We start from the raw sequence: 71,824 nt of genomic DNA, 5'->3' as shown, positions 1-71,824 counted from the left end.
GTTATGCCACTGAACTTCCAAGTATGGATCAATCAAACATAAAGAAAGCAAACAGACCCAGTATGTATAGATTAAGTCACATTGTCACAAACATCATGTGCAAGCCCAGATATTCAAGAAAATCCAAATATACATACATCTGAACTTCACTATGAAACAGGACAGTTAACCTTCTTTTGCTGAGAAATTTTACAGTACGTGATAACTCTCATGGCTTCCTAAAGCAATCAAGCCTCAACTTTCCAAGCAACTTGTTTAATGTACTCTGATGCTTGTTTCGGTCTTTCTTCTTATTTTTCTCAAGATTATCCTGCATATTTTACTTAAATTCATCAATTACCCTCATAAGGACAGATATTTCCAGACCAATTGAAGAAACATCAATGTGAATATTTTTTTCCTTTAATATTGAGCAGCATGATAGATAAAACTCATCCTCAAACTTCACATCCAGATTTCTTTCTCACTTGCATTTTGCTACTACATAGATATTTCGGTGAAGACAGAAAAATGCAGAGAAGTATACAGAACCTCTAAACTTCATCATCATTCATTTCATTCGAAATCATCCCCACCCATATTTAACTTCGGCACTGTATTTTTTTAAGTCAGCAGTAGGAACAACATTTTACATCCTTTATTTGAGAAGGTTTACTCGAATGTAGTATTGCCCCAGTACTAATAAGTCAAGAAAATAGACTTAAGAGAGCACAGACAAGGACTTCCAATACTTTTTACTCAAGAAAGAGATAGAAATAAGTCAGATACCTAGCCAGTGCACTAAGCTGAAAGTCTGTTAGAGGTTGTTATTTGATAGTTGTTTGGGTGGTTTTGGCTGAGTTCCAAGGTTGTAAATGTATAAAGAGGAATAAGAGTACCATTTCATTTAGGAAGATTTAGAAAAATTCAAGTCTTCCACTGCATGAGGGCGTATACATACACCCACGTCAAGAATTGAGGAATAAGCAAGTCTTTTTGTGTTATTCCTTTCCAGGTTCTCATTCTAGATAGAAAAAAAGAATACCTATTCGACCACATACATGTTCTAAACACAATATTTTTTTAATAGACATCCTAAATCTCTCATATGCTGCAACAAGATGATAGACCTCCTCTCACATATGTCTACACTCGTAGGACCAAGAAAGCTAATGACAGGTCAGCTGTCGAGAGTAGTACAGCAGGGAATTAGTTATGTGAGTTGTGTTAGAGTGTGGCTGCTGGTTTAGGGGTTATGATACACCACTAAGGGATTGGAATAAATATAGAGAGAGGGTGTCATTTTGGGGTGGAGAAATTGAGTGGGTTGTAACCCAAGTGGAAGAGAATCAGACTCTCGAGTTCCTGAGTATATCAATACAGACTTATTTTTTTCTCTTCCCTTCCATGTCCTTGCTGTTCTAACCATTTTGTAAGAAAATTCCTATCACAAGAATAAATAAACAGTAATTTCAAAAGAAGGCTTTCACTACCCACTAGTTAAGTATTATGTAGGACACTATGGGGATCGAAGAGTTTTACTTATGTGCCTATAAACTATGAAGAGTTTTACTTATGTAGGACACTTGGTGTTTTACGGGCATGACCTTGACTGGATCCTGAGAAGGAGAATTATGAAGATTTCATAAGATAATAATAAAAAGGTGTAGATTTATCAAATGAGCCTATAAACTATTAGGCCATCAAGAAAACAAAATTAAAACACACAAGTAGGTGACACAAAATTATAGATAGATGCAATTAGAAGGGGATAGAGAACATGGATTGAGCTCATTTTGAGTAGTGCCACTATGATGCAGAATTTGTAAACACTAAACAGAGAATGTTATAAACAATGAAACTGGTGACAATTTCAAGTATTAAAATCAGTTAAATTAATTATTTTCAGAAAGCACTAAATTGTGATACCATTCTTAAAATTTCATGAATTCAAAAACTTTATGTACTGCAAATACATGAATAAAAAGAAGAGAAAAACAATATGCTCATTTTCCTTCTAAGAAGCAATCTGAACAAAAGCAAGACTTTAATGAAATAAATGTTAAAGAGGCAAAGGATTTCTCACCGAGAAATCAATGTCATCAAATCCCGTTCCTCCTTTTTCTGTCAACATTCACAACAGAAAAATTATCAATAGTATCACAAGACCTCGAAAAAAAATGACTAGTAGAAAGATCCACTCAGCACAATCCATGGTACCTACCATTCTCATCATCCTCATCAACCCACTTATCCCAGTCTACTCTAAGGAACACAGGAGGCTTTCCTTCTTGTTTGAGCAGTCTGTCCCACCACTTCTTTTCAGCTTTCTTTATAACATATACAATGCTTCTTGCACCAACGTTATATTTGCTCTCCTGCATGAATTCATCCTCATAAATTCAACGACACCAAAATCTGTCACAATCTCAATGATGATTGACAACTTATACCTCAACATTGATCATATCAAAGAGTTCAATATCAACTTCATACGGTACTGAGTCCTTAGTAGCAGAAAAGATGAATCTTCCATCTGGTTCAAGCTTGAGTTTTACATCCTTTGCATCAAGTAAATCAACTGTGATGAAGATGTTGTCAGATCTTTGGGCCCATTTTACAATTGGGTGTCGACTGCAACAAGTAAAAAAAAAAATAAGTTTTCTCTAAACCTCAGGTTGCAATTTAGATTCATCATGTGACAATGTGGTACATTTACCACCAAAGATTCTTGCATCATCAAAATTTATTGAGAAGCTAATGTGAATTGCTAATGACTATACTAAAAAGTACTTGACAATCAAAAGTCCAGAGGAAAAATACGAATATTAAAGAAGATAATATCTAATAAAGAATTTCTTAAGCCCTCAACATACTCCCTTCAATAGAAGGGAAAAAAAAAGCTATAGACAACTAGATAAAGAACCCAAGAACCTGTAAATCAATCCCAGGACCCACAAGATCATTAATTTAACAGAAACTTGCATGAATTATGATTGTAACGTAGAAATATATTAAAATAAATATAATTTACAACACTTGTGATGAATTTGTAGGGTACTTTAGGTTGTCATACTTTATGTAGATATCATCCAAACTAAAACAAATATCTTCTCCAGACTATACAAGGATATGAGATGGACAATTTCAGATTGAAAAAAAAAACATAAAGAATTGATAAAATAAAAACAAATGTTCGTGCCAATAAATAAATTGATGGTGACATAATTTAGTTTTGAACCATAATGCTTGTGTAGTTGACAGTTCCTGGAAATCCCTTAACACAGCAGATAAATATTGCTCTGATTAATGCTCTAAAAAAACCCAAATACTATATTTCCCTAAAAACCTATTAGTCTCTCATTGTTAATTTATTCAAAACAAGAACAGTTAAGAGTAAACTAACACAATCATACGGATCCAAAAACTAGATGTGTTACTAATAAGAGAACAAGTGAGTCTTCAAAGACATTACTATTCGACCAAATATGGAGGAACATCTCCATATATGTACAAAATCCCAAAACTTAAGAGATCATTTTAATGGAACGTTCCAAAAAAAGGTGGGAAATTTTTTAATATTTACATATCTTTCACGAGAAAATGCTTAAACCAATTTAATGCAAGCACATTTCTCTGATATAAAATAACAGCAAGGAGCAGAGCCTCACTGGGTTAGTAAAAGTCAACAAAACAAAGCTCATATCATTCCCATGTCTTTGGATTATGTGATGTGTCTAAACTATTGGGTTAGATTTAATCAAAAAAAAAAACTTGTAAAAAACATGAACAAGTTAAATGATCACCTGGGTTTACCTCATTTTGTATGAGTAATATATTCAGAGTTGTGAAAATGGAGGCAGGTGCAGACGATGATGAACTAGAAAGAAGAAGCTTGGCGTAGCAGTAAGGTTGGAGGAGAGGAGTCGTTGATCCTTATATATGCGCTGACATTATTCATCAGAGTATGAAGGAGGTCGAAAGTTCTAGAGAGGACTGGTCGATCCATTAGAAACAACGGTCGGTATTTTTTTCTACACGTTTATTTAGCACTGTGGTCTTGTTATAATTTACTACTTTAAATTTATAATTGTTTCGAGTAATTGTGTCTCTTTCATAATACAAATTAGAAAGGGAAAAAACCTATTTTTTTGTGTGTGTATTATCTTATTTAAATGAAAATTCTGAATTATCCAATTCTCAAATGGATCCTCTCAATTTATTGGGAATGTTACATAAAATCTAATTTTGACTGTTGTCACAAGTTTTGCAAAAGATTTTTTTTAGTATTAATCCTCACATTCTAAAATGAATATTTACGTTAGTTCTTATTATCATGTTAAAAAGATTTTCATTGTTGCAATGCTAATATTGATTGCTTGCAATATACTTGTTGCAATGATTCTAAGAGCAACTTCAACGTTGACTACACATTAGTTGTTTAATATGTTTAAATTTTTCCAAAATATAATTTTTTATTTTTTCTCTCATTCACATCACTTTTGATAATTTTTTCCATAAAAATACTTCAATGATAAGGCACCCAAAAAGTTGTAAGCTATGGTCTCATAAATTATTATTTAATATATTATTTTGTAATTATAAATATTGTCAGACTAAATTTTTTAAATCCATATATTAATATAAATAAATATTACATGAAATTTAAACTAGACGAAATTTAAAAAAGCTTATAAGATGACATAATCATAATTAATCAGTCTAACATAATTAAAAAATACTAATTAAAATGATTTCCAAATTTTGACCATATGTGCTCTACCAAGTCCGCCTGAAGATTGCGATGAATGTTTTTATCACGAATTTCAGCATTTCTTTGAAGCATTGTCGGGAAGTCAGAAATTGGTCTATGCAATACTTCAACTATTAGGGTGTCAGCGGGGTCGTCATCATAATTAAAATCAAACAAACTCTCATATGCATCTCTTTCATCATCGACAATAATGTTGTGCAATATGATGCATGCATACATAATATCTTTGAGAACATCTATTTGCCAAAAACGTGTTGGTCCTCGTACAATAGCAAAATGAGATTGAAGTACTCTGAATGCTCGCTCAACATCTTTGCGTATCGCTTCTTAGCATCAAGCAAATAATTTTCTTTTCTCTCCTTAAGGCAGTGGGATAGTTTTAACAAATGTACCCCACTCTGGATAGATACCATTTGCTAAATAGTACCCCTTGTTGTATTGTGTGCCATTTATCGTAATCTCAACTCTCGGAGCTTGCCCTTGTAAGATATCAGTGAATAATGGGGATTGATTTAACACGTTGAGATCATTATTGGATCCTAGAACACCAAAAAATGCATGCCATATCCAAAGATCTTGTGACGCAACTACTTCAAGCATGATTGTTGGTCTACCGTGATCACCTCGTGTGGATTGGCCTTTCCGTGCAACTGGGAAATTTTTCCATTCCCAATGCATACAATCAATGCTTCCCAACATGCCTGGAAAACCACGCACCTCCTCCATTTGAAGTAAGCAACGAATGTCCCCAGCATTGGGTCGTCTTAACTATTCGGTCCTAAGAATATCACACTCCCCGAACGAAATTGACTAGACATTCAATAGTGGTGGTTTCACCAATTCGAGCATACTCATCAACATAATCGGCAGGCGCTCCCTATGCCAACATTCGCATAGCAGCGGTGCACTTCTGTAATGGTGAAAGCCCCCTTCTACCGACTACATCAAACCTAATATGGAAATACTCCGAATGATTTTCTAGAGCTTGCACTATGCGTAGTGTTATCCCAAAAATTTGAAAATGATGATGTGGCAATAGAAATGACAGGTGGCATGGAATAGTTGGGTGATCTGGCTTAGCAGCAGCCCAGTACATCAGTGAAGAGTTTTGACTGCTTCATGACCAAGCCAAGTGCACCCGAGGAGAGTACTTGGGCTAGGGTGTGCCTGGTCGGAATTTGGTCTGAGGAGTAGTCCAATGGCATGGTCGGACTTTGGTCCGAGGAGCAGTCCAAGGCGTGGTCGGACTTTGGTCCGAGGAGCAGTCCAAGGCATGGTCGGACTTTGGTCCGAGGAGAACCCAAGGGCATGGTCGGACTTTGGTCTGAGGAGAGCCCAAGGTGTGGTCGGACCTTGGTCCGAGGAGAGCCCAAGGTGTGGTCGGACTTTGGTACGAGGAGGAGCCCAAGGTGTGGTCGGGCTTTGGTCCGAGGAGAGCCCGAGGTGTGGTCGGACCTTGGTCCAAGGAGTGCCCAAGGTGTGGTCGTACTTTGATCCGAGGAGAAGCCCAAGGATGTGGTCGGACCTTGGTCCGAGGAGCAGACCAAGGAGTGTGGTCGAATCTTGGTCCGAGGAGCAGTCCAAGGATTGTGGTCGGATTTTGGTCCGAGGAGTAGTCTAAGGGCGTGGTCGGATGCATGTCCGAGGAGAGACGAAGGATTGGTCCTTATGCATATGTCCAGTAAGTGCACGGTTGTCCAAGTAAAGAAATGGCATGCATATGTCCGACCAGCACTTGTATGTATCCAACATGCATGTGTTCGACCAGAGGACGATATTCATCAACCAAATAGACCAGACTGCGTCAAATTCCCAGAAACGGCTTCAGCAAGAATCGGTATGGGCATACACGGGAATCTCTCATTCTTCGCTCAAATTGAGGATTCTATTGTATTTTGAATATTTCTTGTAATTTAAATATAATACGAATGATAAAATATCCCGATCCTAAGGGGATATTAGTTTCTAATCCCCAGCCTATAAATAGAGGGTTGATGGGATCAGAAAAGGACTTTTGGCAATTTGAATTTTTGGTCTGAGTTTTCTAGAGAGAGAAAGTGTGTTTTCTTGAGAGAGAACTCTTTTGTATTATGGGAATTTACACTGAAGAAACTCAGTTGACACTAGTTCATCTGATCTTGAGTGTAGATAAAATAATCAAATCTCTAAGTGGATTAGGTTATTACCAACTGATTGGGGCTGAACCACTATAAAAATTGCGTGTGTTCTTTATTTTCTTTATAAAATTGTCTGTGTCGTTTGAATTCTCTTGAAGGTTTGTCGTTGTTGACGTTCTTACATCGTTGGCTAAAAACGCAGTCAACATTTTGGTGCTTTCGTTGAGAGCCTGAAGAGAAGAACAGACGGTCCCTGAAGCAATATGGCACCTAAGAACACCAATGCAGCCTCCAAGAAGACGAGCTCCTTTAAAGAGCATGCTAGATCAGAGGGTCCTAGCGTTCAAGATCGTGAAACTGAGCCCAGAGTCGTGCTCGAGGACGTAGCGCCAGAAGTTGAAGAGCTCCAGGAAGCCATGAGCGCCTTCCAGGAGGAGATGGCTCAGTTCAACGCCAGGTAGGAGGCGTTCGCTGAGGAAATGGCTAGGCAAAATGCCGCATTAGAGCAGCAGAAATGGGAGATGGACGCTAGGAGTGAGGAGATCCGTCGACAGCAGGAGGAGGCCGACAGGCGACATCGCGAAGCTGCACTCGCTCTGGAGGCAGCTACGCAGCTGACCCGAGCCAATGCCCAGGTTGCACCTGGGGTGGCAGCCACCACAGAGGCAAGGACCACAGAAGCTAGTTGTAAGAAAACTGATAGACCAGGCAGGGGTGGTAGTAACCCACCTGGTCATGAGGAGGACGGAGTCCGATCGCGCACTGCCTCAACTAAAAGGGGGAACTCCAAAACCCCCTCAAGAAGCCACCGATCAGAGACTTCCAGATCAGGGAATCACAAGTCAGGCAGCAAGAAAACACCTCCTGAGCAGGAGCACAATAAAGCTCCTCGTGGCAATGAGACTTCCCACTTCAAAGATGAGCATAGGCGTGATGAAGCTGACAGTCATCACACTAACCATTCTAAGGAGAAGAATAATAATAACCATCGAGGAGGGGAGGATTGACCAGCTCAGACAGGAAGGCCACCAAGACATCCCAACCAGCGCAGTGGCAAGGAGCACGTTCGACCCAGCAAACCATCCGAGAAGACTCGGAGTACAGTGTTCGATCGGTTGGGAAAGCACACTGCTCAGAAGGACCTGAGGGACGTCATTGATGATAGAAGGAGGACCGTCCCAGTCGAAGGGCAAGAGCCAATCCGTCCTACCAGTCGAATAGAAATACTCAATGATGGTTTGCCGGATAGGAACACCTGACCAGGCGGTCCCGAAAGTGAGTCCCCAGCGGTGGCCCCAGGCATCCAAGCCCAGCTTGATGCTTTAACAGCAGCAATTCAGAGTTTGTCAAAACAACCTGCTGCGATTGATCCGGTAAACCACAGAAGTGGCAGCCCTTTTTGTGCTCGAATTAGAGCAGCTCAACCACCAGCGAAATACAAATCACCGGTACTGCCAGTTTATACAGAAAAGGCAGACCCGGTAAGACACGTTGGAAAGTTTGAAGATCAAATGAAGCTGCTCGAGGTGAGTGACGACTATCGCTTCAGTGTCTTCCCCACCACATTGTCAGACACTGCCCAGGAGTGGTACTAGAAATTTAAACCAGATTCCATCACTTCTTGGGAAAGTTTTAGGAAGGAGTTTTGCAGGCAGTTTAGTACTGCTCAAACCCCTCCTATTTATGCCAATCACTTGGTGGATATTAGATAGGGAAAAGATGAGTCTCTCAAGAACTACATTCAAAGGTTCATGAGAGAAGCTAACCGAGCTACTGCGGTTAGAGATGAGGGGAAGATGGTGGCGATCTCTTCCGGCATTATCTATCGAAGTCCTTTGTGGGACAGCATCCATCGTCATCTAATTTCAACATTACAACAATTTTTAGATCGGGCAGATAAGTATATGAAGTTGGATGATGCAATTGAGAAGGGAGAAAATGGATTGAACAATCCAAGCGGGTCGAATGATCCCCCCAAGAATGGTGGGAATGATCAAAGTGGTGGTAAGAAACGTGGGAATAACGGGTCTGACCTCCACAATGAGAAGAAGGCTAAGTCGGGACCAAACGACAAGCCAACTAAGTATGAACCTCGATTCACCAACTACACCACCCTTTCGGCAAGTCAAGCAGAGATCTACTTGGCCAGTCATCAAGAGGTCCCTTACCAGAAACCCCCACCAATCAAGAAGGAGATGAGTAAAAGAGATATGAACAAGTTCTGTCGCTTCCATGGAGACTATGGTCACGACACGAATGAGTGCAATCATCTCAAAGATGAGATAGAGTTTCTCTTCCGGTCGGGGAAGCTATAAAAGTATCGAGCAGAGAAGACCCAAGGAGAGGGGAGCAACAACAATCCTGGGTTCAAGCGGCAACGATCCCCACCTTTGCAACCTGAACCTGTGGACTTCACACTAAATACTATATGTGGAGGACCACATCTTGCTGGAGATAGCAACAAGGCGAGGGAGAGGTATGCTCGCACCCTTCGTCATGAGTTAGGTGCGGCATCCACCTCCGAAGTTATGACAGTGGAGGAGCGACCACCGAAGAACCCAAGATATGAAAGTGAGTCCCTCACTTTCACTGAAGAAGATGCTCGACACGTGAGGTATCCTCACAATGACCCTCTTGTTGTGACAGTCCAAATCGCTAATATGAAAGTGAACATTATTTATAAGTCATCCTTCGAGAAAATGAAGTTGTCTATCAATGACTTGAAGCCGTGCTCCCAAGTCATTTATGGGTTTACTGGAGAAGGATTGTCACCAGTTGGGACAATCAAGTTGCCAGTCACGACGGGGGAAGCTCCCAAGCATGAAACCGTAATGACCGAGTTCTTGATTGTTGACTGCCCGTCCGCCTACAATGTGGTTATTGGTCGACCACTGCTCACAAACTTACATACGGTAGTTTCAATCTGGCACCTTTCCATGAAGTTCCCGACCAGTGCCGGCATAGGCTGTGTCCAAGGAGACCAGAGGGAGGCTAAGGAGTGCTATAATGCCTCGGTAGCTAAGGCAAAGAAGGGGGCCAAGGAGAATAACATGATTGTATGTGTTGAGAGAGAGGAGGTGGACGAGATGGATGTCAACCAGAGTCTTGCAGTTTTAATCGATGAAGAGACGTTAGAAGAGTTTGGCCAAGAAAGCACTCTTGGTTTAAAAGAGCATAAGGCCCCATTCGGTGATGAAGTCACCAAATAGGGCGTTGCCCAAAGCGAGGGAAGGGACTTTGATCCTCGCTTTGGGGATTATGAGAGTGATGCGGGACCGTCCGAGGAGTTAGAGGAGGTCCTTATAGATGAGAATGACCTGACGAGAGGGGTCAAAATTGGAAAAAAGTTGAAAGCAGAGGTGAGAGCACAGCTAATAGAATTCTTGCAAAGGAATCAAGATGTCTTCGCCTGGTCTCACAAGGATATAGTGGGTATCTCACCAACTGTGATCAGCCACGTGCTCAACGTGGATGAAAGCTATCCAGCAGTGTAGCAGAAGAGGAGAATCATTAATTGTTGGCAGAATCCTTAGACTTCCTCGAGGAGAGAAGAGAGGAGGCGAACTTGAGAGTTGCTGCTCACCAGCAAAAAGTGGCGCGCTACTTCAATTCCAAAGTCCGAGATCGAAAGTTCCAGGTCAGAGATTTGGTCCTCAGAAAGGTGTTTGTGAGAGACCCAGCAGCTGGTGTGCTAGGACCAAACTGGGAAGGACCATATCAAATTGAGCAAGTCTTGCCACCCGGCACCTACAAGCTGGCTCGGTTGAATGGAGAGCTGATCAGGAATTACTGGAACGGAGAGCACTTGAGGAACTATTATCAATAAATACTGCTTACAGAGTAATGGCTTTGTATCAAGTGCTTAACTTGTTATTTAAGTTTTTGTTTGTAGACTGGCTATTTGCTAACCAGTCATGTTATTTTGAACAATGTTATTTTGTTTGAAACTCGTTGTTAGACACGTTTTGTCATTTATTATTACGAGTAATAAAAGAGATCACACGCAGCGTGGTCGAATCTTGCTACAAATTTTGCATATGTGTTGATTATTCTTGCTTGGCAGTGTTCAACTGTCATTATGATTTAAACAAAACAGGTCTTCTAAAAAACTGAAAATACATATATACCGGACAGTGTTCAACTGGTCGGTATCATGAGATGAAAGACCAATGTTTAAATAGTTGCATGTTTTTGTAGTGGTTAACTGCTAAAATATGTTTGTATATTCTATGTGTTTCACGAGTAGTCACTGCTCGGACAAATTCGGTCAAGTAGCAAGTGATCAAGGATCACTTGGGGGGCACATAGAGTATACTGGTGTGCACTTCAACACAGGCAATAAGAGCACGAGCAAAGATATCTGTTTTTGGGCTGACTTGTAAATTTGGAAGTCTAAAAAGGCCATTAAGCTAACTTGTTTAACAAAGCTTAAGTAACTTGCAATTTTTAAAAAAATTTAAGTTAGAAACAGATATTCGTGTGGTAATAAAAGTTATGCTCATAAAATGTTAGAGCAATAAGAGCATGAGGAAGTATATTTAGTATGGACTTATGAAATGTCTAGAATTTCTAAGTTAGAAAACTAAGTACTCATGTGAAATTGAAGATATATAGGAACTTTACTATTCACAATAAACTTGTAATGTCTTAAATGTAAAAAGACTTAAAAGTTTCAAGCTAGCCAAAAAAGAAAAGTAAAGTGCAAGTGTCAAACAGCTCAATCATACGATCAAAAGTATAAAAAAAAATAAAACAAAAAACTGGTAGGACTACAACTGGTCATGCAGGAGCGCTCTAGCAGGATGAGGAGTCACTGGCGTGCTGCTCTGGTAGGTTGATCAACCCCCTCCTCGGCATCAGCTGTTCTTCTTGCTCGGAATGATAGTGTAGAGGAGGTAGGTGCAGGACCGGTGGGATTAGCAGCTTCCTCAGCAGCCCTGGCCTCACATCTGGCAAGCTCCTCTGCCTGGATCTCTTCGGTCAGAAAGTCAAGCTTGAGGGGTTTATTTAGCTTCCACAACTGGTAGAAGCAGTTGAAGCAGGTCTCCTCATAGCGGGTTAGATCGGCCTCTTTCTCTTGCTTCAGCTCTTCATTCTCGCTAATCAGTCCCTCGTTCTCGCGAGCTAAGCCCTCGTTCTCACGAGTCAGTCCGTCTAGCCGATTAGTCAAGGATTTGTTGGCTTGATTTTGCTGATTATTCCCATCATCCAACCCCTTGAGAGACTCATTTTGCTCAGTCACAGTCTTCTCTGCCTGTTCCAGCTTGGACTGAAGAGCGTCCGTTTTCGCTCGAGCCTCCACGAGTTGATCATTTAGGACCTTGATCAACTCCTTGTAATCGACCGATCGTTGCTGGGCGTGACAGAAGGTCATAAGCGTCTGCATGAAAAGCAAAAAGTTACTACAAAGCATTAACGTAAGTAACAATCTATCTTGTGGTAGAGTACTTACATTTGTTAGCTGAGCAATCCCTCTATCTAGGACAACGTCAACGCTGAGTCGAGGAAAAGATTCAAAGCCTTGAATCGTCGATGAATCACGGAGGGTCTGATCAGCTGCCCCCCTGAGTTTGGTGTCAGCAACTCGGAGCGCCTCGCTCGGGCCGGACGGGCCTGGGGGAGTCAGGCTCGCTGATGGGGGGAGTGACGAAGGGGTCAACTGCGGGATGGGACTGACCCCTCAGGTTGTCTCCCCTGGCTCGGGGGCACTGTCCTCGGGACCTTCCTCGGAGGAGTGAGACCACTTCCTTCGCCAAACTTCCTTTTTGGAGCAGGAGGAACGATACAATGTCTGAACATCTCCGAGTCTGCAAAAAAGGAAAACATGAGATTCGTTAGAAAAAATGTATATATATAATAAAATGTAGATAAGTATATTACTACTACAATTTTATTAGCCTCGAATCACCAAGTTATTAAACATATTCCTATGACTACTAAACCTGAGTTGAGAATCTGGTCAATGAAGTCATCCTCGTCATCCGAAGATAAGCTAAGTTCTCTCTCAATCTGAATGGCTTTTCCTTTCCCGGACCGAGCAGGAATAGCAGATCTGTGCTAAGGCTCAAGCTGAGGCTCCCTAATGACAAGGTCGCCATGTCTATGAGAAAGCGGAGAGGGTCCAGGAGAAAACTGGTCAGTCACTATCTCTGTGCCCGCATTGGACTGATCAGTCGTGTTGTTCTCCCCAGTGGTACTTTCCACCGCCATATTTTTGTCACACGGTATCAGGCCCACCATCTGAAGGTAGTCCACAGTGACCAATCTTTTCACGTCTTTCTCCTCAGTACTCATGCTAGCCAACGCCTCCGCTCGATTGAACATCCCTTCAGTAGGCAAGGGTCGCTGGAACGGACCCGCGTGTGTAAAGGCCAAGTTTTTGGCCTTGATATCTGATGTGAGGAAATATTCCCTGTAATATTTCCCGGGGTTCGACTTGTGGGAGATACCGCTAAGGTATGTAATCCCCCTTTGCCTGTGATAGAGGTGAAAGAAGCCCGTGTTGTTGTGGGTGGGATTGGTCCTGAAGTTGAACAAATAGTGCACCTCATGAGGGGTGGGCTCGTCCCAACCTTGCAGAAAGTAGAGAATATACAGTGCGAACAATGCCTGGATCCCATTCGGTGCGATCTGGAATGGGGAGACATTGAAATAATCCGCTATAGACCGAAAATAGGGATGTAATGGAAGTGTCGCTCCTGCGTGGATATGATGCCTGGACCAGGCGCAGTATGCTCCACCGGGCCTATTGGCTCTCTGGTGAGAGCCCGGGCATATCACGTTCACCCTACTCAAACCCAAAGCCTCGGTGTGTTTGTGGAACGATCCGGGGTTAAGTTTTGAAGGTTGGGCAGTGAACCAGGAAGGTTCTTCTTCTCTTCCCTTCCGTGGCTTTTGAATGGCCAAGTTCTGGATCACGGTGGCAAACTTCTAAAAGGGTGATCCTGAAGGAGTTGCAGTGCGGGCGTCACTGCGCTCCACCACCTTCTGTACCGCTCTGCGGGCAACTTGTGGATCTTGGTCCTGGGGATGTCTATTAGATTTCTTCACCCTCATCGTCGACTGTGAGGCTTGTTGAAGAAACTGTTCCTCTCGGAGGAAGTACAGGGCTGAGCGGGGAAGGATCCGCTTGAAGCGACGAAGGCGGTCCTCTGGAGTACAACTGGTGGACGATTTTGATGAGGAATCGCCGTTTAGATGAGTCTCGATTGACTGCGGGATAGAAGTATCGGAGTCCGTATGGTTGCCACCTCCCCTATAATCAGAGCGATTCATCTACAAAAATAAATAAAAAATGGGGAGGTGAGTAACCATACAGATAAAACCCAACAAGAACAAAATTTATTTTTATACTTAGAAAAATTTCTCTAAGTGGTAAAAATATGGCATGCATGGAAAAACGATTTTTAGTGCTTAAAGGTGCCTAAGAAATGTTTAAAAAATATAGCATAAAGAAATGCCATGATTGGTCTTAAAATTGTGCCTAGTGCAAGGAATCCTTCTGCATCCGACGAGGCGCATATGAAAGATAGGCATATGTGTCCGGTCGGACACCATGAGCCCGAGGAGAAGCGTGCCCCAGCCGCATGCATCCAGGCGTGAACTTGGGCTAAGGGCATGTCCGAAGAGACGCTTGGCCAGCATGTGCGAAGGGTCATGAGGTATCCGGTCAGATACCATGTGACCAAGGAGGAGACGTGCGAAGATGGTCCGGGCGGACCAAGCTTGGCGTGGTGCTATCCTTCTGCATCCGAGCCGAGGACACCCGAAGAGCCAACGCCAACAGCCCAAGGACTCCGATCGAACATCAGGGGTCTGAGGAGATGGGTTCCACACGATCCGAGGAGCACCTGTGTGGTCCGAAGAGTGCCCATGTGGTCCGATCGGACCACATGTTTGCCCAGAAAAAATAGAGGCCGAACGTCCATATCCCTAAACTTACCCATTTTTCATGCCCAAAACCTCACCAAAAACGCCACTATTTTCTTTGAGCCGAAAACAAGACCCAATTTGAAGGAGCAATGTTCTATATTCACTAACATAAACATGTTTCTTCATCCAAACATACAAACACAAGATCAAAATAGGGAAGTTGAAAAGTTTTTTCATGTTCTTGAAACCCTCTATGCTATCAAAAACCCCAAAACCCATAATCATGGTTTATACCAAATTGACCTATTTTTCTTGAAATTCCTATGAAATTGAGAGTAATGTTGGGTTACCCATAATACAAACATCCTCAAAACAGCCACCCAACACATTATACAAGCATTCTTATGAGATTCATGAACAAATTCAAGAAAAAAGCTCTCAATGGGGTTTCGGACACAACATGGTTTTTTCATGAAATTTTTTGAAAAATAACAACAATGTATAGGCATGGAGAAGAAGACTTACTCAAATTTGGAGAACCTTTGACTTGCTTGAAGAAATGGAGTGCTTCCCTTGAAGTCCCTTGAAGATTCGGCCAAAGGAAGGAGAAGACAAGGGGTTTCGGCCAAGAGAGAAGAAAGAAGGAGAAAGGTTTTTAAAAAATGTGATTTTCTTGTGTAAAGAAGAATGTGTAAATGTAGGGGTTATTTAAAGGAAAAAAGTGGGAGTTATTACTTATTTTTGGACTCTTGGCATTCCGGGGCTATTTTTTCTCCCCACGATCATAGGCAGCTTTTTGCAGTGATCATGGCCTGTAAGTTGTGGTTTGCTGCATGACAGGAAGATGAACAGTTAATTTTTATAATGCCGTCAACTGTGGAGAAAAAAGTTTATTATGTGAAGTATCATAAAATAAACTTGGGGGGCAAATGTTATCCCAAAAATTTGAAAATGATGATGTGGCAATAGAAATGACAGGTGGCATGGAATAGTTGGGTGATCTGGCTTAGCAGCAGCCCAGTACATCAGTGAAGAGTTTTGACTGCTTCATGACCAAGCCAAGTGCACCCGAGGAGAGTACTTGGGCTAGGGTGTGCCTGGTCGGACTTTGGTCCGAGGAGTAGTCCAATGGCGTGGTCGGACTTTGGTCCGAGGAGCAGTCCAAGGCATGGTCGGACTTTGGTCCGAGGAGAACCCAAGGGCATGGTCGGACTTTGGTCTGAGGAGAGCCCAAGGTGTGGTCGGACCTTGGTCCGAGGAGAGCCCAAGGTGTGGTCGGACTTTGGTACGAGGAGGAGCCCAAGGTGTGGTCGGGCTTTGGTCCGAGGAGAGCCCGAGGTGTGGTCGGACCTTGGTCCAAGGAGTGCCCAAGGTGTGGTCGTACTTTGATCCGAGGAGAAGCCCAAGGATGTGGTCGGACCTTGGTCCGAGGAGCAGACCAAGGAGTGTGGTCGAATCTTGGTCCGAGGAGCAGTCCAAGGATTGTGGTCGGATTTTGGTCCGAGGAGTAGTCTAAGGGCGTGGTCGGATGCATGTCCGAGGAGAGACGAAGGATTGGTCCTTATGCATATGTCCAGTAAGTGCACGGTTGTCCAAGTAAAGAAATGGCATGCATATGTCCGACCAGCACTTGTATGTATCCAACATGCATGTGTTCGACCAGAGGACGATATTCATCAACCAAATAGACCAGACTGCGTCAAATTCCCAGAAACGGCTTCAGCAAGAATCGGTATGGGCATACACGGGAATCTCTCATTCTTCGCTCAAATTGAGGATTCTATTGTATTTTGAATATTTCTTGTAATTTAAATATAATACGAATGATAAAATATCCCGATCCTAAGGGGATATTAGTTTCTAATCCCCAGCCTATAAATAGAGGGTTGATGGGATCAGAAAATGACTTTTGGCAATTTGAATTTTTGGTCTGAGTTTTCTAGAGAGAGAAAGTGTGTTTTCTTGAGAGAGAACTCTTTTGTATTATGGGAATTTACACTGAAGAAACTCAGTTGACACTGGTTCATCTGATCTTGAGTGTAGATAAAATAATCAAATCTCTAAGTGGATTAGGTTATTACCAACTGATTGGGGCTGAACCACTATAAAAATTGCGTGTGTTCTTTATTTTCTTTATAAAATTGTCTGTGTCGTTTGAATTCTCTTGAAGGTTTGTCGTTGTTGACGTTCTTACATCGTTGGCTAAAAACGCAGTCAACATTTTGGTGCTTTCGTTGAGAGCCTGAAGAGAAGAACAGACGGTCCCTGAAGCAATATGGCACCTAAGAACACCAATGCAGCCTCCAAGAAGACGAGCTCCTTTAAAGAGCATGCTAGATCAGAGGGTCCTAGCGTTCAAGATCGTGAAACTGAGCCCAGAGTCGTGCTCGAGGACGTAGCGCCAGAAGTTGAAGAGCTCCAGGAAGCCATGAGCGCCTTCCAGGAGGAGATGGCTCAGTTCAACGCCAGGTAGGAGGCGTTCGCTGAGGAAATGGCTAGGCAAAATGCCGCATTAGAGCAGCAGAAATGGGAGATGGACGCTAGGAGTGAGGAGATCCGTCGACAGCAGGAGGAGGCCGACAGGCGACATCGCGAAGCTGCACTCGCTCTGGAGGCAGCTACGCAGCTGACCCGAGCCAATGCCCAGGTTGCACCTGGGGTGGCAGCCACCACAGAGGCAAGGACCACAGAAGCTAGTCGTAAGAAAACTGATAGACCAGGCAGGGGTGGTAGTAACCCACCTGGTCATGAGGAGGACGGAGTCCGATCGCGCACTGCCTCAACTAAAAGGGGGAACTCCAAAACCCCCTCAAGAAGCCACCGATCAGAGACTTCCAGATCAGGGAATCACAAGTCAGGCAGCAAGAAAACACCTCCTGAGCAGGAGCACAATAAAGCTCCTCGTGGCAATGAGACTTCCCACTTCAAAGATGGGCATAGGCGTGATGAAGCTGACAGTCATCACACTAACCATTCTAAGGAGAAGAATAATAATAACCATCGAGGAGGGGAGGATTGACCAGCTCAGACAGGAAGGCCACCAAGACATCCCAACCAGCGCAGTGGCAAGGAGCACGTTCGACCCAGCAAACCATCCGAGAAGACTCGGAGTACAGTGTTCGATCGGTTGGGAAAGCACACTGCTCAGAAGGACCTGAGGGACGTCATTGATGATAGAAGGAGGACCGTCCCAGTCGAAGGGCAAGAGCCAATCCGTCCTACCAGTCGAATAGAAATACTCAATGATGGTTTGCCGGATAGGAACACCTGACCAGGCGGTCCCGAAAGTGAGTCCCCAGCGGTGGCCCCAGGCATCCAAGCCCAGCTTGATGCTTTAACAGCAGCAATTCAGAGTTTGTCAAAACAACCTGCTGCGATTGATCCGGTAGACCACAGAAGTGGCAGCCCTTTTTGTGCTCGAATTAGAGCAGCTCAACCACCAGCGAAATACAAATCACCGGTACTGCCAGTTTATACAGAAAAGGCAGACCCGGTAAGACACGTTGGAAAGTTTGAAGATCAAATGAAGCTGCTCGAGGTGAGTGACGACTATCGCTTCAGTGTCTTCCCCACCACATTGTCAGACACTGCCCAGGAGTGGTACTAGAAATTTAAACCAGATTCCATCACTTCTTGGGAAAGTTTTAGGAAGGAGTTTTGCAGGCAGTTTAGTACTGCTCAAACCCCTCCTATTTATGCCAATCACTTGGTGGATATTAGATAGGGAAAAGATGAGTCTCTCAAGAACTACATTCAAAGGTTCATGAGAGAAGCTAACCGAGCTACTGCGGTTAGAGATGAGGGGAAGATGGTGGCGATCTCTTCCGGCATTATCTATCGAAGTCCTTTGTGGGACAGCATCCATCGTCATCTAATTTCAACATTACAACAATTTTTAGATCGGGCAGATAAGTATATGAAGTTGGATGATGCAATTGAGAAGGGAGAAAATGGATTGAACAATCCAAGCGGGTCGAATGATCCCCCCAAGAATGGTGGGAATGATCAAAGTGGTGGTAAGAAACGTGGGAATAACGGGTCTGACCTCCACAATGAGAAGAAGGCTAAGTCGGGACCAAACGACAAGCCAACTAAGTATGAACCTCGATTCACCAACTACACCACCCTTTCGGCAAGTCAAGCAGAGATCTACTTGGCCAGTCATCAAGAGGTCCCTTACCAGAAACCCCCACCAATCAAGAAGGAGATGAGTAAAAGAGATATGAACAAGTTCTGTCGCTTCCATGGAGACTATGGTCACGACACGAATGAGTGCAATCATCTCAAAGATGAGATAGAGTTTCTCTTCCGGTCGGGGAAGCTATAAAAGTATCGAGCAGAGAAGACCCAAGGAGAGGGGAGCAACAACAATCCTGGGTTCAAGCGGCAACGATCCCCACCTTTGCAACCTGAACCTGTGGACTTCACACTAAATACTATATGTGGAGGACCACATCTTGCTGGAGATAGCAACAAGGCGAGGGAGAGGTATGCTCGCACCCTTCGTCATGAGTTAGGTGCGGCATCCACCTCCGAAGTTATGACAGTGGAGGAGCGACCACCGAAGAACCCAAGATATGAAAGTGAGTCCCTCACTTTCACTGAAGAAGATGCTCGACACGTGAGGTATCCTCACAATGACCCTCTTGTTGTGACAGTCCAAATCGCTAATATGAAAGTGAACATTATTTATAAGTCATCCTTCGAGAAAATGAAGTTGTCTATCAATGACTTGAAGCCGTGCTCCCAAGTCATTTATGGGTTTACTGGAGAAGGATTGTCACCAGTTGGGACAATCAAGTTGCCAGTCACGACGGGGGAAGCTCCCAAGCATGAAACCGTAATGACCGAGTTCTTGATTGTTGACTGCCCGTCCGCCTACAATGTGGTTATTGGTCGACCACTGCTCACAAACTTACATACGGTAGTTTCAATCTGGCACCTTTCCATGAAGTTCCCGACCAGTGCCGGCATAGGCTGTGTCCAAGGAGACCAGAGGGAGGCTAAGGAGTGCTATAATGCCTCGGTAGCTAAGGCAAAGAAGGGGGCCAAGGAGAATAACATGATTGTATGTGTTGAGAGAGAGGAGGTGGACGAGATGGATGTCAACCAGAGTCTTGCAGTTTTAATCGATGAAGAGACGTTAGAAGAGTTTGGCCAAGAAAGCACTCTTGGTTTAAAAGAGCATAAGGCCCCATTCGGTGATGAAGTCACCAAATAGGGCGTTGCCCAAAGCGAGGGAAGGGACTTTGATCCTCGCTTTGGGGATTATGAGAGTGATGCGGGACCGTCCGAGGAGTTAGAGGAGGTCCTTATAGATGAGAATGACCTGACGAGAGGGGTCAAAATTGGAAAAAAGTTGAAAGCAGAGGTGAGAGCACAGCTAATAGAATTCTTGCAAAGGAATCAAGATGTCTTCGCCTGGTCTCACAAGGATATAGTGGGTATCTCACCAACTGTGATCAGCCACGTGCTCAACGTGGATGAAAGCTATCCAGCAGTGTAGCAGAAGAGGAGAATCATTAATTGTTGGCAGAATCCTTAGACTTCCTCGAGGAGAGAAGAGAGGAGGCGAACTTGAGAGTTGCTGCTCACCAGCAAAAAGTGGCGCGCTACTTCAATTCCAAAGTCCGAGATCGAAAGTTCCAGGTCAGAGATTTGGTCCTCAGAAAGGTGTTTGTGAGAGACCCAGCAGCTGGTGTGCTAGGACCAAACTGGGAAGGACCATATCAAATTGAGCAAGTCTTGCCACCCGGCACCTACAAGCTGGCTCGGTTGAATGGAGAGCTGATCAGGAATTACTGGAACGGAGAGCACTTGAGGAACTATTATCAATAAATACTGCTTACAGAGTAATGGCTTTGTATCAAGTGCTTAACTTGTTATTTAAGTTTTTGTTTGTAGACTGGCTATTTGCTAACCAGTCATGTTATTTTGAACAATGTTATTTTGTTTGAAACTCGTTGTTAGACACGTTTTGTCATTTATTATTACGAGTAATAAAAGAGATCACACGCAGCGTGGTCGAATCTTGCTACAAATTTTGCATATGTGTTGATTATTCTTGCTTGGCAGTGTTCAACTGTCATTATGATTTAAACAAAACAGGTCTTCTAAAAAACTGAAAATACATATATACCGGACAGTGTTCAACTGGTCGGTATCATGAGATGAAAGACCAATGTTTAAATAGTTGCATGTTTTTGTAGTGGTTAACTGCTAAAATATGTTTGTATATTCTATGTGTTTCACGAGTAGTCACTGCTCGGACAAATTCGGTCAAGTAGCAAGTGATCAAGGATCACTTGGGGGGCACATAGAGTATACTGGTGTGCACTTCAACACAGGCAATAAGAGCACGAGCAAAGATATCTGTTTTTGGGCTGACTTGTAAATTTGGAAGTCTAAAAAGGCCATTAAGCTAACTTGTTTAACAAAGCTTAAGTAACTTGCAATTTTTAAAAAAATTTAAGTTAGAAACAGATATTCGTGTGGTAATAAAAGTTATGCTCATAAAATGTTAGAGCAATAAGAGCATGAGGAAGTATATTTAGTATGGACTTATGAAATGTCTAGAATTTCTAAGTTAGAAAACTAAGTACTCATGTGAAATTGAAGATATATAGGAACTTTACTATTCACAATAAACTTGTAATGTCTTAAATGTAAAAAGACTTAAAAGTTTCAAGCTAGCCAAAAAAGAAAAGTAAAGTGCAAGTGTCAAACAGCTCAATCATACGATCAAAAGTATAAAAAAAAATAAAACAAAAAACTGGTAGGACTACAACTGGTCATGCAGGAGCGCTCTAGCAGGATGAGGAGTCACTGGCGTGCTGCTCTGGTAGGTTGATCAACCCCCTCCTCGGCATCAGCTGTTCTTCTTGCTCGGAATGATAGTGTAGAGGAGGTAGGTGCAGGACCGGTGGGATTAGCAGCTTCCTCAGCAGCCCTGGCCTCACATCTGGCAAGCTCCTCTGCCTGGATCTCTTCGGTCAGAAAGTCAAGCTTGAGGGGTTTATTTAGCTTCCACAACTGGTAGAAGCAGTTGAAGCAGGTCTCCTCATAGCGGGTTAGATCGGCCTCTTTCTCTTGCTTCAGCTCTTCATTCTCGCTAATCAGTCCCTCGTTCTCGCGAGCTAAGCCCTCGTTCTCACGAGTCAGTCCGTCTAGCCGATTAGTCAAGGATTTGTTGGCTTGATTTTGCTGATTATTCCCATCATCCAACCCCTTGAGAGACTCATTTTGCTCAGTCACAGTCTTCTCTGCCTGTTCCAGCTTGGACTGAAGAGCGTCCGTTTTCGCTCGAGCCTCCACGAGTTGATCATTTAGGACCTTGATCAACTCCTTGTAATCGACCGATCGTTGCTGGGCGTGACAGAAGGTCATAAGCGTCTGCATGAAAAGCAAAAAGTTACTACAAAGCATTAACGTAAGTAACAATCTATCTTGTCGTAGAGTACTTACATTTGTTAGCTGAGCAATCCCTCTATCTAGGACAACGTCAACGCTGAGTCGAGGAAAAGATTCAAAGCCTTGAATCGTCGATGAATCACGGAGGGTCTGATCAGCTGCCCCCCTGAGTTTGGTGTCAGCAACTCGGAGCGCCTCGCTCGGGCCGGACGGGCCTGGGGGAGTCAGGCTCGCTGATGGGGGGAGTGACGAAGGGGTCAACTGCGGGATGGGACTGACCCCTCAGGTTGTCTCCCCTGGCTCGGGGGCACTGTCCTCGGGACCTTCCTCGGAGGAGTGAGACCACTTCCTTCGCCAAACTTCCTTTTTGGAGCAGGAGGAACGATACAATGTCTGAACATCTCCGAGTCTGCAAAAAAGGAAAACATGAGATTCGTTAGAAAAAATGTATATATATAATAAAATGTAGATAAGTATATTACTACTACAATTTTATTAGCCTCGAATCACCAAGTTATTAAACATATTCCTATGACTACTAAACCTGAGTTGAGAATCTGGTCAATGAAGTCATCCTCGTCATCCGAAGATAAGCTAAGTTCTCTCTCAATCTGAATGGCTTTTCCTTTCCCGGACCGAGCAGGAATAGCAGATCTGTGCTAAGGCTCAAGCTGAGGCTCCCTAATGACAAGGTCGCCATGTCTATGAGAAAGCGGAGAGGGTCCAGGAGAAAACTGGTCAGTCACTATCTCTGTGCCCGCATTGGACTGATCAGTCGTGTTGTTCTCCCCAGTGGTACTTTCCACCGCCATATTTTTGTCACACGGTATCAGGCCCACCATCTGAAGGTAGTCCACAGTGACCAATCTTTTCACGTCTTTCTCCTCAGTACTCATGCTAGCCAACGCCTCCGCTCGATTGAACATCCCTTCAGTAGGCAAGGGTCGCTGGAACGGACCCGCGTGTGTAAAGGCCAAGTTTTTGGCCTTGATATCTGATGTGAGGAAATATTCCCTGTAATATTTCCCGGGGTTCGACTTGTGGGAGATACCGCTAAGGTATGTAATCCCCCTTTGCCTGTGATAGAGGTGAAAGAAGCCCGTGTTGTTGTGGGTGGGATTGGTCCTGAAGTTGAACAAATAGTGCACCTCATGAGGGGTGGGCTCGTCCCAACCTTGCAGAAAGTAGAGAATATACAGTGCGAACAATGCCTGGATCCCATTCGGTGCGATCTGGAATGGGGAGACATTGAAATAATCCGCTATAGACCGAAAATAGGGATGTAATGGAAGTGTCGCTCCTGCGTGGATATGATGCCTGGACCAGGCGCAGTATGCTCCACCGGGCCTATTGGCTCTCTGGTGAGAGCCCGGGCATATCACGTTCACCCTACTCAAACCCAAAGCCTCGGTGTGTTTGTGGAACGATCCGGGGTTAAGTTTTGAAGGTTGGGCAGTGAACCAGGAAGGTTCTTCTTCTCTTCCCTTCCGTGGCTTTTGAATGGCCAAGTTCTGGATCACGGTGGCAAACTTCTAAAAGGGTGATCCTGAAGGAGTTGCAGTGCGGGCGTCACTGCGCTCCACCACCTTCTGTACCGCTCTGCGGGCAACTTGTGGATCTTGGTCCTGGGGATGTCTATTAGATTTCTTCACCCTCATCGTCGACTGTGAGGCTTGTTGAAGAAACTGTTCCTCTCGGAGGAAGTACAGGGCTGAGCGGGGAAGGATCCGCTTGAAGCGACGAAGGCGGTCCTCTGGAGTACAACTGGTGGACGATTTTGATGAGGAATCGCCGTTTAGATGAGTCTCGATTGACTGCGGGATAGAAGTATCGGAGTCCGTATGGTTGCCACCTCCCCTATAATCAGAGCGATTCATCTACAAAAATAAATAAAAAATGGGGAGGTGAGTAACCATACAGATAAAACCCAACAAGAACAAAATTTATTTTTATACTTAGAAAAATTTCTCTAAGTGGTAAAAATATGGCATGCATGGAAAAACGATTTTTAGTGCTTAAAGGTGCCTAAGAAATGTTTAAAAAATATAGCATAAAGAAATGCCATGATTGGTCTTAAAATTGTGCCTAGTGCAAGGAATCCTTCTGCATCCGACGAGGCGCATATGAAAGATAGGCATATGTGTCCGGTCGGACACCATGAGCCCGAGGAGAAGCGTGCCCCAGCCGCATGCATCCAGGCGTGAACTTGGGCTAAGGGCATGTCCGAAGAGACGCTTGGCCAGCATGTGCGAAGGGTCATGAGGTATCCGGTCAGATACCATGTGACCAAGGAGGAGACGTGCGAAGATGGTCCGGGCGGACCAAGCTTGGCGTGGTGCTATCCTTCTGCATCCGAGCCGAGGACACCCGAAGAGCCAACGCCAACAGCCCAAGGACTCCGATCGAACATCAGGGGTCTGAGGAGATGGGTTCCACACGATCCGAGGAGCACCTGTGTGGTCCGAAGAGTGCCCATGTGGTCCGATCGGACCACATGTTTGCCCAGAAAAAATAGAGGCCGAACGTCCATATCCCTAAACTTACCCATTTTTCATGCCCAAAACCTCACCAAAAACGCCACTATTTTCTTTGAGCCGAAAACAAGACCCAATTTGAAGGAGCAATGTTCTATATTCACTAACATAAACATGTTTCTTCATCCAAACATACAAACACAAGATCAAAATAGGGAAGTTGAAAAGTTTTTTCATGTTCTTGAAACCCTCTATGCTATCAAAAACCCCAAAACCCATAATCATGGTTTATACCAAATTGACCTATTTTTCTTGAAATTCCTATGAAATTGAGAGTAATGTTGGGTTACCCATAATACAAACATCCTCAAAACAGCCACCCAACACATTATACAAGCATTCTTATGAGATTCATGAACAAATTCAAGAAAAAAGCTCTCAATGGGGTTTCGGACACAACATGGTTTTTTCATGAAATTTTTTGAAAAATAACAACAATGTATAGGCATGGAGAAGAAGACTTACTCAAATTTGGAGAACCTTTGACTTGCTTGAAGAAATGGAGTGCTTCCCTTGAAGTCCCTTGAAGATTCGGCCAAAGGAAGGAGAAGACAAGGGGTTTCGGCCAAGAGAGAAGAAAGAAGGAGAAAGGTTTTTAAAAAATGTGATTTTCTTGTGTAAAGAAGAATGTGTAAATGTAGGGGTTATTTAAAGGAAAAAAGTGGGAGTTATTACTTATTTTTGGACTCTTGGCATTCCGGGGCTATTTTTTCTCCCCACGATCATAGGCAGCTTTTTGCAGTGATCATGGCCTGTAAGTTGTGGTTTGCTGCATGACAGGAAGATGAACAGTTAATTTTTATAATGCCGTCAACTGTGGAGAAAAAAGTTTATTATGTGAAGTATCATAAAATAAACTTGGGGGGCAAATGTTATCCCAAAAATTTGAAAATGATGATGTGGCAATAGAAATGACAGGTGGCATGGAATAGTTGGGTGATCTGGCTTAGCAGCAGCCCAGTACATCAGTGAAGAGTTTTGACTGCTTCATGACCAAGCCAAGTGCACCCGAGGAGAGTACTTGGGCTAGGGTGTGCCTGGTCGGACTTTGGTCCGAGGAGTAGTCCAATGGCGTGGTCGGACTTTGGTCCGAGGAGCAGTCCAAGGCATGGTCGGACTTTGGTCCGAGGAGAACCCAAGGGCATGGTCGGACTTTGGTCTGAGGAGAGCCCAAGGTGTGGTCGGACCTTGGTCCGAGGAGAGCCCAAGGTGTGGTCGGACTTTGGTACGAGGAGGAGCCCAAGGTGTGGTCGGGCTTTGGTCCGAGGAGAGCCCGAGGTGTGGTCGGACCTTGGTCCAAGGAGTGCCCAAGGTGTGGTCGTACTTTGATCCGAGGAGAAGCCCAAGGATGTGGTCGGACCTTGGTCCGAGGAGCAGACCAAGGAGTGTGGTCGAATCTTGGTCCGAGGAGCAGTCCAAGGATTGTGGTCGGATTTTGGTCCGAGGAGTAGTCTAAGGGCGTGGTCGGATGCATGTCCGAGGAGAGACGAAGGATTGGTCCTTATGCATATGTCCAGTAAGTGCACGGTTGTCCAAGTAAAGAAATGGCATGCATATGTCCGACCAGCACTTGTATGTATCCAACATGCATGTGTTCGACCAGAGGACGATATTCATCAACCAAATAGACCAGACTGCGTCAAATTCCCAGAAACGGCTTCAGCAAGAATCGGTATGGGCATACACGGGAATCTCTCATTCTTCGCTCAAATTGAGGATTCTATTGTATTTTGAATATTTCTTGTAATTTAAATATAATACGAATGATAAAATATCCCGATCCTAAGGGGATATTAGTTTCTAATCCCCAGCCTATAAATAGAGGGTTGATGGGATCAGAAAATGACTTTTGGCAATTTGAATTTTTGGTCTGAGTTTTCTAGAGAGAGAAAGTGTGTTTTCTTGAGAGAGAACTCTTTTGTATTATGGGAATTTACACTGAAGAAACTCAGTTGACACTGGTTCATCTGATCTTGAGTGTAGATAAAATAATCAAATCTCTAAGTGGATTAGGTTATTACCAACTGATTGGGGCTGAACCACTATAAAAATTGCGTGTGTTCTTTATTTTCTTTATAAAATTGTCTGTGTCGTTTGAATTCTCTTGAAGGTTTGTCGTTGTTGACGTTCTTACATCGTTGGCTAAAAACGCAGTCAACATTTTGGTGCTTTCGTTGAGAGCCTGAAGAGAAGAACAGACGGTCCCTGAAGCAATATGGCACCTAAGAACACCAATGCAGCCTCCAAGAAGACGAGCTCCTTTAAAGAGCATGCTAGATCAGAGGGTCCTAGCGTTCAAGATCGTGAAACTGAGCCCAGAGTCGTGCTCGAGGACGTAGCGCCAGAAGTTGAAGAGCTCCAGGAAGCCATGAGCGCCTTCCAGGAGGAGATGGCTCAGTTCAACGCCAGGTAGGAGGCGTTCGCTGAGGAAATGGCTAGGCAAAATGCCGCATTAGAGCAGCAGAAATGGGAGATGGACGCTAGGAGTGAGGAGATCCGTCGACAGCAGGAGGAGGCCGACAGGCGACATCGCGAAGCTGTACTCGCTCTGGAGGCAGCTACGCAGCTGACCCGAGCCAATGCCCAGGTTGCACCTGGGGTGGCAGCCACCACAGAGGCAAGGACCACAGAAGCTAGTCGTAAGAAAACTGATAGACCAGGCAGGGGTGGTAGTAACCCACCTGGTCATGAGGAGGACGGAGTCCGATCGCGCACTGCCTCAACTAAAAGGGGGAACTCCAAAACCCCCTCAAGAAGCCACCGATCAGAGACTTCCAGATCAGGGAATCACAAGTCAGGCAGCAAGAAAACACCTCCTGAGCAGGAGCACAATAAAGCTCCTCGTGGCAATGAGACTTCCCACTTCAAAGATGGGCATAGGCGTGATGAAGCTGACAGTCATCACACTAACCATTCTAAGGAGAAGAATAATAATAACCATCGAGGAGGGGAGGATTGACCAGCTCAGACAGGAAGGCCACCAAGACATCCCAACCAGCGCAGTGGCAAGGAGCACGTTCGACCCAGCAAACCATCCGAGAAGACTCGGAGTACAGTGTTCGATCGGTTGGGAAAGCACACTGCTCAGAAGGACCTGAGGGACGTCATTGATGATAGAAGGAGGACCGTCCCAGTCGAAGGGCAAGAGCCAATCCGTCCTACCAGTCGAATAGAAATACTCAATGATGGTTTGCCGGATAGGAACACCTGACCAGGCGGTCCCGAAAGTGAGTCCCCAGCGGTGGCCCCAGGCATCCAAGCCCAGCTTGATGCTTTAACAGCAGCAATTCAGAGTTTGTCAAAACAACCTGCTGCGATTGATCCGGTAGACCACAGAAGTGGCAGCCCTTTTTGTGCTCGAATTAGAGCAGCTCAACCACCAGCGAAATACAAATCACCGGTACTGCCAGTTTATACAGAAAAGGCAGACCCGGTAAGACACGTTGGAAAGTTTGAAGATCAAATGAAGCTGCTCGAGGTGAGTGACGACTATCGCTTCAGTGTCTTCCCCACCACATTGTCAGACACTGCCCAGGAGTGGTACTAGAAATTTAAACCAGATTCCATCACTTCTTGGGAAAGTTTTAGGAAGGAGTTTTGCAGGCAGTTTAGTACTGCTCAAACCCCTCCTATTTATGCCAATCACTTGGTGGATATTAGATAGGGAAAAGATGAGTCTCTCAAGAACTACATTCAAAGGTTCATGAGAGAAGCTAACCGAGCTACTGCGGTTAGAGATGAGGGGAAGATGGTGGCGATCTCTTCCGGCATTATCTATCGAAGTCCTTTGTGGGACAGCATCCATCGTCATCTAATTTCAACATTACAACAATTTTTAGATCGGGCAGATAAGTATATGAAGTTGGATGATGCAATTGAGAAGGGAGAAAATGGATTGAACAATCCAAGCGGGTCGAATGATCCCCCCAAGAATGGTGGGAATGATCAAAGTGGTAGTAAGAAACGTGGGAATAACGGGTCTGACCTCCACAATGAGAAGAAGGCTAAGTCGGGACCAAACGACAAGCCAACTAAGTATGAACCTCGATTCACCAACTACACCACCCTTTCGGCAAGTCAAGCAGAGATCTACTTGGCCAGTCATCAAGAGGTCCCTTACCAGAAACCCCCACCAATCAAGAAGGAGATGAGTAAAAGAGATATGAACAAGTTCTGTCGCTTCCATGGAGACTATGGTCACGACACGAATGAGTGCAATCATCTCAAAGATGAGATAGAGTTTCTCTTCCGGTCGGGGAAGCTATAAAAGTATCGAGCAGAGAAGACCCAAGGAGAGGGGAGCAACAACAATCCTGGGTTCAAGCGGCAACGATCCCCACCTTTGCAACCTGAACCTGTGGACTTCACACTAAATACTATATGTGGAGGACCACATCTTGCTGGAGATAGCAACAAGGCGAGGGAGAGGTATGCTCGCACCCTTCGTCATGAGTTAGGTGCGGCATCCACCTCCGAAGTTATGACAGTGGAGGAGCGACCACCGAAGAACCCAAGATATGAAAGTGAGTCCCTCACTTTCACTGAAGAAGATGCTCGACACGTGAGGTATCCTCACAATGACCCTCTTGTTGTGACAGTCCAAATCGCTAATATGAAAGTGAACATTATTTATAAGTCATCCTTCGAGAAAATGAAGTTGTCTATCAATGACTTGAAGCCGTGCTCCCAAGTCATTTATGGGTTTACTGGAGAAGGATTGTCACCAGTTGGGACAATCAAGTTGCCAGTCACGACGGGGGAAGCTCCCAAGCATGAAACCGTAATGACCGAGTTCTTGATTGTTGACTGCCCGTCCGCCTACAATGTGGTTATTGGTCGACCACTGCTCACAAACTTACATACGGTAGTTTCAATCTGGCACCTTTCCATGAAGTTCCCGACCAGTGCCGGCATAGGCTGTGTCCAAGGAGACCAGAGGGAGGCTAAGGAGTGCTATAATGCCTCGGTAGCTAAGGCAAAGAAGGGGGCCAAGGAGAATAACATGATTGTATGTGTTGAGAGAGAGGAGGTGGACGAGATGGATGTCAACCAGAGTCTTGCAGTTTTAATCGATGAAGAGACGTTAGAAGAGTTTGGCCAAGAAAGCACTCTTGGTTTAAAAGAGCATAAGGCCCCATTCGGTGATGAAGTCACCAAATAGGGCGTTGCCCAAAGCGAGGGAAGGGACTTTGATCCTCGCTTTGGGGATTATGAGAGTGATGCGGGACCGTCCGAGGAGTTAGAGGAGGTCCTTATAGATGAGAATGACCTGACGAGAGGGGTCAAAATTGGAAAAAAGTTGAAAGCAGAGGTGAGAGCACAGCTAATAGAATTCTTGCAAAGGAATCAAGATGTCTTCGCCTGGTCTCACAAGGATATAGTGGGTATCTCACCAACTGTGATCAGCCACGTGCTCAACGTGGATGAAAGCTATCCAGCAGTGTAGCAGAAGAGGAGAATCATTAATTGTTGGCAGAATCCTTAGACTTCCTCGAGGAGAGAAGAGAGGAGGCGAACTTGAGAGTTGCTGCTCACCAGCAAAAAGTGGCGCGCTACTTCAATTCCAAAGTCCGAGATCGAAAGTTCCAGGTCAGAGATTTGGTCCTCAGAAAGGTGTTTGTGAGAGACCCAGCAGCTGGTGTGCTAGGACCAAACTGGGAAGGACCATATCAAATTGAGCAAGTCTTGCCACCCGGCACCTACAAGCTGGCTCGGTTGAATGGAGAGCTGATCAGGAATTACTGGAACGGAGAGCACTTGAGGAACTATTATCAATAAATACTGCTTACAGAGTAATGGCTTTGTATCAAGTGCTTAACTTGTTATTTAAGTTTTTGTTTGTAGACTGGCTATTTGCTAACCAGTCATGTTATTTTGAACAATGTTATTTTGTTTGAAACTCGTTGTTAGACACGTTTTGTCATTTATTATTACGAGTAATAAAAGAGATCACACGCAGCGTGGTCGAATCTTGCTACAAATTTTGCATATGTGTTGATTATTCTTGCTTGGCAGTGTTCAACTGTCATTATGATTTAAACAAAACAGGTCTTCTAAAAAACTGAAAATACATATATACCGGACAGTGTTCAACTGGTCGGTATCATGAGATGAAAGACCAATGTTTAAATAGTTGCATGTTTTTGTAGTGGTTAACTGCTAAAATATGTTTGTATATTCTATGTGTTTCACGAGTAGTCACTGCTCGGACAAATTCGGTCAAGTAGCAAGTGATCAAGGATCACTTGGGGGGCACATAGAGTATACTGGTGTGCACTTCAACACAGGCAATAAGAGCACGAGCAAAGATATCTGTTTTTGGGCTGACTTGTAAATTTGGAAGTCTAAAAAGGCCATTAAGCTAACTTGTTTAACAAAGCTTAAGTAACTTGCAATTTTTAAAAAAATTTAAGTTAGAAACAGATATTCGTGTGGTAATAAAAGTTATGCTCATAAAATGTTAGAGCAATAAGAGCATGAGGAAGTATATTTAGTATGGACTTATGAAATGTCTAGAATTTCTAAGTTAGAAAACTAAGTACTCATGTGAAATTGAAGATATATAGGAACTTTACTATTCACAATAAACTTGTAATGTCTTAAATGTAAAAAGACTTAAAAGTTTCAAGCTAGCCAAAAAAGAAAAGTAAAGTGCAAGTGTCAAACAGCTCAATCATACGATCAAAAGTATAAAAAAAAATAAAACAAAAAACTGGTAGGACTACAACTGGTCATGCAGGAGCGCTCTAGCAGGATGAGGAGTCACTGGCGTGCTGCTCTGGTAGGTTGATCAACCCCCTCCTCGGCATCAGCTGTTCTTCTTGCTCGGAATGATAGTGTAGAGGAGGTAGGTGCAGGACCGGTGGGATTAGCAGCTTCCTCAGCAGCCCTGGCCTCACATCTGGCAAGCTCCTCTGCCTGGATCTCTTCGGTCAGAAAGTCAAGCTTGAGGGGTTTATTTAGCTTCCACAACTGGTAGAAGCAGTTGAAGCAGGTCTCCTCATAGCGGGTTAGATCGGCCTCTTTCTCTTGCTTCAGCTCTTCATTCTCGCTAATCAGTCCCTCGTTCTCGCGAGCTAAGCCCTCGTTCTCACGAGTCAGTCCGTCTAGCCGATTAGTCAAGGATTTGTTGGCTTGATTTTGCTGATTATTCCCATCATCCAACCCCTTGAGAGACTCATTTTGCTCAGTCACAGTCTTCTCTGCCTGTTCCAGCTTGGACTGAAGAGCGTCCGTTTTCGCTCGAGCCTCCACGAGTTGATCATTTAGGACCTTGATCAACTCCTTGTAATCGACCGATCGTTGCTGGGCGTGACAGAAGGTCATAAGCGTCTGCATGAAAAGCAAAAAGTTACTACAAAGCATTAACGTAAGTAACAATCTATCTTGTGGTAGAGTACTTACATTTGTTAGCTGAGCAATCCCTCTATCTAGGACAACGTCAACGCTGAGTCGAGGAAAAGATTCAAAGCCTTGAATCGTCGATGAATCACGGAGGGTCTGATCAGCTGCCCCCCTGAGTTTGGTGTCAGCAACTCGGAGCGCCTCGCTCGGGCCGGACGGGCCTGGGGGAGTCAGGCTCGCTGATGGGGGGAGTGACGAAGGGGTCAACTGCGGGATGGGACTGACCCCTCAGGTTGTCTCCCCTGGCTCGGGGGCACTGTCCTCGGGACCTTCCTCGGAGGAGTGAGACCACTTCCTTCGCCAAACTTCCTTTTTGGAGCAGGAGGAACGATACAATGTCTGAACATCTCCGAGTCTGCAAAAAAGGAAAACATGAGATTCGTTAGAAAAAATGTATATATATAATAAAATGTAGATAAGTATATTACTACTACAATTTTATTAGCCTCGAATCACCAAGTTATTAAACATATTCCTATGACTACTAAACCTGAGTTGAGAATCTGGTCAATGAAGTCATCCTCGTCATCCGAAGATAAGCTAAGTTCTCTCTCAATCTGAATGGCTTTTCCTTTCCCGGACCGAGCAGGAATAGCAGATCTGTGCTAAGGCTCAAGCTGAGGCTCCCTAATGACAAGGTCGCCATGTCTATGAGAAAGCGGAGAGGGTCCAGGAGAAAACTGGTCAGTCACTATCTCTGTGCCCGCATTGGACTGATCAGTCGTGTTGTTCTCCCCAGTGGTACTTTCCACCGCCATATTTTTGTCACACGGTATCAGGCCCACCATCTGAAGGTAGTCCACAGTGACCAATCTTTTCACGTCTTTCTCCTCAGTACTCATGCTAGCCAACGCCTCCGCTCGATTGAACATCCCTTCAGTAGGCAAGGGTCGCTGGAACGGACCCGCGTGTGTAAAGGCCAAGTTTTTGGCCTTGATATCTGATGTGAGGAAATATTCCCTGTAATATTTCCCGGGGTTCGACTTGTGGGAGATACCGCTAAGGTATGTAATCCCCCTTTGCCTGTGATAGAGGTGAAAGAAGCCCGTGTTGTTGTGGGTGGGATTGGTCCTGAAGTTGAACAAATAGTGCACCTCATGAGGGGTGGGCTCGTCCCAACCTTGCAGAAAGTAGAGAATATACAGTGCGAACAATGCCTGGATCCCATTCGGTGCGATCTGGAATGGGGAGACATTGAAATAATCCGCTATAGACCGAAAATAGGGATGTAATGGAAGTGTCGCTCCTGCGTGGATATGATGCCTGGACCAGGCGCAGTATGCTCCACCGGGCCTATTGGCTCTCTGGTGAGAGCCCGGGCATATCACGTTCACCCTACTCAAACCCAAAGCCTCGGTGTGTTTGTGGAACGATCCGGGGTTAAGTTTTGAAGGTTGGGCAGTGAACCAGGAAGGTTCTTCTTCTCTTCCCTTCCGTGGCTTTTGAATGGCCAAGTTCTGGATCACGGTGGCAAACTTCTAAAAGGGTGATCCTGAAGGAGTTGCAGTGCGGGCGTCACTGCGCTCCACCACCTTCTGTACCGCTCTGCGGGCAACTTGTGGATCTTGGTCCTGGGGATGTCTATTAGATTTCTTCACCCTCATCGTCGACTGTGAGGCTTGTTGAAGAAACTGTTCCTCTCGGAGGAAGTACAGGGCTGAGCGGGGAAGGATCCGCTTGAAGCGACGAAGGCGGTCCTCTGGAGTACAACTGGTGGACGATTTTGATGAGGAATCGCCGTTTAGATGAGTCTCGATTGACTGCGGGATAGAAGTATCGGAGTCCGTATGGTTGCCACCTCCCCTATAATCAGAGCGATTCATCTACAAAAATAAATAAAAAATGGGGAGGTGAGTAACCATACAGATAAAACCCAACAAGAACAAAATTTATTTTTATACTTAGAAAAATTTCTCTAAGTGGTAAAAATATGGCATGCATGGAAAAACGATTTTTAGTGCTTAAAGGTGCCTAAGAAATGTTTAAAAAATATAGCATAAAGAAATGCCATGATTGGTCTTAAAATTGTGCCTAGTGCAAGGAATCCTTCTGCATCCGACGAGGCGCATATGAAAGATAGGCATATGTGTCCGGTCGGACACCATGAGCCCGAGGAGAAGCGTGCCCCAGCCGCATGCATCCAGGCGTGAACTTGGGCTAAGGGCATGTCCGAAGAGACGCTTGGCCAGCATGTGCGAAGGGTCATGAGGTATCCGGTCAGATACCATGTGACCAAGGAGGAGACGTGCGAAGATGGTCCGGGCGGACCAAGCTTGGCGTGGTGCTATCCTTCTGCATCCGAGCCGAGGACACCCGAAGAGCCAACGCCAACAGCCCAAGGACTCCGATCGAACATCAGGGGTCTGAGGAGATGGGTTCCACACGATCCGAGGAGCACCTGTGTGGTCCGAAGAGTGCCCATGTGGTCCGATCGGACCACATGTTTGCCCAGAAAAAATAGAGGCCGAACGTCCATATCCCTAAACTTACCCATTTTTCATGCCCAAAACCTCACCAAAAACGCCACTATTTTCTTTGAGCCGAAAACAAGACCCAATTTGAAGGAGCAATGTTCTATATTCACTAACATAAACATGTTTCTTCATCCAAACATACAAACACAAGATCAAAATAGGGAAGTTGAAAAGTTTTTTCATGTTCTTGAAACCCTCTATGCTATCAAAAACCCCAAAACCCATAATCATGGTTTATACCAAATTGACCTATTTTTCTTGAAATTCCTATGAAATTGAGAGTAATGTTGGGTTACCCATAATACAAACATCCTCAAAACAGCCACCCAACACATTATACAAGCATTCTTATGAGATTCATGAACAAATTCAAGAAAAAAGCTCTCAATGGGGTTTCGGACACAACATGGTTTTTTCATGAAATTTTTTGAAAAATAACAACAATGTATAGGCATGGAGAAGAAGACTTACTCAAATTTGGAGAACCTTTGACTTGCTTGAAGAAATGGAGTGCTTCCCTTGAAGTCCCTTGAAGATTCGGCCAAAGGAAGGAGAAGACAAGGGGTTTCGGCCAAGAGAGAAGAAAGAAGGAGAAAGGTTTTTAAAAAATGTGATTTTCTTGTGTAAAGAAGAATGTGTAAATGTAGGGGTTATTTAAAGGAAAAAAGTGGGAGTTATTACTTATTTTTGGACTCTTGGCATTCCGGGGCTATTTTTTCTCCCCACGATCATAGGCAGTTTTTTGCAGTGATCATGGCCTGTAAGTTGTGGTTTGCTGCATGACAGGAAGATGAACAGTTAATTTTTATAATGCCGTCAACTGTGGAGAAAAAAGTTTATTATGTGAAGTATCATAAAATAAACTTGGGGGGCAAATGTTATCCCAAAAATTTGAAAATGATGATGTGGCAATAGAAATGACAGGTGGCATGGAATAGTTGGGTGATCTGGCTTAGCAGCAGCCCAGTACATCAGTGAAGAGTTTTGACTGCTTCATGACCAAGCCAAGTGCACCCGAGGAGAGTACTTGGGCTAGGGTGTGCCTGGTCGGACTTTGGTCCGAGGAGTAGTCCAATGGCGTGGTCGGACTTTGGTCCGAGGAGCAGTCCAAGGCATGGTCGGACTTTGGTCCGAGGAGAACCCAAGGGCATGGTCGGACTTTGGTCTGAGGAGAGCCCAAGGTGTGGTCGGACCTTGGTCCGAGGAGAGCCCAAGGTGTGGTCGGACTTTGGTACGAGGAGGAGCCCAAGGTGTGGTCGGGCTTTGGTCCGAGGAGAGCCCGAGGTGTGGTCGGACCTTGGTCCAAGGAGTGCCCAAGGTGTGGTCGTACTTTGATCCGAGGAGAAGCCCAAGGATGTGGTCGGACCTTGGTCCGAGGAGCAGACCAAGGAGTGTGGTCGAATCTTGGTCCGAGGAGCAGTCCAAGGATTGTGGTCGGATTTTGGTCCGAGGAGTAGTCTAAGGGCGTGGTCGGATGCATGTCCGAGGAGAGACGAAGGATTGGTCCTTATGCATATGTCCAGTAAGTGCACGGTTGTCCAAGTAAAGAAATGGCATGCATATGTCCGACCAGCACTTGTATGTATCCAACATGCATGTGTTCGACCAGAGGACGATATTCATCAACCAAATAGACCAGACTGCGTCAAATTCCCAGAAACGGCTTCAGCAAGAATCGGTATGGGCATACACGGGAATCTCTCATTCTTCGCTCAAATTGAGGATTCTATTGTATTTTGAATATTTCTTGTAATTTAAATATAATACGAATGATAAAATATCCCGATCCTAAGGGGATATCAATTTCTAATCCCCAGCCTATAAATAGAGGGTTGATGGGATCAGAAAATGACTTTTGGCAATTTGAATTTTTGGTCTGAGTTTTCTAGAGAGAGAAAGTGCGTTTTCTTAAGAGAGAACTCTTTTGTATTATGGGAATTTACACTGAAGAAACTCAGTTGACACTGGTTCATCTGATCTTGAGTGTAGATAAAATAATCAAATCTCTAAGTGGATTAGGTTATTACCAACTGATTGGGGCTGAACCACTATAAAAATTGCGTGTGTTCTTTATTTTCTTTATAAAACTGTCTGTGTCGTTTGAATTCTCTTGAAGGTTTGTCGTTGTTGACGTTCTCATGTCGTTGGCTAAAAACGCAGTCAACACGTAGGAATACGTGTCTACGCATTCTAAATCTTCTTCGAGATTGATATTCTGTATACACCGATTCATCAAAAAAGTAGTCATCGAACAAACGTTGGTGTCCTTCTACATGACCCCTATCAATGTGGGCTCTCTTTCTTCCTTGTCTTGTTGAGCTACCCCCATCCATGATCGCTTTGAACTATTGATCATCATGATCGTCAGTACACTTTGCAATTATGATATCCTCTAGACTCATATTGTCGTATGGATTCAGAGAATTTGGCGAATCCATTGTCGAACTTAGAGTATATGATATTTGGGAATGAAATATGAATGAGAGAGTGTTGGGGCAACAATTTGTCTTTCTATATCTGGAAGTAAAACCCAATGATTAATGATGACCTGCTGCTATTTCGGTGATGTGGTTTGCCTTTGACTCGTCGGGATCACCTGCAAGAAAGACACTCCGATGCTTAAGTTAGTTCAAAGTTCGATCCCTTTCCCTTCTACGAATCTTATATTTATAGGACAAAATATGCAATGCAGTTAGTTGGTTCAAGCAAACCCTGGAATGGGGGGAAAGAAATAACTGAATTTCCCTCCAAAAATACCGACTTTGAATGTCTCGCTCAGGGGTCAGAGGCGCAGCTTCTGCCTTCGGAACCTTTCTTTGTCAAAACACTCCGTTTTGAAAATTTGATAAATGAGAAAAAGGTTTTTGGGCCGAACATCTTGGGCCCAACAGATGCCCCCTGGCCCAAGCTTCGGACAGGCGTGGTGTGCTAATCTGTTAGAATCTTGGGCTGACTCTTCAACACCAAAAATTTCGCCTAGAGCCGTCATTCTCCTTAAACCGAGGTAATCCGTAGGTACATGATCATTTGATTACCTAACAAGTTACACTTAATGCAAACACGGTTATCGAGTAAAATGTTTGGTTCAAAATTTTACCTTTCATTTAAGTAGTTTTTGTTTCAAAATATTTTTCATTCAAATTTCCAAACTTTATTCCAACTTCCAGAGAGAAGCTTCGAAGAAACCCTAGAGATTTCCTTCAATTCAAACCTTCGACAATCATCTCATTCGGTGTGATAATGTCTTCTCGTTCATCTTCCTAGCCTTTGGATCGCGACGGATACAAGAATGCGTTCGAACATATGCGCAAATCGTTCGACATTCCTGACAATGTCACGATGAGGATGCTCTCGGATGCCGAGCTTCGAGAATGGTGATTTAAGGACATAGTGAAGCCTTCTGAGATCGTCATGAGTCTGAGACATGTCGAATGGCTCCGCTTCCCTCTCCCGGCTCTTCTTGTTCAGATAATTTCAAACTCTGGGGCTCACATTTCGCAATTTCTCCCAAATGTTATTCAGTCTATAGTCGGGGCACAGATGATAGGGAGCCTCAGGAATGTCAATATTCAATCAGACGACATTTACGCGTGCTTCACCAAGTCTACGAACAAGGAGATAGAGGGAAAGCCTTGGAAAACCTTCTACCTCTCTCCCAAAAAGGATCGGACAATCTTCACTGATTTCGATAGCTCCCATCGAAATTGGGATAAATACTTCTTTGCTGTTGGAGGAGCGTGGTATCTTGAATTCCTTCCTCAGGAAATTTTTCCTCTGGCCAGGGTATTTATAAAAGGTGATCACATTTTTCATTCTATTTCTTATTGAATTTAATGTGAATTAATCATATCTGGATGAGTGTCTGCTAGTTTAACTCTGTGTATTACTGCTTTGGTTCTTTGCACCAGATTTTTCTTGGCCTCAGGTTAGCATGGGCTCTGAGCGATAGAGCATGCTGACGGAGAAGGGGCTTCTGCATGAATCTAAAGAGAATGGCATTAGTATCAGGGGTGTACTGAACCCCTACTGTATGCAGATTATGACTCGGCTTTGTTTCGTGGATCGAGTCGATCCTGGTGCCGTGCGAGTTAGATCGCAGAAGGGTGATATGACCCTAAGCAAGATTACAACAGCGTGTGCGAAGCAGCTGGGAGCTTTCATGAAGAAATCGCCTCCTACTCCTTCAACTCTGTCTCTGAGGAAGGCTGAGTTCGAAAGGGCGTGTTCTGAAACTTACGCTGCATGTGCCAAGCGTCAAGGGGTCCCAGAGGGTAAAAAGAAGGAGGGCTCTGGTCTGGCTTCTGCTGCAGAGTCTTCCCCTGATAAGTCCGGCTTATCGCGCAGGTCTTCCCGCATCCAAGGGCGATCGTCCACGCCTTCTGACGCTCTGCAGATTCAGCCTCTTCAGCAAGTGCCTTTGCCTACAGACGCCTTAGGAAAAAGAAAGGAGCGTGAGGAGTCCTCTGGCGAAGATTCGGACGACGGGAAGTGTATTTTGTCCAAGCTTCGAATCCCAAAAGGTTCTGCCCCCATTACTCAAGGATCTCCCTTTGCAATCCCCAAACTTAACCTAGGAAAATTACCAACGAGCCAGGCTCTCTCGTTGTGCAAGAAGCCGCGGGGATCTGCCCCCGTTGGGCATTTACCTAGGGCGTCTCCTACTTCACATGCAATTGGGTCTTCCTTGGCAGCAGGCTCAGAAGGGGTGGCTCATGCAGAGGGTGTTTCCTCTTCTCCGTCCAAATTATCAGGAGTGGCGATCGGAGATGGAGTGCAGGGTGGCTTACCATTTGAGTTAAAGTCTCATGCTGTCTGTGTGAAGCCGTCAGAGGCATTGCCCCCTGCTTCTGATTTGACTGAAGGGTCTGCCACTGGCCATAAGCGTGGCTCAGAGGGGAGACGCCCTTCCTCTGCCTCTCGTAAAAACAAGCTTCTAGAGGATGCATTCGGAGAGGGTTTTGAGTCTGCGGATACCACTCCTCTGCCAGTTGAGGCAAGTAAAGCCGTTGTGTCCGAAACTATCCCTGGGTGTCAGGAATCAGGGGCTGTCGAAGTAACAGGTGTTGACACTCTCAGTGTTGACGTTTCCTTATTACCGCCTACCGCTTCTAAGTCTCATCCAGGAGATGTCATTGTTGTGTCCCCAAAGGGTACTAACACTTTTGAATCTCCTAGCGCTTTCTTGGAGAAGCTAACATCTTCTGCCGTGCAGACGCCGATGTACCTCCCCAGTGATTTGGGTGAAGATGATAGCTTATTTATACGCCCTTCGAAGACGTATTCTTCTGGCGTGGGGACAGTTGCGCTAGCGTCTGATAGCATTATGGTATCGACGTTAGCAGAAGGTGGGAAGCCAGCTGCCCCCATTGCTTCTGCAGCTGCGCTTGCAGGGGGAGAAGCAAGTGACAGAGCAGGAGTTGTGTCGGAATATGGCCCTTCTGCGTCTACTGAAGTTATGGATGAAATGCTACGTATAAGTAGACCCCATCTGCCGACAGAAGCAATTGGATCCTTGAGCGGGCAAGGTGATTTGCTGCAACAAGTATCAGATCACATTTGGATGGTAAGTTGGTTCAAAAATCAAGCCTTGTCTGTATCTCTTGATATGTATAAGATGTTATTTTTAATGGGTGTAATCGATGTTTCACAAAGCTATGTATGCGCATCTGCTGCAAGGTGGGACTATGCGGTGGCTATACAAAATGGCTCTAAACTAGCGGAGCAGACGACGAAATTAGAAGAGGAGCGGGCGGGGAGAATGATGGTTGAGGCAAATCGGGACGTGCTCGTGGAAGCCATCAAGAAGTTAGAAGCAAAGCTGGCTGAGGAAAAAAAGAGGGTGACTGCCACAGAGGAGAAGCTGGTCAGCACTATCGGGCTTGAAGTAGAGCGAGACAAACTGAAGGCTGACTTGGTGGATATGACCAATAAGTGGATGGAGAAAAGTCAATTCTGCATTCAGCATGAAGCCCGCATGGAGAAGCTTAGCAGTATGATGAACGACCTCGAAGAAGATATTGTGTCGTTGCAGACTGATAAGGAGATCTTAGACAAAGAGAAAAAAGAGCTGGAGCGAAGGGCAAACAGTCTTGAGGCCAACGCAGCGGACGCCAAGAAGTAGAAGTTGGAGGCTGAAGTTCTTTTAGGGAAGAAGTTGAAGGAAGCAGAAGAGGTGGTAACTGAAACCAAGAAGCAGTTGGAGGAGATGGCAGAGGTATACGACTCTTCTTTTGTTATTGATGTATTAGAAAATTAATGGGCCCATAAAACACGTGTGTTGATTTCGTAATGTTTTGGGTTTTGCAGAGGGCAGCAGAGGCGGCGATTGAAGCCACTAGGCAGCGCATTCGAGATCGGGAGATCACCGAACGCAAACTTGTGAGGGTGGCTGAGGTAGATACCGCGAAGTATCTGGATCTGGCACTACGTAATAAGAAGCAGACCCCAGAGGAGAAATGGGCAAAACTGGAGATGTATTGTAAAAGCATCGATGTAAAAATAGGAGAGTATGACGTTGACAAGTACTTGAATGAACTTGGGGATTTGCAGATTTCCTATCCGCCGTGTCATCTGGAGAAGTTGAAGCTGAGGGGCGACGCGCTGGGGTCGATGTATAATGCCAACGGGGAAGCTGTTGAAGATAGTGTTGCCAATGTGGCGTCTGATCAGAAGGCATCAAGATCTGCGCCTGTTGCAGAGGGCAAGCCAGATGGTGAAAGAGGTGCCGTAGAATGAACGGCACACTATCATTTTTTTAAATTCTGTCATGTTTTGCTTTGAATTAATTTCTGTATAGACATTCTTTGGGCTCTTTAGGCCGCTAGTATGTAGATGATTGTAATAGAGCAAATTATCAATACAAATAGAACTTTATTTCCTGTTGGTTGTCTTGGTGTGTGTACTGTATGTGTTTGTTGTTGTTTAGGACTTAATCGAAGGCGTGATGACAGGTGTGAGTCGCATGGTTTACTCGGATCAGAAGCTTCATAGACCCTTTAGGCCATTGCGTGCGAAATACAGCGAAAGATTATACAGATGGTGGGAGAGGATGCCCAGTTAAGTGTTGTGTGAGTGATCTGTCTTGGTGTTTTGGTGATGGGTTGGAGCTGACAACATTGTTGTTGCAGGTGAGCACCATGAGTGGACGAAGGTTCCCTTTTTTAGGAGAATCTTTGACAACCCACAGTGGCTTTACTCAACGTGGGCTATGGAAGAGCTTATCAGAAGTGGCATCCCGTACTACATATTGTGTGAACACTATGGGTTAGGTCATCTGAAGCTAGAGAGTGCGATGGCAGAGGACATGCTTCGTATTGAGTGGGATTAATTATGGGCAAGAAAATAGTTATTCATAGAGAATAGATCAATTATGAAATCAGGAGTTAATATTGTCGTTAATGTAACATAACTTATAAATAACAACTTCTGATTTATTGCTATTTTTGAGTATACATCGCCTTCTGATCCCATGCTTAGCATCTGCCAATTTAAGTTATAGTACAAATATTCATTTTTGTTTATTGAGCAAATATGTGTGCCCATACGTAGCATCTACCAATTTAAGTTATAGTGATAAGTGTGTTGTACTCCTGCGATGTTGCCATTATTGTTAGGTGGCAGACCTTCTTACTCGTAGGGAGTTGTTGTAGTGGTCTTGATCGGAACAGGTTCGGCCTCTGGAAACGAAAACTTTCCCATGAGGTTAGAGGGGTTATGTGATCCAGACCGAAGGCAGGGGACAAAGCGTAGAGTAGGGCGTCGAGGCAGATGCAATGAGGTCTAGATTGTGAGGCAGGTATCTTTCCAATGCACCCATACCGTGTAGTGTAGTGATGGGTCGTTTGGGCTGCCGCATATCCTGTCAGAGGCACCCATTGTGTAGAATATGGGTGCGACTGCGGGAAAAGTTCCTCCCAGCCTTAGATTGCCAAACCATCTAGTATGCGTTGGAGAGGAATCTGAAGCATGACAGCAGATGGTTCTGCTGTGATAGTCAGGGCAGATTAGACAGCAGGAGGTGCTCCTCTTATGTGGGTAAGAGGGTAGGGTTTGCAATGCACCTCCGTTGGACGACCAGATCGGCATAGTCAGGACAGATTAGACTGCAAAATGGCTGGCCGTAGCTCCCTGTGAGCTTAGTCAAGTCAGATTAGAATGCGGTACAAAATCCAGTGAAACGGCAGAGGCTGTAGGATCGTGTACGCAGATTGTGTGTAGTGGCCTTGTTGCCACGAACTGTTGAGATTCAGCCTGGTGCCGACGTGCGGGGTGTGATCCTCGCTGTGCATTTTTATTGCTCTTTGTTTATTAAAGTGTGGGATTAAATACATACGGTGTATTGCTAGGGGGTTGGCAACTTCAAGCATTCAGATAATTGTTTATTTATAGCCATTGTGGTAGGTGGTTTTTTAGTACACGTGAATAATGTTATTTTTGAACAAAGTTAGGTGAGGATATAATTGAGGAAACCTTTCGAGTGAAAAGTTAATTGTCACGTGTCTGACTTGGTGAATTATGATGGACAATAATGTCAAGGAATTGAATATACAAGAGAAATTTAAAAGAATGTGAAAAAATGGAAAGTTGTTGTATTACTTTTGAATTGCACAGTACAACTATTAACAATAATATTGCTTCAAAGACATTGAATTCCAAGTACGGGGTACGAATTTCCCACTACGTACATTCTTTAGGGTGTAAGACCCTCTGCCTAGTACTTTAATGATTTCGAAAGGCCCTTCCCAATTAGGTTCTAGCTTCTTCTTGTTGCCTGTGACCTTACGCAGAACCCAATCACCTTCTCGAAATGTGTGTGAGTGGACTCTTTTGTTGTAGTAGCGTTCTGCAACCTTTTGATAATTCTTTAGTCGTAATTGTGCCATTGTACGTGCTTCTTCTAGAAGGTCCAGGTTGTGCAGCAGTTGAATATTGTTTGTTGTTGGATCAGATGCGATCTCTATCCGAAGTGTAGGTAAACCGACTTCTGTTGGGATGATGGCCTCTGTTCCATATACAATGGCGTAGGGAGATTCTCCCATGGAGGATCTTTTTGTTGTTCTATACGCCCATAACACTTTCGGTAATTCTTCTACCCATGCGCCTTTTTTATCTTCCAAGTTCTTCTTAATGTTGGCAAAGATAACTTTGTTGGAAGCCTCTGCTTGACCGTTGCCTTGTGGGTAAGTGACAGAGGCGAAGCTAAGCTTGATCTTGTATGTGTCACATAGTTCTTGTACCTTTGCGTTTTGGAACGGAGTTCCATTGTCCACGACTATCTCCCACGGTATCCCAAATTGACATATGATATGCTTCCAGATGAAGGACATAGTGTCTGTTTTGTTGACCGTGACGTACGCCTCTGCCACAACCCATTTTGTGAAGTAATCAGTGGCTACAAGGGCATACCGTCTTCCTCCAGCAGCCTTAGGTAGTTCACCTACTACATCCATCCCCCATTTTGCAAAAGGCCAAGGGGCAACGATGGAGTGTAAGGTTTGAGCAGGTTGATGGATGGTGGGTGCAAATCGTTGGCATTTGTCGCATTTTTTGGCATAATTACGCGCTTCTGTCATCATGTATGGCCAGTAATACCCTGTTGTGAGTGCTTTGTGTGCTAGACTCCGTCCCCCTGTGTGATTCCCACATGTCCCCTCATGTATTTCTTCTAACAATTTTTTAGCTTCTGACAGGCGCAAACACCGTAGGTAGGGGCCGTTGAAGGACTTTTGGTACAACGTCCCGTGGATCATGGAATAGCGTTGTGCTCGTAGGCGCAGAAGTTTTGCGTCTTTTGGATTATGTGGAAGTTCGGAGGTGGACAAGTATCTTATGATTGGATCCATCCAACATTCAGGTTCTGATGAGGTTGAATAGACTTCCATGTCTTTGCTTGGTCGGCTTATAGATATGGAGGACTGGCGTGTGCAACCTCCTGCAGAGGCTAATTTGGCGAGGGCATCGGCCTTCTGATTTTGTTCCCTAGGCACTTGTATGAGTTCTAGCTGGCGAAAATGTGATCGCAAGTCAGTTACCTTCTATAGAAGGTTAGCCAGATGGGGCGCCTTAGTATCGAAATTTCCAGCCACTTGCTCTATCATAAGTTGTGAGTCTCCTCTGACATTCAGACACTGGATGCCCATTTCTCGTGCTAGTTCTAGACCATAGATTAGTGCCTCATATTCTGCTTCATTATTCATCGTGGATTGTTCTAAACGAATGGCTTCTTCAATTTTGAGGCCCGAGGGAGCCTCTAATACGATGCCAATGCCAGCTCCTTGGGAATTGGATGCTCCGTCAGTATACATCATCCACACCCATTGATCTTCTAACTCTAACAATTCCGGCAGAGTGTCAGGGGTGAATGACTGAATTTCGACCAGGAAGTCAGCTAGTACTTGTCCTTTTTTTGCTTTTCATGGCGAGAACTGAATATCATACGTTCCTAGCTCAATTGCCCATTTATATAACTGATGGACCCAAAACGGGTATGTTTTAAAATTTAAACTCGCAAGCGCACGAATCGTATTTATAGAATAGTTTTCGTGTAAGCACGAGGTCGAACCCAAAGGAGTTGACTTAAATCAAAAGAGAAAACTATTTTTACCAAAGTGAAATAAATTTCTAACCTAGTTCCAAAGATTAATGTGTTTTGTTTTAAAATAAAGAAAGAAAATACTAAAAATAAATAAACTAAAAAGATTTGTTTTTAATAGTTATTTATAAAATTATTAAGATTTTAGAATCCACAAAATATAAATAATAATATTTATTAATATGTTGACTTCCCAATTTTTAGTGATAATTGAAATTAATCTAATTACCTTTTCCAAAACATTATTTTTACATTTTCCTTCATTTCAATAGTATAACTTCAAATCATTAGTTGTGAATCAATTTAATGAAACTACAAAAAAATCAAATAATGTTATTTCTAAAGCAAAATATAGTATTTTTGTTATAAGCATTGGATGTGAACAATTTAATGACACATCTTAATCAAAGAATACTATGTTTTTGCACAATTAAGAACCAAGTAAAATATGTTCTAACAATCTAAAATACATGATATTATAGATGAAAGAAATATTTAGAAGAAGAAAAATCATAAACTTTATTGCTCATTTTGGGAGGTCAACATAAAATAAACACTATATAGTTATATCTTGGTTCATCCTCCACCTTAATAATTTTAAGTGGATTAGAAACCCATAACTATCAAAAACAAAATAAAAATTACAACATAAATAGGAAAATTTGGAGGAGGAACCTCCAAATTATTCCTCTAAAAATACATAAAAACTAATCTAAGAAAAGAAAAAGATGGAGAGAATAGAGAGATGGAAGAAGTGGTGTAAGAGAAGGTGTGCTTGAAATGGTGAAATGAGACTCCTATTTATAGATAAATTTTTTGGTAAAGGATAACACTCCTATTGGTCTAAAAAAAAGCACATGGATTCATGCTCAAAATTGTCATCTTTTCCTATAGTTACAAATCCAATGGTGGAGAAAGAAGCACATGGATTGATGACATGGCATTGTCAAGAATTGGATTGGGCCTTTCATTTTGGGCTTGATTTCTTCATTTCTTTATACCAACATTTTATCAACATTTCATTTGCTCCCAACAAATACACCTACATAAATAAATTAAACACACATAAATTAGTAACAACATAATTAAACAAAATAAATACAAAAAACAAATAAAAATACATAAAATCAAAATAAAACTAATAAATTCAAAATTACTTAAAAAATTGATAAATTAATTAAAAACTCAAGAACTAAGCAACAATTGGCTTATAAAATGTGGTAAAATAACTCTATTTTGTAGAGTTATCAATAACCTTCCAGAGAGGTCGGGCTTACTCAATACTTGCTTTAATGGATGGTCCGTATACACAATGATGGTATGGCTTTCAAAATATTTTCGTAGCTTCTTCTTTGCCATAAGGAGTGCGAGTGCCAATTTTTCCATCATACTGTAACGAGTTTCGGCGTCCAGGAGCTTCTTACTGCAGTAGAATACTGGCCTCTGACGATTAGCTTCTTCTCGGAAGAGAACAGAACTCACAGCGAATTGTGAAACAGAGAGGTACAAGAATAAATCTTCGTTAGCTATGGGGGAGCTCAATATAGGAGGGGAGCTCAAATAAGCTTTCAATTCTTCCAACGCTTTTCTCTGCTCCGGTCCCCAGGTGGTGTTGGTAGATTTCTTTATGCACTAGAAGAAGGGCTGGCAACGGTCAGACATTCGCGCTATGAATTGACTTAATGCTACTATTTTGCACGTTAGAGCCTGTATGTCTCGGATGGTTCGGGGCTCTTTGACTTCTGAGAGGAACGCGATCTGTGTTGGGTTTGCCTCGATGCCCCTCTGACTGACGACGTACCCCAAGAACTGTCCAGAGGACACCCCAAAGACGCATTTGGAGGGTTTGATTTCATTTTATAAGCATCGAGGATGTCAAAACACTCGGTCAAGTCGTCTATATGTGAAGAACTTTGTTTGGACTTGATGACCATGTCGTCAATATAAACCTCCATATTTCTCCCGAGTAATGAGGAAAACAGCTTGTGCATCAGCCTTTGGTATGTTGCGCCTGCATTCTTTAGACCAAAGGGCATAACTTTGTAGCAATATATACCACCCTCTGTTATGAAAGCCGTATGAATCTGATCCTCTGATTTCATGGGGATCTGATTGTATCCAGAGTAAGCATCAAGGAAGCTCATTCTTTCATATCCTGCCGTGGTGTCTATCATCTGATCGATCTTCGGTAGAGGGTAGCTATCCTTGGGACATGCTTTGTTTAAATTTGTGTAGTCTATGCATACTCTCTTTTTCCCATTCTTCTTTGGGACCACGACGGGGTTGGCAAGACAACTGGGGTATAAGCATTCTTCGATTGCCCCTGTGCTTAGGAGCCGTTGGACCTCCTCTTGTATGACTTGATTCACCTCTGGAGCGAACCTCCTCTGCTTCTGTTTGACGGGTGGGAAGTTGTTGGAGATATTTAGGCTGTGACTCATGACAGAAGGGTCTATTCCGGGCATGTCATGTGGAGTCCAGGCAAAAGTTCTCATTCTGGTATTGAGAAATCGTATGAGGGTCTGCCTCTCTTCTCCAGAGAGCTTGGTACTTACCAGCACTGTCTTAGAAGGGTCAGCGTCGTCTAGACCCACTTGTTCTAAGGTATCTAGTGTAACTCGGGGTTTTTCTTGGTCTTCCTCTAGATCGATTCCTTTTAGGCACGCTGGTAGGTCCTTCTGTAATTGTTATTTGTCAAAGGAGTTGTCATGGGAAGCAGTGCCAGAGCTATTTATTTCTTTTAGGGTAAGGAAGCACTTTTTGGCCTGCTTATGACAGCCTTTGATGTCGATGGTGTAGCGCTCATTGAGTGATTGACACCGCATCACCTGATGTAGAGTTGAGACTACCCCCTGCATCCGGTGGATCCAATTTCTCCCCATGATGGCGTTGTAGCTTGTGGTGGAATCTGTAATGAGAAAGTCTACTGGCAGGGCGCGTTCTGCGGCCACCACAGTTAAGTGAATGACGCCCTTCGGATATACTATTTGGCTGTTGAAGCCCAAAATGGGCATGGTAGAGGGCCAGATATGATTCTCCTCTAGCCCCATCTTCTGGAAGGCTTCCCAAAAGAGGATGTCGACTCCACTGCCCCCGTCGATCAGGACTCTGCCCAGCTGGCAATGGTCAACCTGTAGGGAAATGATGAGTGGATCATCATGGGGTAGGTGTACGCCCTTCAGGTCATGATTGCAGAGGCTGGGTAGCTTCTGTCTTCTGAAGTGACGAGGTTGACCACGTGGCCTAATGATTTGTATCGCTTCACTCGTTCCTCCATCCTTTTATGGATTTTGGTTGTGTGCTCTTGATTGTCAGTGGGTTCTATGATCCCGTGGATCATAGGGACTTGCTTAAGTGGCTCCTGGGTGCAGTCAGAGGCTGCGTGCACTGGGTCCGACGCTTGTGGAGCGGGGGCAGAAGCGGGGTTATGCCGCGAGGCGCTTGGTCTGCCCGTCTCCTTGATGTATTGGGTAAGCCTCCCACTCCTCATGAGGGCTTGGATCTAACTGTTCAAATTGTGGCATTCAGCGATCGTATGACTGTGATCTTTGTGGAAGAGACAATATCTGCTTTTATCCCTTCTGTCAGAGGGAGTGGTAATTTTGTAGGGCTCTCGCCAGATTGGTCTGTCTTTATTTTCTTCATAAATGACTTCTTGTGGGACGGTGTATTCGAAGAATGGGTATCGTGATGACTGTCGATCCTGTCTTGGCCTTTTTCCTTCTTTCGTGTGATCTGTTTGGTTCTGTTTCCTCTTGTCATCCCTAGCAGGTGGTGGAGAATTATTTGTTGGCGGAGCAGAGATGAGTGCAGACTTCTTCTGTGCACGCTCTCGAAATTCTAATACCCTGAAGACGCCCTCGGCTCGGGTCTGCACGTCTGCCATGTCGTACGGTGGTGTCATGGTGAGATTCTCATGTAAGAGAGATCCCACCTGCAAGCTTTTGACGAAGATATTTGTTGCGGTGAGTGGGTCGACATCGTGGATTTGATGCACGAGGTCAATGAAACGCTATAAGTATGCTTTCGAATGTTCATTCTCCCCCTGCTCAATCCGATAGAGAACGGCCATTGTTCTGGGTGCCTCTCGGTTCGCGATGTATTGCTGTAAGAAGGTTCGTCGGAGATCACTAAAACTGTTGAGTGACCCGGGTTTTAATTGTTGGAACCATAACAGAGCTGGCCCGGAGAAAGTCGTTGAAAAGACTTTGCATTGAATGGCTTCGTTATTAGCTTCTAATGCCATCTTCTGTTGAAATTGAAATAAGTGGTTTAGCGGGTCTCCCTTTCCATTGAACGCAGGCAGGGAAGGGATGATGAAGTCTCGAGGCTTTGGCTCATTCTGAATCCATTCCGAGAAAGGCGATTTCTAAGTGGTTCTTGATACTAGATCCAAATGTTCGATGGCGTAGGCGGATCGCCCATCTGAGAACTTCTGCATCATCTCCCGCATCATGTCTTCTTTCTAACTGTCCAAAAACCGGATCGAGGGAACACGACCTTCAGAGGGAGAATTGTGTGCGGCTTGTGGTGTGGTGCGTTGAGGCCGGATGTTGGCTGCTGGCTGAGCGGGTCCGGTGGGTTCTGCTTCCGCCCGCCCATGCGTGTCAAAGGTTGGGGCTCGTCGCTCTTCGGCCCCGGAGGATGGCGGGATGCCTTGGGATCTTTCATTACCTGGGTTCATGTTTTGATGAGGGGAATTAACGCGGTCGATTAGAACTTCAGATCTGCTAGAATCAAGATTGTCGTGGGCTTGGGTGTTGCGAGTCGTGTCAGCGGACCTGTGTAGCTCAGCAATCTCAGCTTCGAGCCTAGCTTGGGCTTCGGTCAATGTCTTGATTGCTTCGTCGGACCACTGCTGGCTCGCCTCCAACAGGCGACACATTCTATCGTTCTGGTCGCTCATGTCCGCCGGGGGGACGCTCTGTGCGACTAGGCCCGAAACTCCGTTGGCTTTTGGTGGCATGATTTCTGGGTTCGTAGTGGATCTTGATTTCTTGGTTCGACGACGTGGCTAAGGCCGAAAATGTTTCTCGTTTCCCACAGACGGCGCCAATTGTTGGGGCAACAATTTGTCTTTCTATATCTGGAAGTAAAACCCAACGATGAATGATGACCTGCTGCTATTCCGGTGATGTGGTTTGCCTTTGACTCGTCGGGATCACCTGCAAGAAAGACACTCCGATGCTTAAGTCAGTTCAAATTTCGATCCCTTTCCCTTCTACGAATCTTATATTTATAGGAAAAAATATGCAAAGCAGTTAGTTGGTTCAAGCGAACCCTGGAATGGGGGGAAAGAAATAACTGAATTTCCCTCCAAAAATACCGAATTTGAATGTCTCGCTCAGGGGTCAGAGGCGCAGATCGCCTCTGACCCGCAGCTTCTGCCTTCGGAACCTTTCTTTGTCAAAACGCTCTGTTTTGAAAATTTGATAAATGAGGAAAAGGTTTTTGGGCCGAACATTTTGGGCCCAACAGAGAGTAAAATGAAGGATTGAATGAAGAGTTGAGTAAAAGAAAGATTGAAATTTGGTATATATAGACATGGTGACATATATATGTAGCCGTTAAAATGTAACCATTAAAATAAAGGATAATTTATTTAAATAAAATAAAATACAAAATAATGCAGTTGATAAAAATACATAGCAATTACAACTTCAGGATATTATTCTTAATATAAGTACACACGTTTTCATGATATTTCTTTTGTTCAAGAGTCATATGCGACGTGTCCATGATGAGATAATCCATGTATTTTGTCATTCTATTATCTTCTGCCTCTTTCTCCTTTATCGCCACCAATTTCTCCAATGCAGATGCTTTCCGTTCACTAATCTCTATAAATCTAGTATGTGTGTCTTTTTTTTCCTTCCCTTTTCTCTTTGCTGCCTTTTGGCTAGTAGGGCACACTTCACGTACTTCATCATCACTAATATCTGCATTGGAAGAAGAAGTAAATGCCCCTGATTCTGACACATTTGTTCTCTTAGCACCTTTTGGTTGGTACATTGTATTCTATATCGGCTCATCCTTTAGCAATCTCCAACAATCCACAAGCAGAAAATTTGAGTTGCTATTTTCATATTTGTACAATTGATGTGCATTCTCTAGAATTTTCTCATCAGACCAACCACTGTGATGTGCTTGTTGTACTCGTTTATAACACCCATTGAAACGCGTCACCTTTTGATTCATCTTGTTCCAATGATCTTTGCATTGCCTTCCAGTTCTTGCTTGGTCGCCTTTTTGGTTGGTGTTGTAGTATTCTATGATCCGAGCCCAAAAATGTGTAGAAGTTTGGTCATTCCCTACAATGGCATCCTTAGATGTATTAAGTCATCCACTTATCAGAAGTATAGTGGCTTCCTTGCTCCATTTGACTTTACATTTATGTAGGAAAAACTCATTGCAGGATCTTTATTTATTTTCATGCAATTTACATATTATCAAACAAACATGCAAATTCCTAGAACATGCTCCTATGAAATTGATACAAATACAGAGTAAAGTAAAAACTTACATTACGCAGCGGAACTGGAACAACTTCATCCTTCAATCTCTCTAACCCTTGATTCCTTTCTGTAGCAGAGTATTATCAAGAGATTGAACAAGATCAGCAACACAGTCTTCCTCACCAAGCCTTTGATCAACCTAGAACTAGTGTGGGCTGGTTCTCAACACATGAGATAGAGATCTTGCAGAGAAGAAGAGAGAGTGGCCAAGAAAGGTTAGACTGTCTAAGTTTTCACTTACTAATCAACTGAAACTCACTTTCTTATGAAAACCCTAGATATCATATTCCTTATATAGGCAACTTAATGAGATTTATTTAAATATAAATTACTTAAAAATAATAAACAAAAATAAAAGCCTTGGGCTGCCATAAATGGACTTAGGCTCAATCTCTTTGTTTTGAATTTAAATCCCAACTGGGCCTAAATTCAAAACCTTTTATTTATTTATTTTTAATTAATAATTAAATCCTTATTCAAATTAACTAATCATAATTTGAAAATTGATTTAATATTATTTATTTATATTGATACCAATTTATCAATATTAATAAATTTACCCAAAGATTCTCTTTTATTTTCTAAATCTCATATCTCTGTAAATTTTCCAAAATTGACCTAGTCAACTTTTAAAATCCTAATTGATAATTAAATCAATTAATTGAGACATTCTAGATGATTTACTCAAAGGTGATGCAGGGACCATGGATCCATGAAATCAAGCTCCAACAAGTTACCGTGAATTTATTTACGAATAATTTCACTACCTTATTAATTCCTCGTGACTCCACTATAGACTCAGAATTGAACTCTTGAATTCATAGAACGTATTTTCAAAACCATAAATACGTTATCCATTGTTATAACCATTACAATCAGTCAATCCCCTATCGATGACTTACTAACGAGCTGGGTGCAAATTACCGTTTTACCCATCATCAGTATTTTATACAAATACATTATAGTCGTTCCATGTATACATTAGGTTTTAAATTTTGTCATTGTTATCCAAATTCAATGATTAGTAACCATCCAATTAATACAATATTGATTAAAGGGTTCTAGACTGAACAAATTTTATCATTGAATCGAAGGAAAATATGATAAAATACAAGTCAATATACATACATGGCCTATTTTGTATATTGTGTTATGAATGTCCCCACAAGCCAACTAACTATTTTGCAAATGGTTTGAATTGAATCAATCTTATCTGTCAAACAAGAAGTCGGAATATTTTGATTAATTGATGATTGAGTATGGTGAGATGAACTTAGTCCATTACAAGACAAAACAACCAATTCTCTTTCCATCTTATCGAAAACACATCTCATCATATTTTCTCTTATCAAAAACATCTCATCATATTTTCATTATGTCACTCTTATTCTTTCAATTCATTAGGTAGCATGAGAATTTTCATGATTATATGTTAGTTATTCTTCCTTGGAGTGTATTATCTAAAATGTATAAAATAAAAACACAAGTGGTATGTACCATAGGCAAATTCTCCGGTGCACTCTCCTAAAGAGGGGCATACTGATGCATCATCTCGTATTTTTGGCTCGGAAAATATTTTTAAAAAAAATTTTTTATAACCGTGTACATTGTAGTTATTTAGAACATCCAACAAATTTTTAGAAAATTCTAAATAATTTTCAGTACCGAAAATAAGGTTTAAATATGTTACTTTGTATGCACTTAAAAAAATTAGTCACGCGTACAATAAGTTGTTTTGAACCTAGTTTTTGGCACTGTAAATTATTTTGAATTTTCTGAAAATTTGCAGGATGCTCTAAATAACTATAATGTACACGGTCATAAAAAAATTCGCTGAAAATATTTCTCGAATAAAAAACACCAGCTGGTGCACCGGTGTGTCCTATTTTGGGGTGCACAGGAGAATTCCCCCTATACTATATACCTAAACTAAATAATTTGAATAAAAAAAAAACAAATTATGGTTGCTACTTTTTGCCAAACACCCATTTTCATTATATACATAGTTATTACAAATCAGCCAATAATAATTTAAAACAAACAAACAATATTATTTTTTTGAATTCTTTAAAACAAAAATATTGTTTGATTACTAGTACTCTCTTGATATTAAAGTTAAAAGACTAAAACTAATAAAATATTTTTCATATGTATAAATATGTGTTTGGATTTGATGTCGTCAAGGGTGGTATGGTACTATTATGTTAAGTACCAAAAATTATATTTTATGTGTTATCGGTAATAAATTTTTATTTCTCGAAAAAAATAACAAATAAAAGATACATCTTAGTACATAAATGTAACTTTTGGCACATAAAATAAAAAATTTAGCACCGAATTTATATAATTTGTACTTTATAACTATTAGAGAAACCTCTGATCTTATAATATATAAATAATAATTTTATGGGATTTTTTTTGCAAAATATCTTTTTTTAAGTTATTTTACACTTTGATATAGTTTTAATAATTTTTTACAAAATAATCTTTCATAATTTAAACAGCTAGTCGAAAATTTAGACAGGTGGTCGAAAAATTCAAACAGTTGATCGACAAATTTAGATAACTTGTCAAATTTTAGACTGAAGTCATTTTGTAAAAAATTATCAAAAATAGGTCTACAAAATCACTTAAAAAAAAGACATTTTCACTCATTTCTCTTAATATAAAGAATATATATATTTATATATATATATAAAAGAGAATTCTCCTATAGCGGCTTCAGTTTAAGCCTTATCGGTAAGGCTCTCAGTGTTCTCGACCCGTGAATAATTTTCGGCGCAATTTTTTTTATGACCGTGTATATTGTAGCTATTTAGAGCATCCTTCAAAATTTCAGAAAATTCCGAATAGTTTACAGTACTGAAAACTAGGTTCAAACATGTTGTTACACACGTGATTAATTTTTTTTATGCGCGTGGAAAACAACATGTTTGAACCTAGTTTTCAGTACTGTAAATTATTCAGAATTTTCTGAAAATTTGCAGGAAGCTCTAAATAGCTACAATATACACAATCATAAAAAAATTGCACTGAAAATTGTTCATGAATTGAGAAACACTGAAAGCTCTATGGTAAAATTGTCCCCTATATATATCTCTAAAGGCAAAATCTTATAGTGCATATGCATTACTTGAAAAAGTGGTGAGAATTGCATAAAAATAATAATTATACTATTGATTTTTTAAGAGGTACGTACTCTACTCAAATATCCATATGTATATATCTTCTATATAAATATATATATATATTTAAAATGTATATAGATCCGACAACTTTCAACTTCTTCTTCTCCCCATAAAGCCAAAATTCTCTCAATAAATGGTCAATTATGGATCTAACTACCAATAATGCATAAAAATGTCCAAATATTATACATAATGTATATACACATATTTATTTATTATATTAAAACACACACATGCCCTATACATGTACTTAACTAGAGACTTAGCTAGCTAGCTATGTGAAGTGAATATATATATATATATCTTAGGGTATTTTCATTTATTTATTTTTTAAATAATTTAAAATATTATGAGAGTCAATTAGCAACATTTTGCTCAATAAGAGTGTTGCTTTTAATGTCTTTTTTCACTAGTAAATTTTAATATTGGGAGACACAATGGCAATTTTTTAAGAAGAAAACTCTAGATAATAATTTATTTCTTATTTTAAACAAATTAAAGAAAATTTGATATCTTCATAAAATAAATAAATATTTCATATCACCAAACAAAAGCCACACTATATAACTAGAAGTGTAGAAGAAATTATTAATTTTTATAAAGGATTTATTATATAGAAAACAATACCTTTATTATGATTTTTTTTGGGATAAAAAAACTTTTATATGTTTTAATTTTTTTTTCATATATATATTTTTTATATGCTTGGTATATTTAGATTCAAAATTTTATTTTATATCTTTGAAATAAATAAAAAAGAAAGCATTTCAATTATATTTTTAAAAATTCAATGATGCAATTGATCACATATTTTGGGGTGTCCAATTTTTTCCCTATATATCACTTAACTTTCAATTGTAATTTTATAATAAAGAAAGATAAAAAAATATATATCTTAAAACAACTCATCAAACTCTAACTCTAGAACCTCCTTTCTTCTATCTTTGTAGATTCTTTGTCTAATTTTGATGTCCCAATTCATGTCCAACCAATGAAAATATAACAGTATTTAAAAACATTTGAACAAAATAATAGTATTAGAAAGTTGATTTAAATAAGAGAAATCGGTGAGAATGATCTCTTTGATATTTTGCACTCTAGCCTACTTTTGATATTTTTTTTGCAAAATTGTCGCAGTCTAAAATTTAATTAGTTGTCTAATTTTTCGACCATCTATCTAAAATTTTCGATCGGATATCTGAACTTTTTGACCGGCTGTTTAAATTCTCAACTAGCTGTCTAAATTATGAGAGACAATTTTGCAAAGAATTATTAAAACTAGACTAGAGTGCAAAATAACTTTAAAAAATAAGTCATTTTGCTAAGAGACTCATAAATTTTAAACAATTTGACATACAATCATTGGTTGAACATGAATTGAGACATCAAAATTAGATAAATGATCTTGTTCCTCTATTTTTTTTATTTGATCTTTGTTCTCTATTTTGTTTTTGACTTTTTCTCCCCCCTACAAACCCCCTAAAACCAATCACATCTTAAACATATATCTCTTATGCTTTTCCATGTGCTGCTATTTCATTACCCTTTTTCTTCTCTCTTTACACCTATTAATTCTTCTCATTTTAGTCTTCTTTTCTTTTGGGTAATTTCTTTAAAAATAATTTTTTCCTCCTTAGTACAAAAAATGATGGACATAGAAATACACAATCTCAAACTAAAATTCAAAGAATCAATTTTTCTTGTAGCAATATGGAAGAATCTTTCATTTTTCTTGTTAAAATATGTATGCGAGTTTTGACTATTCAACTCAAACAAATACAACAAAACAAAAAATCCTTAAAATTAGGATAAAGGATAACAAAAACATCATCATTTTCACATAAAACAAGACTAACACAAAATTAAAACTAAACAAAATACAACATCAGGGCGAAATCCAACAACAAATACATATCGCCGAAAGCAAATGAACTCGAGAAATGCAACTACGCCGACCATCACCATCGCCAACCAAAGCCAACCCTAGCCCTCGTCGGCCACCATCATCTCGCGACCCCCCAAATGACGACGCAAAAAAGCATAACCGAGTTGTGAAACATCTAGAATGGAGTAAGACTTATTAGAAGCCAAAGCAAGACACAAGTAGGGTTTGACTCCCATGCCTCAAATTTAGGGATGTGTTAGTACTTTCTTTAGTCATATCAGGCAAAGCTTAGTCTTTTCTGGTTCAATTTTCTTTAGGGTTGTCCTACATACATATACATATCTATTATAAGGGTTAGACAAGACACATTATGACTAATTTTCTTATAAATGGCCCCCACGACAATGGACAGTACTATACCATGTTAAATTAATGTCAATAATAATTATTATATAATGGACCCTCTAAAACATTCTCAATCACTTACAATAATTTCACACTATACTTCATATATGCTACAAATTTTGTGCTGTGTGCCACCAAATTTGGGGAGAGGCCACATGTATGTCAATAAAACTGATCTTTATATATAAACACATATATATATATATATATACTTCAATATATATAGTGTCAATTATGTTCATCAAAGTGTCAGTTACTTTTAATTATATATATACTACATATTTATAGTTTCATGTTTGAATTTCCATATTGAATAAATGAAATTATTAGTTTCTATAGCAAGTGTGGTGTTTAATTCTCCTAGTAATAACATTGAGAGCCACGTGTCACTTTTTATTCATTTATTTCTTGTATCCACTTATGTCGGTATATATATATAAAGTTGTAATATTTTTTTCATTAAGAAACTAACATAAAGTGAGTTGAATCTTGGAGAGAAAACATAGTAAGATAGTGTGTGCCGTTTACTTATTTGTCTTTTTCTAAGAGTGATTGTTCACAAAGTGTTTGAGAGATTTGTGAGAGTTGTCAAGAACAAATTGTCTTGACTGAGTTTGTATTGTTACTGTACATAGTGAATTCAAGAACTCGTGTGTGGACGAGCTCTAGCTGGATGTAAGTTCCATATTGGGGTTGAATCAAGGTAATTCGGGTTGCATCTGTGAATGTTCTAGATTAGTCTCAAACCTTGTTGTTGCGATATTCCAACATATATATATATATAGTTTTTATAAACTAATAAGAGACAAAATCTCATGGACCTGAATGGTAACATCCACTAAAAATATAGATATAATGTGTTGATTATATATAAGTTTTGGAGTTGCTAATATTGATTTAAACGTGATTGTGAGCATCAAAAAATATTTGTTACCTTAAAATTCTGTTTGTTTTAATTTTTTTTTATATGTATAAACTGAAGTAGAAAATCTAATTTTTTAATTCAGTTTATACATAAAAAAAATTGAAATAGAAAGTCTATTTTTCACTTTGATTTTTCACTATTTTTTTACTTCACCCTGAACTACTTCGTTTGCGAGTTTATGCGAAAATCGAACTGAAGTAGTATCCAATATTTATTGTAGTGTAATTTTAATCAACAAAAGATAGGTAACCTCTCACATCGAAACCTAACTTTGTGAATAGAGCGTGTACTAGATTATTCTCAGAAGAAACAAAGTGACAAGAGCTAATTAAAGTAACAAAGTATTTTAATATTGTGTATATATAATATATAATTTTACACATTTAATTTAAGTGTTTCTCAAGAATATATACAAAAATGAGATCAAGCTTGTGCTTATTTAGTTTTAAAAATTTCCAATATTTGATCAGATAATATTAAACATATTGAAACTAAATCATAATAAGTTTATAACCCTAATTGTATCCGTACGTACGTATAAGTGTACTTAAATAATTTTAGTTCAGCTTCTTTTCTTAATAATTTTTTTATCACAATTAATATATATTCGATTAGCGATATATATAATTAATATTGCCATTTTTTTGTTTTCTAATTTCTCTTCTACACGCTTAATAATTTATTTATTGTATATTGTAATTATTTATTATAAGAGATCATATAATAATCACACCACAAACACTTCTTTTTCAAATATGGTAACCAATTAATTGAAATATAATAATCATATAAATATATATATATATATATGACAGTTCTTCTATAGGTGTTACACTTTAAGCCATACCAGTAAGGGTCTTCAGTGTTCTCGACTCGTGAACAGTTTTCGGTGCGATTTTTTTTATGACCGTGTATATTATAGTTATTTGGAGCATCCTGCAAGTTTTCAGAAAATTCTTAATAGTTTATAGTACCAAAAGCTAGGTTCAAACATGTTGTTTTCCACTCGCATAAAAAAAATTAGTCACGCGTACAACAACATGTTTGAACCTAGTTTTCAGTACTGTAAACTATTTAGAATTTTCTAAAAATCGCCATGATGTTCTAAATAGCTACAATATACATGGTCATAAAAAAAATTGCGTCGAAAACTATTCAAAGGTCGAGAACACTGAGAGCCCCATCGGTAGGGCTTAAAGTGAAGCCCCTGTAGGAGAATTCTATATATATATATATATATATATATTTACAAATCTTCTATTTATATAAATCCAACCAAATTGTGATATATATATAGGACAATTCTCTTATAGATGCTTCACTTTAAGCCCTACCAATGGGGCTCTCAGTGTTTCTCGACCCGTGAACAGTTTTTGGCGCGATTTTTTTTATGACCGTGTATATTGTAGTTGTTTAGAGCATTTAGAAAATTCCGACTAGTTTACAGTACCGAAAACTAGGTTCAAACATGTTGTTTTCCACGCGCATAAAAAAAATTAGTCACGCGTGCAACAACATGTTTGAACCTAGTTTTTGATATTGTAAACTATTCAGAATTTTCTAAAAACCGCGCTGATGCCCTTACTGGGCACTTTCTACTTTGATTTTTAGGTAAAAACCGAAGTGGAAAGTGCACATTTTACTTCGATTTTTACCTAAAAACTGAAGTAGAAAGTGCCCAGGATGGAGGCGTACCTCACTTTTTACTTCGGTTATTATGTAAAAACCGAAGTAGAAAGTGGGGATTCTACTTCGGTTTTTAACTACTTTTTACTTCACTCCGAACTACTGAGGTTGCGAATTTTAGTGAAAACCAAAGTAAATCAAGCTTAAAAACCGAAGTAAAATCCATTTTTTCTTGTTGTGCCTACAGGAAAATTGTCATATATATCATACTTTTCATCCATGCAATATATAAATGTAATGTGAAACCACATATGTTAACCTTTTTTTCCTTGAAAGAGACGTTGTAAAGATTATCATAAATAATAGTAGCCTCACTATTTAGTGAAGATTTTGCGGTGGAGAATTTGTTGGTGTTCAGATAAATTATAATTTTTATTGGAGTGTTTGGTAAGAGGTTTAGTTTGGTGGAAATGAGAATGTCAAATCTAACTCATGTTTGACAAATTTATTTTTTAATGACCTTGAGGGTTTGTAGTTCTAAGTGAATCCCACTTTTTAACTTGATTTGAGTGTAATCTTAATTTCTTTAAACACTTTGAGGTATTTGGTATGGGTTAAAGTGAGAATGAGAATTTAAAACGTTTTGGGGCTGTTTAGTAACACTTAAAAAAATAGTTTTTTATTTAATTAATTAGAAATTTGAAAATTAAACATAAAATGTGTTTGATAACTCTATTTTTATTTATTATTTTTTTAAAATTTTAACTAAAATTTATTAAATTTTGAAAATAAAAAATTTTCGCTTTCAAAATTTTTTTAAACAGTTTTCATTTTTTCCTTTCATTTTTTCTTCTCTTCTTCAAATCAACACTTTATATTGTTAAACAAAAAATAAAAATAAAAGTTACCAAACACGTTTATTATTTTTTGTTTTTAAAAATAAAAAACAAAAATAGTTACCAAACATATTTTTATTTCTTAAAAATTAAAAAAAAATTCATTTTTGTGTTTAAAAAATTCAAAAACAAAAATTTTACCAAACACAACATTTATATGTTTGGTTCAAATTTTTAGGAGGTAAAGTTTATAATTTTTATAGGCCTCACATGTATTTTAAGGGTAAAGTAAATTATTTTATACATTCAAGTTTAATATTGCTTCCATTCTAAGTCCCTCTAAAGTTTTCAAGGTCACTCAACTACTCAAAACAAACACCCCATTGAGTTTCATATATTCCCTTAATCTAAACCCCTTCTAACTCTACTCCTACAAACTCAAACCTCGTACCAAGCACCCTCTATATATATTGTAGTCACAACATATCCTCATAAATTTTGGAAAAATTATGAATAATTTATCATACTAAAATTAAGATTCAAACATCGCTTATATAAAAATGTTACATGCACACATATAATAGAAAACTATTTGAATCATATTTTTTAAACAGTAAATTATATAGAATTTTCTAAAAATGTGTAAAAAAAATTGTAATAATTATAAGAATTTATAATTTTTTATACCTTGCATTTTATCTCATAACCTGTTTGAATCCGATTTCACAAATAATTCACTCAACTAACAATTCATAACAAAAACACAATCATTTTGTATATAATAACTTATACTCAATATTTTTTCACCAAAATTAGGTTTAGCACTCTATTTAAACTATTTTACAAAATATAAACTAAAATTACAATTTATTCAAAATAGGGTTTTGTAGGAAAAATTCATTGCAGGATCTTTATTTATTTTCATGCAATTTACATATTATCAAACAAATATGCAAATTCCTAGAACATGCTCCTATGAAATTGATACAAATACAGAGTAAAATAAAAACTTACATTACGCAGCGGAACTGAAACAACTCCATCCTTCAATCTCTCTAACCCTTAATTCCTTTCTGTAGCAGAGTATTATCAAGAGATTGAACAAGATCAGCAACACAGTCTTCCTCACCAAGCCTTTGATCAACCTATAATTAGTGTGGGCTGGTTCTCAACACATGAGATAGAGATCTAGAAAAGAAGAAGAGAATGTGGCTAAGAAAGGATTAGAGTGTCTAGGTTTTCACTTACCCAAATCAACTGAGACTGACTTGCTCTTTAAAATCCTAAATATCATATTCCTTATATAGGCAACTTAATGAGATTTATTTAAATTTAAATTAATTAAAAATAATAAACAAAAATAAAAGTCTTGGGCTGCCATAAATGGACTTGGGCCTAATCTCTTTGTTTTGAATTTAAATCACAACTAGGCCTAAATTCAAAACATTTTATTTATTTATAATTAATTAATTAAATCCTTATTCAAATTAACTAATTATAATTTGAAACTTGATTTAATATTATTTATTTATATTGATACCAATTTATCAATATTAATAAATTTACCTAAAGATTCTCTTTTATTCTCTAAATCTCATATCTCTGTAAATTTTCCAAAATTGACCTAGTCAACTTTAAAAATCTTAATTGATAATTAAATCAATTAATTGAGACATTCTAGATGATTTACTCAAAGGTGATGCGGGGACCATGGATCCATGAAATCAAGCTCCAACAAGTTACTGTGAATTAATTTACAAATAATTTCACTACCTTATTAATTCCTCGTGACTCCACTATAGACTCGGAATTGAACTCTTGATTTCATAGAACGTATTTTCAAAACCATAAATACGTTATCCATTGTTATAACCATTACAATCAGTCAATCCTCTATCAATGACTTACTAACGAGCTGGGTGCAAATTACCATTTTACCCCTCATCAGTATTTTATCCTTAACTCCCACTAAGTTCCTTATAAATGATATTTCCGTGAACTTAATCACAGAATTGAGATCTCAATCATTTAACCTTTTGAACAAAGCAATTAAGGAAATCATTCTTTCACTTCTCATACAGAGTTATAGATTTCATATCTATGAATAATACTCCCACTCAATTACATTACTAAATCTCCAAGATGTAAGTATGGGCTAGACCGTAGGGTAAGCTGGTAACGAACAAGTCAAAAGATTTAAATAATATAATTAGCAGAATATTATCACTCAGAATTAAGATCTACTTAATCTATGGTCAACGTTGTGACATTGATTAGATTTGATAACAACGATACTTATTTATCAATCAATAATCAATATCGATCCTAGTCTGATGTAACTAAATACATTTGATCTTATCTACTTGGTCGATGCCTTGGACAAGACATCACACCCTGAATGTGTAAGTAGATCATATCGTAGATTGCCTAATCAGTGAAAATCCAATGCACTGATCTAATCTTAGGACTCGTTCTTTTGAACATATAATTACAACTATAATCCAGTGTGACCTAGTCACTATAATTGTAACTATCCATATGTCCGGGATTTTATAAATATTTGTATTATTTCAATAATCATGTAATAAAACAAGCAAGCAACATGGTTGTCAAACTAAATGATTTCTACTACTTTTATTGATAATATGAAATCGTGCTACATGTCCGACATGGTTTTATAAGGCATAAAACCCAACAAACTCCCACTTGCCCTTTTAAAACAAATGGGACATGTTTCTCAAAACCATGCATTCTACATGCTTCACAATTATGTTTTGTGCTTATATCTTTGTAAAGGGATATGAAAGATTGCCTTACAATGCTATCTTCATCACCTTCACTTCACACCGTCGCCACACATCCTCGATAATGTGGTACTTTCTCTCTATATGCTTTGCTCTTTTGTAGCTTCGAGGTTCTTTTGAATTCGCTATTGCCTCATTACTGTCACTAGACAAAATGAGTGGTTTATCCATTTCCGGAATAACACCGAGATTCGTATAGAACTTCCATAGCCAGACTATTTCCTTAGCCGTCATAGACGCAGCTATGTACTCAGCCTCCAAAGTGGATTCTAAAATGGCAGATAGCTTAACGCTTCTCCAAATCATAGCTCCACCCCCAAGAGTAAACATATTTTTCAGAAGTAGACTTCTTGTCATCAAGATCAGTCTAAAATCTGAATATGTGTAGCCTAACAGGTACAAAGATCCACCTGAAAAGACTAACATATAGTCTCTAGTCCATCAAAGATACCGACTTCCATCTATTGTTTATTTCAAAGGTTTTACTGACACTTGCTCACCACTCTCACTGCATAGAAGATCTTCGATCACAACACACAACATAGCATGCATTAGACTTCTAATTTCAAATGCATAAGGAATTCATTACATCTTTTCTTTCTCTTGAGGAGTCTGAGGAGACTGCTGCTTAGAAAAATAAATTCCATGTCAAGACACTAAACATCCTTTCTCGGAATTTGTTACAGAGTAATGACCAAGCACCTCACTAAAGTATGTCGCTTGAGTTAGAGCTAAAGTTCAGTTATTTATTTCCCTGATGTTCTGGATACCAAGAACACGACTTGCTACAACGAAATATGGAATTTCGTTTCTAGCCAGTTCTTTATGTTTGATAATTTCTTGACATTGTTTCCAATGAATAAGATATCATCTACATAAAGGATTCAAAACACCACAATGTCTTTTTCCCTAAGTTGTCAAACACAAGGATAACTACATTTTGTTCAAAAACTCAGGTCTTAATGTTTCCATTTAACCTTAAGTTCCAGGAGCGAGAAGCTTGTTTAAGTCCATAGATTGACTTACTCAGCTTGCCGAATTTCTTGTCCAACTACTTTAAATCCTTCTGATTGATGCATGTTAATTGTCTCATCAAGATAGCCATTAAAAATGCTTCTTTGATGTCCATTTTCTTTATCTCTTAATCAAGAGTTGTGGCTATGGATAAGAGTATACTAAATGAATTTTAACATGGCTACCGGAGAAAAAGTTTTCTCTAAGTCAAATTTCTCTCTCTGCCACGAGTCGAGCCTTTAATGTATCGACCTTTCTATCAGCTCCTCTCTTCTTCTTATAGATCCTCTTGCACCCCATGGGCCTAAAGTCCAATGGCACATCTACAAGATCTCAGACATATTAAGAGTAGTTAGACTTTATTACCTGGTACTTGGCTTTGAGCCAAAAAATCCCTTTCAGACTTACCCATTTCCTATTTAAAGGCCAACGAATCATTGTTACTTGGCCTGTAATTTCTTAAAACCATTTCGGGTTGGTGTAGGAAAGGCATATGAAAAGCATATGGTAGTGAATTTGTTGGTATGAAGAATGGAGCTTGTTGGGGTGTCTCAAAAGAGCCAAAATTTTGGTAAGGGTAAGAGGACATGGGATAATTTTGAGAATTTAGAAAACTTTGGTTAAATTAAGAATAGTGAAAATTTGGATTTTGAGGATTAGTAGGAGTATTTTGAAAATTTTGATTGAAATGAGAATATTGAAAATTTGGATTTTGGGGATTGGTATGTGGAGAAAATGATCAATTTTGAAAAACTTGAGAATATTGAAAATTTAGATTTTGGGAGTTGGTATTTGGAGAATTTTGAGAATTTTGGGAATCCATTGGTGAGAAAATAAATTTTTTGATATTGATAATTTAGAAGAAGAATGTATGCAATGGTGTGAAAATTAAATGAAATAAATAAGTATTTATAAGAAAAAATAAAAATAATAAAAAATGTGTGACAAACACTTATAAAAAAAACGATCTTCACAAGATGGTAATAAATTAAAAGTTATATTTATATATTTATATATATATATAATAAAAAAAAACATTGTTGCCCGTTGCTTAAACAATAAGACCCTCCAATGCTTTTAAAAAAACCAAGTCAAGTTGCTTGTCAGATATTTCAAAGAGTTACAAAATGAGTTATCCCATTGTGGTTGCTCTAATGGGCTATTTGGTGTAAGAGTTTTACTTGATGGACTTTAGCTAAGAGATATTAAGATTAAATAAATCTCAAACTCAATTTTCAAAGAGTTTGACACTAACCAAAAATAAACTAAAAATAAGATCGGCAAAAAAATAAACCTTATCCTAAGAATTACATCAAATATGGGTATGGTTTCATATACTCATTTCTAAGAACCCTAGCCCCCATAAAAAACAATCTCTAGAGGACACATGTACAAATTAAGTAATTAAGTTAGCTACATATCATATAACAGTAATTGTAATAAGAATGAGAATGAAATAAGAACAATAGTAAATAAATATAGTGAACCCAAACACTAGAATTTAATGAAAATAATTTTATACTTAAAATGAACTAAACCAGATTGTCTTCAAATGTTGTCTCTCTTCCCTATTTTACTTGCAAGGTAAACTTAACTTAAAAATTGAAGATTATACAAAAACAAATATATTTTGACTATCAAAATCAGTAGTTATCGCTATTTCTAAAAGCATAATAAGAAAAATGATAGTGAGCTTGTTTGGTTAGGGTTATGCTTAAGCTCTTACAAAGTACAATCCCTTAAATTGTTTTTAAGCTTTAAAGCCAAGCTATGCATATTAAAAATTCTTGTTGAGCTTTGTATAACTTTGTTACAAATTCAGCTTGCGAAACTATGAAGAGAACAATTAAGAGCAATGTTGTAGATGGCGAAGTTGCAACTCTTTAACCCGAGAATTTTTAAATTATATTTTGCTTTTGTGCAGCTTAAAATGGGAGAACTGATACTCTTAAACAGCTTTAGGTACAGTCACATGTACTACGATATCTTAGTGTACATTCAGACTTATCTCTTGACGTCTGAAAAAACCTTCATCGAAGCAAAAGTAGAATGAATGAAAAGAACTACCCGGTAAAGCTGTTGATTTCGAAATAAACTTGGCTACAACATATGCAAGTAAAAGAAGTTGATACTCAAAAAATGGGGAATCAAAAACTAGTCCCAACTTCTCCAAGGGGGGAAATTGTACTAGCCGGAACTTGAAAAATGGGGGGAAAACAGAGAAGAAAAGAGCACTGTTTATCCATATAGGGCATATATTAGTTTTCAACTCATACAACAGGGCAGAATTGCAAAAAAGACTAACATTAAAAGAACATCTCAAACTTAAAAGAGCACACCTATGAGGGAACCAACAATTAATTCAACTTTTCTTAGTTGGTAAGCTCCATGATAGCAGTAACAATGTCTCCATCTGCAGCCTTCAATGCTTTCACTGCCTTTGACCTGGATACACCAGCTTGTGTCATGACCAACTCGATATCCTTTGGCTCCACTCCAGTATCATCCTCATCTTCGTCATCCTGGGCTGTAGCTGAAGACTCGGGTTTGGAGATCACATGGCTGAGATCGGGCGCCTTGAACTGCTCTGCAGCCTGTGTCTGGAGTTGTGAGCTCAAGTCCTCAATTTTAGCTTCTCCAAAGATAACATATGTATCTGAAGTTGGACTCTTGAACACATCCGGTTTTGAGATGACAAACAAGATCTGGTTGGCATAGTAAAACATGTTAATTTGGCAATCAAATGAATGCTAACAGAAATTGATTAAGTTTAAAGGCCATGGAAGGAAAAGGTACAAACATTCTTGCTCTTTTTGACGGTCACCCGGCTAACACCAGGGATAGGTTTCATCCCAAGCTTCAACATAGCTTTTCGGCTTTTCTTCTCACTTCTACTCTGCTTTGACCTACCACTTGCATCTCCATCATGCTGTCCTGTTAACACACAAAAGTATTAGCACAAATTCAAAACATGAAAATATATGAAAGCATGAACCAGATCAGATCAGATGATGTTAGGAAGCCACTTATTAGAGAAGTTGATCAAAAATATAAAAAAAAATTACTGCAAAATATAAAACTTACACATTTCACAATCCATCAGCCAATAATTAACTCAGAAAAGATTATATAGATATATATATATATATATATATATGCAAGCAAGCAAGCAAGCGCACGCACAAATATGCTTAAAAAATTTGGTCACTTCTTTTGGTCATTTAAAAAAACTAAGCATAAAACTAGATCTCCCCACATTATATCGGAAATATAGGTTAAAGGACTGGCAAAACAACAAAATTACAGCTATCTAGGCAATTAGAAAGCTAGTATGATATTTTCAGGTTCACTGTAATTTCATTGCTTTGAGGACCAATTTCCAATTGTTGTTGGATTTCTTACCTCACATTCAATTCTTATTATTTAATGCATACTATTATTTTATATCAGTTTTACTTTTCAGGTAATAGAAAATGAAATAAATTAAAGCCCACCAATAGCTCTTGTCCAAAGATGGGGCAGAATGACAGATTCAAAATGAGAAAAAGAAATATGTAGATAAACAATAAAATGAAATAATGCAAAGAGTAGTAAACTTCGTAAACGTACCTTCAAGTTCATCGTCATCCTTGTCATCATCGTCATCATCCTCATCATCGTCGTCATCATCCTCAACAGTAGGCTGATCAGGCTGTGATTATAATGTTCCAAAACAAAATGTTACTTCGCATTCCAAGCCATGTGAGATAAAATAAAAATAATATAAATCATATACAGAAAAATTACTAATTAAGTGGTTAAGAATCAGCAACAAACTCGTGGACTACAAGAGAAAACAATATCTATAGCTTTTAAGTGAATATTGCTGATAGAAAATATATGATATTTAATAACAACCCCGCATTTCATGCAACTTTGTCATTTCATCAAGATTGAACAAGAAAAAACGAGTTAAAAGAAAATTTCAACAGCACAAGATTCAAAAGCTACATATTTTACCCAAAAAAAACACAATTAGAGCTTTCGCAAAAAGTTTGGAAATATTTCTCTGGAAATAGCTTCCAGGATCTAAAGTGTAAACATACCCCATCACTACAGCAGGCACAACCCAAAACAAAATATTGCAAGCAAGAAAATTAAGAACAGACAACCATTATTAAAAGATGCCATTTTTATATATAATCCCAAAACAAAACAATGCCACAACAAGAACATTTATAAACAAGTTTTGAAATACCCACTAAAATTTTTCATTTCAGCTACTAAATCAGTCACTGTCCTGATTCAATGGTAAAATAAAATACAAATTTTCCTCTACAAAATGCAAAATACAAAAAATTAAGGCAAACAATCCCAAAGGCTTCCATTTCACTATCATGCTTCGACAAAAAATTTCGAAAAGCAAAGATCTGGTTAAAAGAACACAGAAAGAATAAAAAAAATCCATTTCCAGTGTTATTGATGATTATTGACCTCAAAAAAAGAAAAATAAATAACCTAAATAACCTAAATAACTAGTTGAAGAAGCCATTTTTGTTATATATATGCTTATTATATAAATAGATAAGGAGAAATGGAGATGAGTTATTACATCAATCTTTTGCTGTTCGAGATGAGCAGCGAGAAGCTCTTCCTGGGTCTGAGCAGTCATTATTGATGATTTCGCTTAAGCTTCGCCTCTGAGCTTTGGAGTGAAGAGAAGAGAAAGGTGTAACGAAATCCACAAAACCCTAAAGCCCCCACTGAGACGGTGGCTTTTATACTCTCTTTCGCAGTCACTAAATTACGCTTTTAACCTTACCTTTCGTTTTGCGATTGCCTAGTTCTGTTGTATTTTTTTTAATAAGATAAGTTCTAATTTATTATGATTTTTTTTAATAAGATATAACAAAATTATTTGATGTGAACTTCTATGCTTATTTTTTTACTTGAAAATTAAATATCTAATTATAATTGAACTGTATTGAATTACTACAATTCCATTATACGTAATTCGATTGAATTGTTTATGGATAAACTCAACAATTTTTTATAATTGATTAAGTTAATCAATATATTATATAATATACAAAGATAAAGAAAATATATATTTTTGAAGACTATTATGTTTTTTTTTTCTTTTATGAGAATAAAAATGAGAATAGACTATTAAAATTTAGGCTATTTAGGATTTTTACCCTCGAACTATTACATATGCATTATCGTGCCCTTTGATTTTATCAGGCCGTTAAAAAATCATCTGATCTATTCACAGTCATGTAACTTAGGACTTCCATCTCATTCCGTTTATTTTTTGTAACAGGAGGATGATGTGACCTTTTTTTTTCATGATTTGGGATGACATGTGTGACTCTAAAGTGTGAGTTGGATATTATAGCATGCTGACATGGAAATTTAATTTTAGCCCAAATAAATTATGAAAATAGAAAATAAAGTAAATAATAAAAATAAGGATTTTCAATTTGGGGTCGGGTCAAATGAGATTTTAGGGTTTACTAACATAGAGATCTGGATTGTGCCATTTGCCCCTTCTTGTAAGAGTAATCTGATTATGACGCCCTTTACTCTCCTTTTCTTCACATTTCAGTTCTTCTCTGCAATCAAATCCATATCCCAATCCAAATCTGCACCCTCAAATGTTAAATCCCTACCAGAACCCTAGACTTTTTCAATCTGATCCACTGTTTTCTGCATTTGTTTTCCAAAGCATCTGATCCAATATCACTCCTATGGCGCTCATCTGATACAACTGGTACTTTCTTTTCCCTGAATTGCAGTTTCAAAATCTCATCCTCAATGATTTTTTGGTATGGTTTTTGTGAGTTTCTGATTTTATTTATTTTGATACAGATTTGGGGGGTGAATTTTGCGAGGCTGTGGGGGTTTTTTGATTGAACAGGCATGAAGAAAGAGTTGGCTTATGTATTCGAAGCCAAGTCTGAACTCGGTGAACCGCAACTTGGTGGGACTCGGGCATCATCTGCTTCTGTGACTTAGACTCCGACCGAGTCGCAGACGAGTTCTGGTGTTGAAGGTTCTGAGAATTTTAGCTGTAAGAGATTTAAAGGTTCTGTTGTGAATGGTTTGATTGTGTATACCCGAGCTAGGAAGTCTAGGAACAACAATGCGCGTGAAGATGAGCATGTTGAACGGCTTAAGCCAAGTGCTTGTGTTGATGAGTTTGTACAAGGTGAGTTGATTAAGGTTGTAGTGGAAGATGATATTCATGGTAGTTCGTCAATTCCTATGGTTAAGGAGGAATCGTCGATGAGTAAACCCTAAAATCCCAATTGACCTGACCCCAAATTGAAAATCCTTCTTTTTATTATTTACTTTCTTTTATATTTTCATAATTCATTTGGGCTAAAATTAAATTGCCATGTCAGCGGGCTATAATATCCAACTCACACTTTAGAGTCCCACGTGTCATCCCAAATCATGTAAAAAAAATGCCACATCATTGTCCCATTACAAAAAATGAACGGAATTAGATGGAAGTCCTAATTTACATGACTGTGAATAGATCGAGGGGATTTTTTAACGGTTTGAAAAAATCGGGGGGCACGATAATGCATATGTAATTGTTCGGGGGTAAAAATCTTAAATAGCCTAAAATTTATTATAAAATACATTAACATGATTTATTAAGATACTAGATACAGGCAACGTTCAATGTACGTTTACTTAGTTTTATTAATAGAATTTATTAATTATTTTGATTAAATTTGTACTATTGTTGTATAAATTTCAAATAAATAAACAATATCTATCTATCTATATCTATATCTATATATCTATACTAGATACAAGTAACGTGCAATATGCACATTTGCTTAGTTTTATTTATAGAATTTATTAATTATTTTTATTAAATTTATATTAATGTCATATCAATTGTGAAATAAATATATATTTTAATTCAATAATTTATTTATTTTTGTTTAAGTTTATGTTTGTTCTAACTTTTGTATTTGGGAGTGACAATAAGATATTATATATTATATGTTTAATGTAATATTAAATATCATACATGGATTTTAAATTTAAGTTTCTTGCTATTTTTAAAAAAAAAAAAAAACAATTTGTTGCTAATTCACAGTAGATTATATTATATGTTTAATATGATATTATTCTAATAAGTGAGTTTAAGTTTAATTAAGTTTTATTTAAGTTATAAAACATATTGTTGACCCTCGATTTGGCCAACGACACGGAGTCAAATGTAGGACAAAAAATAGAACGACAATTGAAAAAGATAATCTAACAGAAAGGAAGAAAACACCAAGGAATTATAGTGGTTCGGCCCCAAAGAATAGTAATGACCTACGTCCACTTAGTGATATTGTTATTATTAAATCTCAAAGTTGTGATCAAAGAACTAGGGTTCTTGAGTTTCACAAACCTTGAATGTATTACAATAAGACAATGGACAATTCACTATAGCTCTGTTTTCTCTCAATATTTCGCAAAA

General features: G+C 40.1%; 4 protein-coding genes across 4 annotated transcripts; all 4 read right to left on the bottom strand.

Annotated features, from left to right (window-relative positions):
• Positions 1-39: 39 nt before the first annotated feature.
• Positions 40-4,021, bottom strand: LOC133797969 (co-chaperone protein p23-1-like). Its single transcript, XM_062236119.1, has 5 exons — positions 3,796-4,021; positions 2,433-2,613; positions 2,204-2,357; positions 2,066-2,103; positions 40-310 (listed from the first exon to the last, which is right to left on the bottom strand). Exons 1-5 carry the CDS (start codon positions 3,798-3,800, stop codon positions 209-211), a joined length of 480 nt encoding a protein of 159 aa, XP_062092103.1. The 5' UTR covers positions 3,801-4,021; the 3' UTR covers positions 40-208.
• A 699-nt stretch (positions 4,022-4,720) lies between these two features.
• On the bottom strand, positions 4,721-5,479 carry LOC133795719 (uncharacterized). The gene is made up of 2 exons (XM_062233172.1): positions 5,146-5,479; positions 4,721-4,989 (listed from the first exon to the last, which is right to left on the bottom strand). The coding sequence occupies exons 1-2, from the start codon at positions 5,477-5,479 to the stop codon at positions 4,721-4,723; spliced, it is 603 nt and encodes a 200-aa protein (XP_062089156.1).
• Positions 5,480-11,542: 6,063 nt separating this feature from the next.
• On the bottom strand, positions 11,543-32,932 carry LOC133795718 (uncharacterized). The gene is made up of 8 exons (XM_062233170.1): positions 32,836-32,932; positions 32,360-32,445; positions 31,586-32,018; positions 22,476-22,561; positions 21,702-22,134; positions 12,592-12,677; positions 11,818-12,250; positions 11,543-11,547 (listed from the first exon to the last, which is right to left on the bottom strand). Exons 1-8 carry the CDS (start codon positions 32,930-32,932, stop codon positions 11,543-11,545), a joined length of 1,659 nt encoding a protein of 552 aa, XP_062089154.1.
• A 33,640-nt stretch (positions 32,933-66,572) lies between these two features.
• On the bottom strand, positions 66,573-69,103 carry LOC133797968 (nascent polypeptide-associated complex subunit alpha-like protein 1). The gene is made up of 4 exons (XM_062236118.1): positions 68,945-69,103; positions 67,963-68,044; positions 67,154-67,287; positions 66,573-67,058 (listed from the first exon to the last, which is right to left on the bottom strand). The coding sequence occupies exons 1-4, from the start codon at positions 69,002-69,004 to the stop codon at positions 66,726-66,728; spliced, it is 609 nt and encodes a 202-aa protein (XP_062092102.1). The 5' UTR covers positions 69,005-69,103; the 3' UTR covers positions 66,573-66,725.
• Between the last annotated feature and the right edge of the window lie 2,721 nt (positions 69,104-71,824).

This window comes from Humulus lupulus, chromosome 8 (genome assembly GCF_963169125.1).
Source record: "Humulus lupulus chromosome 8, drHumLupu1.1, whole genome shotgun sequence".
NCBI classification, from domain to species: Eukaryota; Viridiplantae; Streptophyta; class Magnoliopsida; order Rosales; family Cannabaceae; genus Humulus; species Humulus lupulus.
The sequence above is the reverse complement of the archived record's forward strand: the minus strand, read 5'-3'. Positions and strand labels throughout refer to the sequence as shown.

Coding starts and splice junctions, on each gene's coding strand:
- LOC133797969 (XM_062236119.1), bottom strand. Junction 2,358..2,432: donor TTGATATGATCAATGTTGAG/GTATAAGTTGTC, acceptor GAATTCATGCAG/GAGAGCAAATATAACGTTGG. Junction 2,104..2,203: donor TGATGAGGATGATGAGAATG/GTAGGTACCATG, acceptor GAATGTTGACAG/AAAAAGGAGGAACGGGATTT.
- LOC133795719 (XM_062233172.1), bottom strand. CDS start 5,479: ATGGAGGAGGTGCGTGGTTTTCCAGGCATGTTGGGAAGCATTGATTGT. Junction 4,990..5,145: donor TGGTATCTATCCAGAGTGGG/GTACATTTGTTA, acceptor TTTGGCAAATAG/ATGTTCTCAAAGATATTATG.
- LOC133795718 (XM_062233170.1), bottom strand. CDS start 32,932: ATGAGTACTGAGGAGAAAGACGTGAAAAGATTGGTCACTGTGGACTAC. Junction 22,562..31,585: donor GGCAGAGGAGCTTGCCAGAT/GTGAGGCCAGGG, acceptor CCTTTTTTGCAG/ACTCGGAGATGTTCAGACAT. Junction 22,135..22,475: donor GTCTCACTCCTCCGAGGAAG/GTCCCGAGGACA, acceptor CTTTTCATGCAG/ACGCTTATGACCTTCTGTCA.
- LOC133797968 (XM_062236118.1), bottom strand. CDS start 69,004: ATGACTGCTCAGACCCAGGAAGAGCTTCTCGCTGCTCATCTCGAACAG. Junction 68,045..68,944: donor TCGAACAGCAAAAGATTGAT/GTAATAACTCAT, acceptor TTATAATCACAG/CCTGATCAGCCTACTGTTGA. Junction 67,059..67,153: donor CCGTCAAAAAGAGCAAGAAT/GTTTGTACCTTT, acceptor TATGCCAACCAG/ATCTTGTTTGTCATCTCAAA.